The sequence below is a fragment of the Ceratotherium simum genome, chromosome 17, assembly GCF_057802395.1.
Source record: "Ceratotherium simum simum isolate JZ-2026a chromosome 17, ASM5780239v1, whole genome shotgun sequence".
Classification (NCBI taxonomy): domain Eukaryota; kingdom Metazoa; phylum Chordata; class Mammalia; order Perissodactyla; family Rhinocerotidae; genus Ceratotherium; species Ceratotherium simum.
This window is the reverse complement of record NC_141916.1, coordinates 8,369,474-8,441,562: the sequence shown is the minus strand read 5'-3', so window position 1 is coordinate 8,441,562 and position 72,089 is coordinate 8,369,474. Positions and strand designations below refer to the sequence as shown.

Genomic DNA, 72,089 nt, shown 5'->3' with positions numbered 1-72,089 from the left:
AAGCAAAGAATCACGTGGCACTGACACTAAAGGGAATAAAGACCCTTGTCCCCCATATGGCCACATTAAGAACATATAGTGGGCTTGATATCAATTTTAGAAGAAAAATTATCTGATTGGAGTAAATTCAGGCTAAGGTACACATGATCGATATTATCTCAGCCTATAAGATTTATTTGCATTCTTACAGGAAGATTTCTTTTAACATAAAATGTTATTAATTAATTGGATTTTCCCCAAATAATTACATGACGATATTTAATTTTTAAGGTAATTTGAGAGAAAAATGTATTTGGGGGTTATGAGTTGGAAAGTATGCTTCTTCCTAGGAGTAGATTGTTGAGGTCAACTGTCCCTGGCTCTTCCAAATTTTCATGTTTCCCCTTTCCCTGCTAGTGACCACACATAGAGTATCTTAAGACCACTGAGCTTGTTCTGTAGTTCTCAGCACAGAAGTAACTCTCATCTTGGCATTGGTGAGATAAGGTAGAAAGATATTTCTAAGTGTAATTGCTTGTAAGTTACTCAGCTTGGATGCTAGGTCTAGGTCTTAGCCAAACAACCAGTTGTTACACAACATTCAAAGATTCACGCAAGTCCATTGAACAGGAATTTCTACTTCTGTTAATGAAGAAAATACGACTAATCTATTTTACAGGAATGGGTCATATTAAATATGTTTATCATTTTTTTCTTGAAATGTGTGCAGAATTCATATAAACAGCCTTTTTACAATATAGAGAAAATTTATTTCTGGGATAACTGAATGATTTGGAATGTTAACTACAAAACAAAGCAAGAAGCATGACTTTTCTGATAAATGCCTTCAGAAAGCTCACTGGTTCACAGCTTAATTAGCTTTATTTGGTTTAGAAGAGGTCAGAGTTCTCAAAATTTCATGTAAGCATTTCCATAAGAGTCTGTTAGGAAAATTATGTGAAACTTTGAAGGACTCTTTAATTTTGTAGAATTATTTTGGCCAAAATATTACTTTTTTTATGAAATAAATATTTCCAATATATAAAAACCACTGCTTCTCTAAACTAAATGCCTCTACACCCTGCAACATTTCCTACTTATTTATTTATTTGGATTTAGATTTTTTTGTGTAGTATCATATTAAATTAATATGCAATTATTTAACCCAGAAAAATTCTCACTGGTATGTGCAATTGTTTTACAGCAGTAAAATTAGGTGACATTCAGATACAATAACAAGAGTTGTATTAGTTACCTGATGCCACAGTGATAATAAGGTATTTAAAAATAACTTATATCTTTTAAGTGATTCCAATGAAGATAAACCATTATGATTGAAGTTTCATCTCTTCTTAATTGCCATGAACTAAAGCCAATAACTGTTGGCTATAAGGTATTGTCAATGTAGACAATCAACCAATTGATGTTTTAAATAATCAATTGTTCTATAAAAATGAAAATTAACTTATAGATTCTTTTTGAAGATTAAACAACTACTCTATTGACTTGTTTCCTCTTTTCCTTTTGTAGTTTTTGCTTGTGATCAGATGATATGTGAGGGCAGGCTCCTGGCACACGTATTAAAAGAAGCAAACCCATATGCCATTTAAATCTAAATTATAGAAAATATTTTTAAAATTAAGCAAATCTTTCATTCTTTATGAATTTTCATTAACAGGCTTCTCAAATTTCTAAATATCTAGTATCATTTTTGAGTAGGAAGGCAGTCACAATCACTAATACTATTATTCTTACACTATATGTGTATATATGTGTGTATTTCTTAGTGACTCTGGCATGATAAGCAAAAAGTGTCTACATTTAGGAAAATGTTAAATTTTGTCTAATAACTTTGTAGCAGTATAAGTGGTAAGACTTGTACTGGTGAAACTAATACATATTAACCATGTTATATCAACTATTAGTAGCATATGTAATAATATTAAAGCCATTCTAAGATTGTAAGCAGGTACTATTGGATATTTTCCAATACCAAAACCGTTTGATAAGATGTTTACTCCCTCCAAATCACACCTGAACAAAAACAAGCTCGTCAAATGAATATATCAATCTTATGCTTATGAAGTCAAAGCAAAACAAAAAATTCTGGGTATATTGTGCCAGTGACTAAAAATTCTTTGAGGAAATCCCTGATCCACAGCATCAACAACAACAAGAATTTTTTGGAACTTAAATGTGTGAATTATCTAATCAAAATACAAAGACCAGTTGAGCTGGGGGAGAAAAAAAGACATCAAATTTATTGCTTGTCAGGCAAGGCAGTGCCACATCACCTAAAAGAAAGTTAAGTGAGGTTCTCAGAATTACAAGTGGAAGGGCTTAACATAGCTTTAAAAAGAGGAAGTTTAGGGGAAGGATTGTAAATTTGTCTTTGGGACTGGACATTGTACTGCTTTATGTCACAAAAGTGCATAAGTCTCACCAAGTCTGGAGTGGGTTGCTTAGAGCTCAAGTTCACACAGCAGGCACATTCTTACTTGCATACGTGAAGACAGAAGACATTTTGTTTTGTGATTTTTTTTTTTTTTTTTTTTTTTTGTAGCACATGTAAAGAAAAGTGCACAAAGCATGAGTCTACACTGCTTGGGAAATTTTCACAAAGTGGGTAGCTCCATGTAACATCCTCCAGATCAAGCAATAGAACATTACCAACACCTCAAAATCCACCCTCATGTCCCCCCAAGTCTCTAGTATCTTAAGATAACTACTATTCTGATTTCTATCATCATAGATAAGTTTTGCCTATTCTCAAACTTCATATAAATGGAATTATAAAATATATACATTTTGTATCTGGCTTCTCTTTTTGCTCAATAATATGTCTTTAAGACTTATCCACGTTGTTGCAAATAGCAGAAGTTCATTCTTTTACTTGCTGTTAAATATCTCTTTGTATAAACACACCACAATCGCTTTATCCATCTTTGCCTATCCACAAGAACATAAAAATATCTTCTAGATTTTCTTCTAAAAGATAAATTGTTTTATATTTTATAATCCATGTGGAATTGATATTTTTATGTATTGGAGGACCAACAGTCACTTGCAAAAGCAAAATTCCACAGTGGTGTCTTTATAAAATTCTTACAAAGTCAAGGAGACAAATAATTTCACAGCCTATAGCATATCAAATGTCCAATTACTTCTGCAATTTTGTTGTTTGATAACTTGTCGTAACTTTTATTAATATAACTTCATCAGAGGACAGAATAGGCAACATGGGGAAGCTTTGTGTTCTCTGGTCCTTCTACCTTGAGTGGTCAGACAGAAAACATACACTGCCGAAAGTACTGGTACATAATGGTACCAATCAGGTAGGAAAAACTCAACACAGCAAAACTCAAAGCAAGGAGCCATATACTTGAGGATTGGGAATCCTGACAAGGGAGAAGTAATGGCCTAAAAAAGGAATTAAAAAGTTATTGAGATGCCAGTAGGCATGCTGGGTACAAAAATGAAGTTAACACAAGCAGAAGTGCTGAAGCTGTATATTAGAATAGCATCATATGGTTTCCGTGGCAAATTTATGGAGGTAATTTTTTCTTTTCCTTATCCTTAGTAGATAAGAGGTAAAGGACATTCCAAAAAAACTAATTTTGAAAGAACACAGAAGTGCAAAAGGAAAAATTTTTTGACTAACTGGAAACATTAATAGGGATATACCTTTGATGACAGACAAATAAATTATATCTCCTGAAATGTTATAAAGTGAAATAATTTGACAGGGGTCTCTTTGAGATTTAACAATCTGCAAATGAATTTGTTATTCCATGACTAAGAGAAGATAATATCCTCAACAGCTACAAAAGAATAGTCCAAACAAAACTATGTAGAAATTTGTATGTGTGTGTATATACATATGTATGTATAAATTCATTTTTTTGTTTGTATTTGTATAGTATTTGCTACACATTTTGTAAATCAAAACATGAATTGTAATTTGAGCAACTATCATTTTTTATCTTTCCAAGTGTAAGCAGATTTCATGCTAAGATATTTTAATTCTGAGTGACCTTGTTGCATAAGATGAAGAGTATTTAGTACCCCTAGAAATATACCCAGAACTATGTTAGGTAGTTCTCAGACAATGGTAGAAAAAAATAAATATATTTCTGACCTCATATAGAGTACTTCCTGCTTATGGTGACTGTAAGCCTAAGAAAAACCTCTCAAGATTGAGAAAAGTGGGTCTATTTCAACTCTAACATTGCTGACGTACAAAATTTTAAGTGTTTACTGATTTAAATAAACTGCATACACCAATTTGGATACGTTATTTTTCTTTTTTAGAAAACTAAACTCTGTTGGAAATCATGGTGATAAATGATATGGGCTGATAGGCTGTGAAAAATCATCAATAAAATAATGCTGCCAAAAACTAAGAAAACTCAAATGTTCATACAGACACCCATCAACTCCACACCTGGAGGATGACAGGTAGAGGTTGTACACATGTTGGTGATTTCAAGTCTCATGGAGTTACTACATCCTCCTCCTTTTTCCTAAGGAAGTTTTAGTTCCTCCAGCACTGTCTCATCAAGTAATGATGTCAGTGTTTCTGTGCTTCAGAGAATTTGAGCCCCTGGGAACTTGAACATAAAAATAACCCTGAAGTGAGTCCTACTGAAACATTTTATTCCAGAGGGCCAATACGATATTCTTTCTCTCATCATCATCAGAAAATAATTCATACCTCTAAAAAACACTCTACTATCTGGCTGGAATGCCATCCATGCCCTGATTTCATTGACATCAAAAGGGGCTCTTTTTTGGCCCACCCAAACATTGTGTTATTTCTATGAATTCTATTATAGCATTCACCGCATTGTACCAAAATAGCAACAGCTTGAGTCCATCTCCCTACTATACATTCAGGAAAACAAGGATCAGCTTTTTTTTTTTTTTTTTTTTTTGCTGTAGTCTCAATGCTGTCCAATTTTTGGAAAATACATTTTTGGCTCAATAAATTTTGAATTAATGAATAAATGGAAAATTTTCTAGAATACTTAAATGCACTGGTTACTTAATATCAAAGAGATATGATCCTTGTTCAGGAAATTAAAATTTTAAAGAAGCAAGGGAGAGAGTGTTGTGAGTCTCAAATGAGCTCTTACATATCAATAAAAAGACATAATCGAATAGAAAAAAATGAGCAAAGAACATAATTATGCAATTCCCTTTAAACATGTTTAATAATGGCAAATATTTATATGTTTATTATGTCTTAAAAACTATTATAAATGATTTGCATATGTTAACCAATTTAATCCTCACAACAGCAAGAGGTAGATAATATCACTATCATTCCATTTTACACAGGAGAAAATTGAGGCACAGGGAAGTTACCAGGATATGGTCACACTGCTATTTTATGGTGCAGTTGAGATATACACAGTCTAGCTCCAAGGCCTGAACATTTAAGCATTATTCTCATTGTACTAAGAACAATAAATACAAGAAACGTGGTCCACTTTATTTATAATGAAAAATGCAACTTAAACAAAAATGGGTACCACATTTCAACTCAAACTAACAGAGTTGTAAAGGTTGATAAGTAGGTAGTCCATACACTGTGACTGGGAGTGTAAATTGAAGAGTAATTTGGCATTTGAACTATCCAATGCACTCTCATGTGTGTGCACACATATACACAAGGAGGTTAAAGACACAACTATTTTAAAAGGAAAACACTGGAAATTACCTAAATCCCAAAGGAAAGAGTTCTGGTTATATACGTGCTAGTGTATCCAAGCAATGGAATAATGTGCCGCTGTTAGAAAATACCAAATTAGGTGTGTCCATACTGACATGGAAAGTTGTCCTCGATATAATTTCAACTGGAAAAAAAAGGCAGCAAATTGCTGAAAAGAATATATTTTTAAAGTCTATGTTAATGGCAAATATTAATATATTAAATATGCTTAGAAAATCTTAGGAAGGATATGTTTTAAAATATTAACAGTGGTTAGGTCTATACAATTGGTTGTCATGCTGAGGGGAGACGGATTTGGGGCAATTTCTCTTTTTAAAATGTTCTTTTCTATTCTGAATTTATTTTAAATGAGTGTGTATCACTTTAATATTAAAATAACTAGATAATGATATAATATAAACCTCCTACCTTCTTCTATAAATACTAAAGTAACACATACAACGATCAGCACACACAGCCCGAAATAAACACCACGACATGCCCGCGTACAGATGAGATCCAGGGCCAAGCCGCCCGGCCCCAGCAGAGAGCTTCTTTTCCGAAAATGGACTCCGGCATCCGGTGTCTATTTTGGCCCCCTTTAGATTTGTAACAGAATCTCTCCTGGCACACAAACTCTGATGTTATCAGTCTTACAAACAGCTCCTCAGGGCTTTTCTTCTGTTACTTGGTGACAATTTCACAAAACCACAGCCCAGTATACATTTCTGAAATTGCTGTTAGCTTCCAGAGGGTGGGAGCTCAGGCGGCATTTTCTTTCCTTGTCTCCTGGTTCTGTGCATTTATGCAGTATCCGGCTTCCCTGGAGACCTACAATCTTTGTCTTAGGAACTTCAATCCATTGACCACGCATCATCAGACTCTCAACCCGTAGCCTGCTTCGCCATTAGTATGAATAGAATTTAGTGTCCTCAAGGAGGACACCAATGATCAAGTGTTTACTATCCCAGCAAAATGGTCCTCCCCACCACCACCTTTTTACCAAAGCCAAACCTCGTGATTTCTACACTAAAGGAAGCAGTTTCCTCCAACAAAAGAAAGTCAGAAGGCTACTACATGGACCACATAAAAAGAAAGGCTTTCACATGTAAGTAAGCAAAGGAATGTTTTGTTTTTCTTTGCTTTTATTCTCTAGAAGATTTACATTCATAAGATGGTTAGTTAGCAATGTACACAGCAAATATGAAAAGGATGACAATGCAACACAATTTGTAGACACAGCAAGAGACAAAGAGGGGGCACTGAAAATATAGAAGTTCATGGCTTCAAAATGTGCGCTCTCACGTGTGTATTATAGAGCTTCAAGTTGAATCCATCACTTGATGGTCAAAAAATAGTGTGACTACATATATAATTTATCTTCCAAAACAGAAAATATAAGAATAAAAGAGACTCCTATTAGTAAGTATTACAGGACGACAGGCATAAACTGAAATTTTCCCAGGCATAACAGAACATAAAGTCCCCCTGTCGAATGGACAGTGTAGCCTGGTAGACTGATCTTGGCATTAGTGTTAAGTAGACCTGTGTTTGAATTCCAATTCTCTAGTTTCAGGGGAAAACATTTACATGAGCCTCCAAGTCCTCTTTTATCAAATTGACTTAATACAGATACCTTGGAAGTATGGAAATATAATATTAAGATATCATACATTAAGCACATAGTTCACTGCAGGTATTTAAAATTGTAGGTCCTGTCCCTAGGTTAATAGCCCTGTACAAAGAAGGAAGCTCTTGCTGTTTGCCGATCTCTCTGCTTTTAAAGTCCTTAACTTCAGTGAGTTAGATCATCATCAGACTTGTCAATCGCGGTGCCTTTGCCGGAAGAAAATAGAGTGAGATATTCAAAATACTCAAAGCAGTTAAATGTGAATAAAGAATTTTGTATGCAGGGAAACTGATTTTCCAGGATAAAAGGTATAGATAAACTGTGATCAACACGTAAGAACTCAGAGAATATTGTTCTCACGAGAACTTCCTGAGGAATCTACTGGAGAGCAAGCTTTAGGAAGCCAGATAACTAGACAGACATTGGCACAAAGACTTGTGATGAGCATTAAACATATAGTTACTCATAGAACTACAATTAAAAGAGATTAAAAAAGAGAAAATATGCATAGTGCGTAGTGGCTAATATGCACACAGAATGAATTATGCTAGTGGTGCTACTATTAATACTGCTATTCTGAGACTTTTGTGATGACAGGGTAGGATCAAGTAAATAAGCAGTCATTCTAAATTTACACCTCCTATGCCCTTGAGAATAATGACTCTCAATTTGGAAGAAAGAAGATACGTATATAATATAAAAGCAGTTAAGTAAAAAATGACCTACTACGGAATTTGAATTGGAAGAACCAGCAAGAAGTAATGAAGCATTTTATCATGTATTATATATATATATGGTATATCTATGTCTATATCTTCCAGCTTTGTCCACCAAAGAGGCCTAGAAGTAATGACCAGCCAGGTAGCATTGAGCACCCTTAGTGCACAGACTGTAGTCTTAAAATAGTATTACACAGCAAACAAAACAAGGCTTCTTGGAAAAATATCTCCGTCTAGGTCTAGATCAGGAAATGTACAAAGTGAACTCGGAACATCTTATTTGCGAAATGTGAAACAAAATGGGGTAATTTACATTTAAGGGCTTTAAAATGGAGCCAGGAAGCCATTAAGGAAAGGGGTCATATGCACGTGTTCATCCTCCTCAGGCAGAAGATGAACTTTTGAACTGAGTAACTGCAAGAAACTGCCACGGGGACAGACTTTTGCCTCCCTCTAGCTAGCCTTAGCAATCAATTATGCTTAGCCAAGATTAGTTTTCTGCCTCAACCCTAATTAACATGCTTTGTAATGCAAACCTCCCTCGTTTGCCTTTAGAAGCCCCTGTTTCTGGGACACTATTTGGGTTTCTACCCAAATCCTAGTACCCAAATTTGCAATTCTTTGATCCCAAAATAAATGCCTCTCTGCCTCTCATTTGGGCTCTTTATTGTTAGGTTAACAATATCAAATTGCAGCAAAGTTATCAAAGCTCAGATCAGGTCGAAAGGGCTAGAGTCAATCTGAAGAAGCTCCACCTTCCCAAAGATGGAAAATTTGAACTTCCTTCTTATAGAAAATGCAATTGATTTAAACTCACCAAATGTGCTTGAATCTATGAGTACATAAAATTAATTTAAGGAGGAGAGTAGGGAAATAATTCATTATCTTGAAAACTGGTAAATGAAGGGAAAGAATCAAGCATTTATTTTACCTTTCCTATATGAACTTTATTACTAGATAACCAAGTAATGGATAAAGAGAAATGATTGAGTTAAAATATCTCCATTTCTCACTGTCTAGTAGCTCAGGTTCTTTAAAGATAGATTGCAAAGGAAAGAAAGGACGAAGGCATAAAAGAAATAACAATGCTTTTAAAATGAGCAAGACTAAACTATGGTGTCCAGAATGCAATCTTGGGTGATAAAACTATAAAGAAATGCAAAGAAATGATTTGTCCGCATGTCAGACAGTGGCTGCTTTGGCGGGATAAAAAGGATTGTGATCAGGATTCCGCAAATGGAAGAGTTTCTGAGATGAGACTAAGTTCTATTTTCTGGCCTGGGTTGTGGTTATAAAAGAGTATAATAATCTATATAATGACTTACACATTTTGGGTGAGGTTTAGTTTGTAATACAAAGGAGGAACATACCCACGCCTTGGTCCCACTTACAGGGATTCTGATGTCACTGATGGGGCAGAGGTGGAGTACCGGACGTTTTGTTGAATCTCCACAGACGATTTTAACGTGTAAATACAATTTTTTTCTCTGCTTCTACAAAACGTTGAAAAACATAATGAGATATTTGAACTTGTGAAACTTACAGGGTAGACCAAATCAATTAGTCTTTTATGCCTTATTTAGTCATTGAGGCACATATTAAAGATGTCTTAAGGAAGAGACTTATCTAATCATATTTGTTTTCAAGAACAACCATTCTGGTGTCACTGTTTCTTTTGAATCAACAATTTAACCTAGAATTTCCTCAAAGTCATCTCCAGTATCTACAGTCCCATGAAGCTAAAGCCAAGTCCATTTTTTCCTTTTTTTTCTATTTTCCAATCTTCTTATTTAAAATGTCCAAATCTGCATTTTATATATAATATACTATTTATAATATTAAATTTATACTATATGTACTAGAATATAAAATATAAATTGTCATCTATAATTTTATATTCTCTGCTATAAACCTTTGCTTAAATAAACCCTCCCACAATGACCTCCTCATATTTTTTCAATGTTTTCTAGACATTCTTCATTGTAAATGTTTTGCTCTTAACTAAAAAGTTTTTTCTCTGTTACCCTGCTTGACACATAAAATCTTCAATACTCTATTACTAGGGTTTGCCAGGTCATATATTTTGTAAATGATCTAGGCCACTTGATTCTCTGTTTTCTCACTGTTCTTGTTCTTATTTATTGGCTTTTCCTTTGTTTATTTCAAATTTCATCCAAAGGAGGGTTTAGGAAAGGGAAATTAGTTGGCATCCGAATCAAACTAGTCCATGCTCATTACAATTTTTATTAAAAAGGTGGGAAGAACACAGAATAGATCAAAATTTCTGCACTTCTGGCTATAAATAACCAAGCCCTCCTTGTTTAAACTGATGATAATATTCCACTATTGGAGAAGACTTGATTTTTAGTTTTCTTAATGGATGGTACTAACAGTGGTAGCTGTTAAATACGCCATAAAACCAAGGCCCTTGATTTGGTGCCCTGGTCTAACTAAGCTGTTCCCTGTCATCACACACAATTGAGGATCAACAATGATAAAACAACAATTCTGTGCCTTAAAAGTAAATGTTTTTAATTATATATTTATTATCCTTTTATTTCAATTACAATACAACTATGATCCAAAACAGTCTACTCTAGCATTAGATGACTTGTTTCATTTTGCCGTTTTTCTAAAACTATCAACAATAACAAAAACAAGAACTCTTCTACATGCGATTTATTTTAGGGGGGTACAAACCAGAGCTGAAAGTAACCCTCATGTGTCCTAACTGCACCCCTGCTGATACTGCAGCGGAAGCCAAGCACATAAGTGAAAGGCTATTTTAACTCTATTTTCATTCTTAAATTACACTGAATTGCTACTATCTGAATGGAGATGAAAAACAGAAGAAAAAGAAACTGCTGTAAATTTCTTTTTTTTTTAATTAATTAATTTATTTATTTATTTTTGTGAGGAAGATCAGACCTGAGCTAACATCCACGCCAATCCTCCTCTTTTTGCTGAGGAAGACTGGCCCTAAGCTAACATCTATTGCCAATCCTCCTTGTTTTTTTCCCTTTTTCTCCCCAAAGCCCCAGTAGATAGTTGTATGTCATAGTTGCACATCCTTCTAGTTGCTGTACATGCTGCCTCAGCATGGCCAGACAAGCAGTGCGTCGGTGAGTGTCTGGGATACGAACTCTGGCTGCCAGCAGCGGAGTGCATGCACCTAACCGCTAAGCCACGGGGCCAACCCCGTTGTAAATTTCTTGATATTTAATGATATGCCTCTGTAAAGTTTGAATTTTAGTCTTGAATCTTGTTTTCTTTTTCTAAAATCTGATATTTAAAGCTAGAGTGGTTTGGCCAGGGACATGTTTTCTAAAAAACCTACCGAATGTGTTAACTGAAATAGACTTTTTATTCTTGACAACCAGTGAGTGCATCATGGCTAAATCAACAGCCAGGAAGTACTAAATAGACGATTACATTTCAATCCCAACAGTATTTTTGATGTATCAATAGGTCCATCTTTGATTGGCTGAAGGGCCTTATTAAATGATATGCCTTGTATTGCATGAGTTCTGTAGTTCACATCAGAACGCACAGAAGAATCTGATCAAAACATCAACTTTGTCTGGCATGACCAAATGCATTGTTTTGGAGGAGAGAGTTTTCCAGCTGCTGAAGGTTCTCTTTTCCAAAATTTCGTTTTCACATTGTCTGATAAAAATCTTAGATATAGTGCAGAATTCTTCTTTAGTAAATAGAATATATCAAGTATAATTTTTTTTTTGAGGAAGATTGGCCCCGAGCTAACATCTGTCACCAGTCTTCCTCGTTTTTTCCTTTTTTCTCCCCAAAGCCCCAGTAGATAGCTGTATGTCATAGTTGTACATCCTTCTAGTTGCTTTATGTGGGACACTGCCTCAGCATGGCTTGATGAGTGGTGCGTACGTCCGTGCCCAGGATCCGAACCTGCGAACCCTGGGCCTCGGAAGCAGAGTGTGTGAACCTAACCTCTACGCCACTGGGCCAGCCCCTCTCAAGTATAATTGAACTTTTACTGATGACTCATAATGAATTTAAATAGCAGCTATTGCACTCTGCTCTAGGTATGCGATTACTTTTGAAGATATGGAAGGTTTATGACAATTCTTAAAAAGTGTTGTCTGCTTTGAGTAGATTTGTTCATTTAGAATCAGAACTTTTGGACACAAATAGGAATGTATTTTAATTACTTCTCAAATATATCTCATTACAATTTTGTGCTATTCAACCAATGTAAATTCATAATAAACCAATATTTGAAAATGGCAATTTTTACAATACTATTATAAATTTCTACCCTTGAAGCAAGAAGCAAAATCATATGAATGCTATATAGTAAAAAGTGGATTGATGGCAAGGAATGACCCCTGTGACTGAACAAGAAAAGGCATTCCTGGTGGCCCTTAGGAGAAGCCAAGAGAACCTCAACCAGAGAAAAGAGAAGATCCAGGGTTAAGAGACATAGGACCAAAAATACTGACTGCTCTTTGAGAGGAAAAATGGGAGGTCCGAGTAAGAAAGGATTACCTTCATAAAGCAGTGTTGTTAATAGAGAAAAGATTAACAAATATGCGAAATGTCTTCATAGAACTTAACTACTGGAATTTCACACATTATTTTTGTTTAAATAATAATTGGAAATGTTTTTAGTAACTCCCAAATATATATCAGCATCATCATAATTTTGGTTCTGTCCAACCAAAGTAAATTCAAAGTGAAATTATAATACCTTTTTAGACATGTCATTTAGTGGTTACATGATTTCATTCTCATTATCACAGTGATCTTTATTAATAACATCAGATACACTATCATCCAAATTACATCCCCTACACATAACTCCATATATTAAAAGTCTGATTTCACAAAACCCATTAGTTCTATTTCAGCACATGATGTGAAACTAGGATCCACTATCATCAGTTTTAATCATGTGTACAGTGACATGTCTTTTTTATTTCTATCGCAGACACGTTTCTCTAGTTACTATGAACTTTCCCTGCCTGTGGGCAGGGAAAATAAGACAAAAATGAAAAAATGTTATTAGTCAATTTAGCTAATTAATAACTAGTAGGAGTCAAAAGTTGAAACTTCTGGATAAAATTAGATTGTGGCTTACTTATTTTTTATTTGTCCATATAAAACTAATTGTCAGGAGAAATACGTGTGTGTTTTAGAAACTTCTCAAAACATAAACAAGAATTCCTTTATCTTTTATTAATTGAAAATGAATAGCCATCCACCAAAAAGTCTCTTCATAATTAATGGACTAGAGGAGGCCTACGCAATATCTGACTCTCGGTTGTAGTGAGTGACATACAAAACAAAACAATGAACTTTATTTATTCATTTCTTTAATTTGCAAAAACATATTTCATATCATCTTCCACCCTACACTTATCCACTACTATCAAAATAATTTCAAAAATACCTAAGGAAAACATCTGAGTCCCAACATTTCTATAGAATGTTTAAAAATAAAAGGAAATTGTATCATTTTTACATAAATAAATTTGTCTTATGTGCCTGAAGATGCTGCAACATATCAAAATATTTACTTATTAATTATATTTCACAAATTCTACTAATATTCTTAATGACAGTATTTACTATAATAGGGCTATTTATGGTTAAAATGTACTATATAAAAATCAAAATTCAGGGGCCAGCCTCGTGGCCAAGTGGTTAAATTTCTGCCCGCTCCACTTCCGTGGTCCAGGTTTGTGGGTGTGGATCCCAGGCGCAGACGTACTCCACTCATTCAGCCATGCTGTGGAGGCATCCCACACACAAAGTAGAGGAAGATTGGCACAGATGTTAGCTCAGGGCTAATCTTCCTCAAGCAAGAAAAGAGGAAGGTTGGCAACAAACGTTAGTGCAGGGCAAATCTTCCTCACCAATAAAAAAAAAAATCAAAATTCATACAATTACATTAAGACATTTCCAAAAATTCAAGGCACAGATCTTCAAAAGGATAATTAGAAGCCTTACAAAAAAAAAGAAGGGGCTGGGCCCTTGGCGTGGTGGTTAAGTGCATGCACTCCACTGCTGGCAGATGGGGTTTGGATCCTTGGCGCACACCGATGCACCGCTTGGCAGGCCATGCTGTGGCAGCATCCCATATAAAGTAGACGAAGATGGGCATGGATGTTAGCCCAGGGCTTCCTCAGCAAAAAAAGAGGAGTATTGGCGTGGATGTTAGCTCAGGGCTGATCTTCTTCACAAAAAAAAAAAAAAAAATAGAAGAAGAAAGAAAAAATCTGATAATATCTGAAGAAAAAAATTCATCTTCATTGCAGCATATTAATGTTCTTAAACCTGACTTTAAGGACGTTCTGTAGTCATATGGGTCCCATTAAATCCACAGCAGGTGTTCAGAGATTTGACTGTTTAAGACATAAAGTGCAAGAATTACCTGAGCCAAAGAAGCCGTGGGACTCGACTCTCTCCCCGACCATATGAAAGTTTCCCCATGGCCAAATTTGCCTTCTGGAGCAAGATTCACCCTGAACTGAACCTTTTCGACTGCACAAGCTTTGGATAAAACCTTTTCCTAAATTAAGAGTCCTAAACAGATTGAGCTGCTGTTCTTTAAACACTCCTGAAAACCTACTGATGAGAAGTCATGCCAAACTTCTGATGATTAAGACAGTTATCAGGCTGCCTCTTATTATAAGATGACCAGCTAATTCCTTTCCCTTTATGCTTATTAAAGCTATGTTCCCAGCAATTCCATACTGTCTTCCCTATGCCAAGATTTAATATGGATCCAGCCCACTCTCATGCAACACAGCACTGACAACACAAAATGCTTCTACTCTCTTTCTTCCCTAGGTTACATCTTTCTTGCTTCCTACTGTTCCTTGATCATATCTCCCAGGGACCAAACAGACACATGCTTATATGGCCACTTTGGATGTAGTAATCACCCTCAGTGGCCCTGGCATCAGACTGTCTATCTTTGGCTATTTCACTAATTAATATATACATCCCTCTAGTTCATCCAAATACATCTTCAGGTAAGCAGTTCTCTTTCTGCCTACCCTTGCTCCACTGGTTTCCAAACTATAGAGGGTAGTTAGATAACTATATCTCTATTATTAGCATGGATTTAAATGAAATCTGGTATGAATTTTATAATTAAGACATTTATTCTATCAAAAAATAACAGTGATTGAAAATTAGTTTCCTTTAAGTGTGTTAAGTAAAGCAAATAAAGAATTCAAAATATTATATACTGTAAATAGATGTTGGAATTTGTTTTTCCCAAATTGGCAACTATACCATGAATTCTAGTAACTGCACTACCCTGAGTAAGTACTAAGGTTCTCAAAGGCTCAGGGTTTTTTTTTTTGTTTTGTTTGTTTGTTTGTTTGTTTGTTTGTTTTGGTGAGGAAGATTAGCCTTGAACTAACATGTGTTGCCAGTTCTCCTCTCTTCGCTGAGGAAGATTGGCCCTGGGCTAACATTCGTGCCCATCTTCCTCTACTTTGTGTGTGCGACGCCTGCCACAGCATAGCTTGATAAGCGGTGCATAGGTCTGCGCCCAGGATCTGAACCTGTGAACCTCGGGCCATAGAATCAGAGTGCACGAATTTAATAATCACTATGCCACTGGGCTGGCCCCTCAAATGCTCAGTATTATGATAAGATTATTATAACACTTCCTGCCTCCTAGGTGTTTTAAGGATTAATTAAATTAATCCACATAAAACATTTATTATTTGGCAGAAAGTATCAGTCAATAAGTGGTAATTATTATTAATTTTATCTCTCCACATCAGTACAAATAAATCTATATATACTAGACTAAACTCATAGCAATTTCCCTTTCTGAGAATTTCCTGAGTGGCTTTATCTATCCTACAAAACTCTATGCTACTGCCTTCCTGCTCGTTGCTAATTAACCTGGAGTTGCACTGTTCATTACAATAGCCACTAGTCGCATGTGGCTATGTAAATTTAAATTAATAAAGTTACATAAAATTTAAAATTCTGCTCCTCAGTTATGCTTGCCACATTATGGGCTCAGTAGTCACATGTGGCTAGTAATTACCATAGTAGGTCATCACCACAAGTTCTCACTGGCAGCCCAGATAGAGGGAGACAGGACTTTAAGTTGAACCAATCACAATGGGAGCCAAGGGAGTCTGAAATTTGAATGGAGACACCTGGAGCCCTGGAGCAATTAGGAACAAGTTCCATTGTCGTCAAACCTTGGAAAGAATGCCACAAACACCTGATGTTGTGTGTGAGGAGGGGTCCTGGTTAACTGGCCTTTCCAAAGCATGGGTGTTGGGCAATTGCCTAGACTCTTCAATGTACCCTCACAAGTAATAAAGCAAAGGAGCTCTACTTAAGTTGCAAAGGTCTTCTCCCAACGAGTGGCTTTACTTTTAACTTTGCTTATATGTTTTTCAACTGAAAAAAATCTAATTTTTTTATTAAGTCGAATCTGCTTATTATTTTATCACTTCTGAGATTAACAGCATACTTAGGAAGTCCTATCCATTTCTACAGCTACAAAATTTCTTCTAGTACATGTATAGGTTCATGTTATTTATGTTTGCCTTATTTCTATAGGATTAATTCCCTCAAAGCGGCATTGCTGAGAGTGTGTGTTTATTTTATTGTTTTAACAATACAAATAATGGTAAATAATTTAAACCATGCGAAAAGCTATAAAGTGACAATTGAATTCCCTGACACCCTGACCCACAGCCCTGTAGTTCCCTTTCCTAGAGGAAAACACATTTATCAGTTCTGCGTGGTGTACTACCAGAGACAATTTTCTCCTTTTATGGTATTAAGTTTAGATTTCTAATCAACTTGTAATTTATTCTGTTTGGTTTAAGGCAGAATTGCATTTTTTTTCAAATAGATAGCCAATTATCCCAACACCATTTATCTATAGAATAGCCCATTATTTCCCTAAGGATCCTTAAATGCTGACATTCTCATACTCCGAATCCCCATTTATACCTAAGTCATTCTTGACTCTCTCTTCCATACCACTGACCTACTTCATTTTTCTATTCTTACACCACTTGTCAAGTATTTCTAAAGTTAAGTGTGGAAAAACAGAGTAAGATAGAATTAAGGAGAGATTTAACAGAGAAACTAACTTTAAACACAGCTGGTTTTGTGCCAGGGCAAAGCTCTTCTCACTGTTTATCCTTTACAACATCCTTGTGTCTAGAGGAACTTTTGAATGAAATTTGTAAGATCCATTTAATATCCATTGGAAATTAGTATAAGATTGGTTTGAATTTACAAAATTATTAGGGAAAATGTATTTTATAATGATTCTTACTATTTTCTCCCAAGCACAATTGTCAACTCGCTAATGCAAACAGTCCTCATCCTTCATGTTGCCTAAATGCCTTTTTAATTCATACTTCATTCCATCTTGTCCCCTCCAAACTAGCTATATTCCTACAGCTAGATTTTCTTTTTTCAATATGAAAATCTAATCATGTCACCTTCCCATCCCCACTTAACGATGTCATTGGCACTTTATTGCTCTTAACGTAAAGAGGTAAATTTACAACATGCTCGGAACAACGTAGCTGAAGTTTATCTCTCATTCTTCATAGCAGTCCATGATCCCCCTAATTCTCTGAGCTCCAATTACCACTGATTCTTTGTATGTGCTTTTCTTTCTGCTTATAACTTTGTCTGCTCCTCTTTCCCCATTGCAAACTTAACTCAAAGAAAATATCACTTCTTCACAGAAGCTTTGATTACACACATGCTCCATCCCTCACTAGGTCCAGTCCATCTGATATGTATCTCATTATTCCATGTGCCTCTCCTTTACAGAAATTTCAAACTCAGTTTTATATCTATTTTTGTGATTGTTTTATTGAGGTGTCCGTCTCATAAATGTAGATGCCATAAGGGAAGAAACCATGTCTATTTTGCTCATCATCACATCCCCAGCATTTAGCTCAGTTCCTGAAAAATCAACTGCTATTCAATAAATAATTATTTAATGAATAACTAAATAATTGTGTCCCTAATATGTATCATCCACGCTATTAGCTCTATGAAGGTTACAAAGAAAAATAACATAGTTCTTTCCTTCAAGGTTTTTTTAATCTAACACACTCATAGTCCAATCATCTCCCATAATCAATTTAAAACAGCAACCACCCCACCACACCCACACTCCTAATCCTCCTTATCCTGCTTTATTTTTCCTTAGCACCTCTCACCTAATATACTGTGAGATTTACTTAATCATTATGTCTATTGAGAAAAGGAATTTTTTCCTCTTTTGTTAATTGATGAATCCTAATCACTTAAAACAGCTCCTAGCACATAGTAGGTATTCAACAAATATTTGCTGGACGAAAGAATGAATGAATATTTCCAAAAGTAATTATGAAATTCCTGATTCATAAGTGTTGTCTCCCACAATGCTGACTTCCACCTTAGTGAACTATGTTATACACCTACAGCCATATTCTCAACAGAGGTTATTTTCCCCCCAGGGAACATTTGGCAATGTCTGGAGATATTTATGGTTGTCACAATTTGGGGTGGGGAATGATATTGCTATCTGGTCGGTAGAGGACAGGAATGTTGCTAAACACCCTCAGTGTACAGGCAGGTCCCCACAACTAAGAACTATGGGGCCCAAAGTGTCAATTGTGCAGAGGATGAGACATTCCGAACCACAGTCTACTGCTCTGTGTCCCTGCATTTCTTTCCATCAACTTGCATCACTTCCTTCTCTCTCCCATGTCAAGGCTTTCCTTCAGCTGGGCCCCTTCTTCTCTCACTTGTTTGTATCTCAGGCTTGCCAGCATGCCCAGGAGCTTTGATTACCACTACTTAGGGCTTTTTGAAAAACTTGCTGAATTTCAATTAACCAATGAGATGCCTTATTTAATTTTCTCTCTTCTATAGAGCCCAGAATATGGAGATATCCCAGCTCTATCTCTGACCAGGTTTTTTGAAATCAGCTTGGTTACCTTACCTCCCTTAGATTCAATTTGTCAATTTAAAATCAAATGTTATTTAGTGATATTTCAATAGCTTTTATTTTTTTAGGGACCACACCAGAGACTGGTCCAAAAGATATATGCCCTCCAAGTTTGATCCCTGATGTAACCACTCAGAGCACTGAATCTGAGGCCCCATCTGATTTCAAACAGCATAAGTTTCCCTTTCAAATGGCTTACCAGGGATAATGTATAGTCACTCAATGGAATTTAGGCACAGTTCCTCAAGGCCTCCTATTAACTCACATTCTAAGCAGAAAAAAATATTATTTGGGAATTATTCATACTCTGTGAAATAAAATATATTTGAGTATTAAATAATTCATAGGGAGTCAAGATGGCGGCATAGGCAGACTCTGAACTCACCTCCTCCCGTGGACACAGCCAACTGACAACTACTCATGGAAAAATTACCCCTGAGACAGAACTGAAAACTGGATGAGAGGAACTCCTGCAACAACGGACAATCCTAACTGAGGTGGAAGAGGCAGAGACTGCCTTCCGGAGAGGAAAAACGCCGCCTTCACAAGCCACCAGCTTCACGGCCGCGGGGAGCAGCTCACAGGCACGCAGCCTCCCTGGAGGCGCGGGGCCCTGAGCAGGAGAGCGCCCCCGCTGTGGGCGTTTTGTGGACCCAGCACAATCGACACCAGCGGCATAATATCTGACTTTGCCTGCTACTAAAGCATTGGGGAGCACCCCCAGAAAACCAGGTTCACAAAGAAACTAAAACTGGCTCTTAAAGGGCCCGCGCACAAACTCACCCGTTCCAGAAAGCATCATAAAATCACCAGAAAGAAACCTAAAATCACCGGAAAGAAAGGTGCACAGTGCTGGGGTGACAAGAGACTCACCTAATAGGCCCTGAGTGCATCTCGGTGAGGGGTGAGACCTCTCCAGGGACTGGGACATTGGCGGCGGCCATTGTTGTGGCCTGGTGTGAGCGTGCTGACACAGACGCCATTGGAGTTCTCCCTGAGACCTGCTAGCCCAGGGTCTGCTCCACCCGCTAGAGCACCGATTTAATCCAGCTCAGCCAGGGCAGGCAGCCCACCCTAGAGACTGGCCCCACCCAACAACAAGCCCTCAGGCAACGTGTGGGCCTGCATAGATTGGTGACTGGATTCTCTGCAGCCTGGCAACTGAGCTGACTTGAGCAGGGCAGGGTGTGCACAAGGAGCAGGTGGAGAGTGTGGGGTGGTGGCGGAGTGTGTGGGGCTCCCGCCGTGGAGAGACTGGGTCCGCTTGGGGAGGTTGGGGTGCTCACACGGGGCAGGACTGTGTTGACTGTGTGTGTGGACCTGTGGGCAACAGGACTTGTCAGCTGCAGAAGACTTGTGCTTCTCAAAGACCCACATAGGAGGTTTACCCCACCTTCCAAAGCCTGAAGCAATTGGGTGCTCCTGTGCCTGAGGCCAGCCCCACCCAGCTGCAATCCTCAGAGAGCTGACAAGAGACCTAATAGGCTAGAGGTTTACAGCAATTGTAAGGCCCTGAGCCTAACAACCTGCCACACTGGGGCCTACTCACTTAAAAGAAATACTGCAACACAAATGTGGTATTAGAACTTACAGCCAACTGTGCTGGGGCTCCCCACACCTGATAAAGAGACTGAAGGGCCCACAACAACTACAAGCAGCTGAGCATTACAACAGCTGGCCGGGAGCATAACTCAGCCTCCCTGGGTGCCTATAGGGAGAGCTAACAGGCCACAATAGAAAGACACACGTAGCCCACATAGGGGCCACCCCTGGAACATTGAGAACTGAGGGAAGCACACTGGAAGCCTCCTAAGGCAGCACTTACATAACGTCACCTATCCAAGAGCAGGAGACGTAGCTGACCTACCTGATACATAGACACAAGCACAGGGAAAGAGGCAAAATGAGGAGGCAAAAGAATACATTCCAAGTAAGGGAACAGGACAAAACCCCAGAAAAGGAACTAAGTGAAACAGAAATGAGCAACCTACCTGACAGAGAGTTCAAACTAAGAGTGTTAAGGATGCTCACTGATCTGGAGAGAAGAATAGATGAACTCAGTGAGAATGTCAACAAAGAAATGGAAGATATAAAAAAGAACCAATCAGAAATGACGAATACAATACTGGAAATGAAAAATTCATTAGAGAGACTCAAAAGCAGAGTAGAGGATACAGAAGAACGGATCTGTGAGCTGGAAGAAAGACTGGAAGAAATTACCCAAGGTGAACAGGTAAAAGAGAAAAGAATTAAAAAGAGTGAGGACAGTCTAAGGGACCTCTGGGACAACATCAAGCGCACTAACATCCGTGTTATAGGTGTCCCAGAAGGAGAAGAGCGAGACAAGGGGGCAGAGAATCTATTTCAAGAAATAATAGATGAAAACTTCCCTAACCTAAGGAAGGAAACAGACATCCAGGTACAGGAGGCACAGAGAGCCCCAAACAAGATAAACCCAAAGAGGCCCACACCAAGAGACATCATAATCAAAATGTCCAGAATTAAAGATAAAGAGAGAATCCTAAAAGCCGCAAGAGAATGTCAAGTTACATACAAAGGAAACCTGATAAGGCTATCAGCTGACTTCTCAGCAGAAACCTTACAGGCTAGAAGAGAATGGCACGATATATTTAAAGTGCTAAAAGGAAAAAACTTACAGCCAAGAATACTCTACCCAGCAAGGTTATCGTTCAAAATGGAAGGAGAGATCAAAATTTTCCCAGATAAGCAAAAATTAAAGGAGTTTGTCACCAAGAAACCAGTGTTACAAGAAATGTTAAAGGGACTGATTTAAGGGGAAAAGAGAAGACCACAAATAGGAAAAATTATCTATTTCCACGATTAGAACGTAATGGACACAAATGTACAAAAAAGAGGTTAGATATGATATCAAAAACATAAAAGGAGGGAGGAGGGTAGTTAAAGAGTACAGCTTTCAGACAGAGGTCAAACTAAAGTGACCATCAATTCTGTATAGAAGAAGTAAGGAACAGAGAAGGACTACTAAAACACTGAGAAAAAAAAAAAAAGTTAAAAATGGCAGTAAGTACATACTTATCAATAGCTACTTTAAACGTCAATGGACTAAATGCTCCAATTAAAAGGCATAGGGTGGCTGACTGGATAAAAAAACAAGACCCATATATATGCTGCATACAAGAGACACACTTCAGACCTAAAGACACTCACAAACTGAAAGTGAAGGGATGGAAAAAGACACTCCACGCAAATGGCAATGAAAAGAAAGCTGGGGTAGCAGTACTCATATCAGACAAAATAGACTTTAAAACAAAAACTGTAAAAAGAGACAAAGAAGGGCATTACATAATGATCAAGGGAACAATCCAACAAGAGGATATAACACTTGTAAATATCTACGCACCCAATGTAGATGCACCTAAATATATAAAGCAATTATTAACAGACATAAAAACAGAAATAGACAGTAACACAATAATAGTAGGGGACTTTAACACTCCACTTACACCAACGGATAGATCATCCAAACAGAAGATCAATAAGGAAACATTGGCCTTAAACGACACACTAGAACAGATGGACCTAGTAGATATATACAGAGCATTCCATCCAAAAACCGAAGAATTCACGTTCTTTTCAAATGCACATGGAACATTCTCCAGGATTGATCACATATGAGGCCACAAAACAAGTCTCCATAAATTTAAGAAGATTGAAATAATACCAAACATCTTTTCTGACCACAACGGTATGAAACTAGAAATCAACTATAGGAAGAAAATCAGAAAAGCCACAAATACATGGAGATTAAACAAAATGCTACTGAACAACGACTGGGTTAACGAGGAAATCAAAGAAGAAATAAAAAAATACCTGGAGACAAATGAAAATGAAAATACGACATGCCAGAATTTATGGGATACAGCAAAAGCGGTTCTAAGAGGGAAGTTTATAGCGATACAGGGCTATCTCAACAAACAAGAAAAATTTCGAATAAACAATCTAACAATGCACCTAAAGGAACTGGAAAAAGAAGAACAAACAAAGCCCAAAATCAGTAGAAGAAGGGAAATAATAAAAATCAGAGCAGAAACAAATGACATAGAGACCAAAAAAACATTAGAAAAAATTAATAAAACCAAGAGCTGGTTCTTTGAAAAGATAAACAAAATAGACAAACCTTTAGCTAGACTCACCAAGAAAAAAAGAGAGAAGGCACAAATAAGTAAAATCAGAAATGAAAGAGGAGAGGTTACAACAGACACCTCAGAAATACAAAAGATTATAAGAGAATACTATGAAAAACTATATGCCAACCAATTCGACAATCTGGAAGAAATGGATAAATTCTTAGAATCATACAACCTTCCAAAACTGGATCAAGAAGAAGCAGAGAATTTGAATAGACCAATCACCAGTAAGGAGATCGAAACAGTAATCAAAAACCTCCCCAAAAACAAAAGTCCAGGACCAGACGGCTTCCCTGTTGAATTCTACCAAACATTCAAAGAAGACTTAATACCTATCCTTCTCAAACTCTTCCAAAAAATTGAGGAGGGGGGGAAGCTCCCTAACTCATTCTATGAAGCTGACATTACCCTGATACCAAAAACAGACAAGGACAACACAAAAAAAGAAAATTACAGGCCAATATCACTGATGAACATCAATGCCAAAATCCTCAACAAAATACTAGCAAATCGCATACAACAATACTTTAAAAAGATTATACACTATGATCAAGTGGGATTTATTCCAGGTATGCAGGGATGGTTTAACATTCGCAAATCAATCAACGTAATACACCACATTAATAAAATGAAGAAGAAAAATCACATGATCATCTCAATAGATGCAGAGAAAGCATTTGACAAGATCCAGCATCCATTTATGATAAAAACTCTGAATAAAATGGGTATAGAAGGAAAGTACCTCAACATAATAAAGACCATATATGAGAAACCCACAGCTAATATCATCCTCAATGGTGAAAAACTGAAAGCTATCCCTCTAAGAACAGGAACCAGACAAGGATGCCCACTGTCACCACTCCTATTTAACATAGTACTGGAAGTCCTAGCCAGAGCAATCAGGCAAGAGAAAGAAATAAAAGGGATCCAAATTGGAAAGGAAGAAGTGAAACTGTCACTATTTGCAGATGACATGATTTTATATATAGAAAACCCTAAAGAATCCACCAGAAAACTTTTAGAAGTAATAAACGAATATGGTAAAGTTGCAGGATACAAAATCAACATACAAAAATCAGTTGCATTTCTGTACACTAACAACGAAGTAGCAGAAAGAGAAATTAAGAATACCATCCCATTTACAATTGCAACAAAAAGAATAAAATACCTAGGAATAAACTTAACCAAAGAGGTGAAAGATCTGTACACCGAAAACTATAAAACATTTCTGAAAGAAATTGAAGAAGACACAAAGAAATGGAAAGATATTCCGTGCTCCTGGATTGGAAGAATTAACGTAGTTAAGATGTCCATACTTCCTAAAGCCATCTATAGATTCAATGCAATCCCTATCAAAGTTCCAACAACATTTTTCACAGAAATAGAACAAAGAATCCTAAAATTCATATGGAACAACAAAAGACCCCGAATAGCTAAAGGAATCCTGAGAAAAAAGAACAAAGCTGGAGGTATCACACTCCCTGATTTCAAAATATACTACAAAGCTATAATAACCAAAACAGCATGGTACTGGCACAAAAACAGACACACAGATCAATGGAATAGAATCGAAAGCCCAGAAATAAACCCACACATCTATGGACAGCTAATCTTTGACAAAGGAGCCAAGAACATACAATGGGGAAAAGAAAGTCTCTTCAACAAATGGTGTTGGGAAAACTGGATAGCCATATGCAAAAATGTGAAAGTAGATCCTTACCTTACACCATACACAAAAATTAACTCCAAATGGATTAAAGACTTGAATGTAAGACCTGAAACTGTGAAACTTCTAGAAGAAAACATAGGCAGTACGCTCTTCGACATCGGTCTTAGCAATATCTTTTCAAACACCACATCTGACCGAGCAAGAGAAACAATAGAAAAAATAAACAAATGGGACTACATCAAACTAAAAAGCTTCTGCACAGCAAAGGAAACCATCAATAAAACGAAAAGACAACCTAATAATTGGGAGAAGATATTTGCAAACCATACATCTGATAAGGGCTTAATCTCCAAAATATATAAAGAACTCATGCATCTCAACAACAAAAAAACTACCAACCCAATTAAAAAATGGGCAAAAGACCTGAACAGACATTTCTCCAAAGAAGATATACAGATGGCCAACAGACACATGAAAAGATGTTCAAAATCACTAACTATCAGGGAAATGCAAATCAAAACTACAATGAGATATCACCTCACGCCTGTCAGAATGGCTATAATTAACAAGACAGGAAACAACATGTGTTGGAGAGGATGTGGAGAGAAGGGAACTCTCATACACTGCTGGTGGGAGTGCAAACTGGTGCAGCCACTATGGAAAACAGTATGGAGATTCCTCAAAAAATCAAGGCTAGAACTACCATATGATCCAGCTATTCCACTGTTGGGTATTTATCCAAAGATCTTGAAAACACCAATTTGCAGAGGTACATGCACCCCTGTGTTCATTGCAGCGTTATTCACAATAGCCAAGACTTGGAAGCAACCTAAGTGCCCATCAAGGGACGAATGGATAAAGAAGCTGTGGTATATATACACAATGGAATACTACTCAGCCATAAGAAATGACGAAATCCAGCCATTTGTGACAACATGGATGGTCATTGAGGGTATAATGCAAAGTGAAATAAGTCAGAGGGAGAAGGTCAAATACCGTATGATATCCTTCATTAAGTAGTAGATAATAACAACAATAAACAAACACATAGGGACAGAGATTGGATTGGTGGTTACCAGAGGGGAAGGGGGGAGGGAGGAGGCTGAAAGGGATATTTCAGTACATGTGTGTGGTGATGGGTTGTAATTAGTATTTTGGTGGTGAACATGATGTAGTCCATGCAGAAGTGGAGGTACAATGATGTACACCTGAAATTTTTACAATGCTATAAACCAATCTTACTGCAATAAACAAAAAATTAAAAAAAATAAATAAATAAAAATAAAACTTCAGGACAGTATATCACACCTTTAAAAATAAATAAATAAATAAATAATTCATATATGGGCCAAATAAAATAGCATGCATCCCCCAGGACAGAAATGTTCAGGATATTATTTATCACAGTACTCTCAGTGCCCAGATGTCATTATCACATACTAAGTACTAGGTGTTCAATAAATGTTTGGGGAGGAGGTAAACACAGACATAGCATTCATGACTACTCTTTTTTTTACTAGTATATGTATGAAATCTTTAATATGATATAAATTTTACTGCTTCTTTTCTAATAAATTAGCAGAAGATAATTGGACTGATATGTTGAGAAAGATTTGAGTCTGTATCGCGGCTTACTGGGGAAAAAATGGCGGCGTAATTACCAGTGTCTGGCATGAGTATAAGAATCCCAAGTGGCAGCATAAGTGGCATGCGTTTTGCGCCCCCGACTACCCCGTTCAGGATAACCAGGGATCCCTCTCTCCTGATTTTAAACAGGGTCCTCATTGCTGTATTGGATCTGTGACAACCACTGTATTCAGCCTGGTTAACACCAGTGCACATAAGACTTGTCACTACTTGTACTGAAGCAGTCTCAGTTTCCGTTTCTATGTGTGCAAAGTGAGCCAGGTTGAGCCCACCTTGGGATTGTGTGCGTGTGTGTGCATGTAGGGGTTGGGGTGAGATGTATATGGGGGAAGGGGAGGTTGTTGGGGTCCCTTGACCCAAATTGGACTACTTAATAATGGTTGCTGAGCATTAATGTTTTAATTTGGGCTAAAAAAGAGAGAACATATTTTTTGTGAAGGTCCCTGAAAAGGAGTCTTCAGAGAATTGGGAAATTGAGAAGAAGGCTTGGCCACTATGGTTTTCAAGTGCTATGAATGAAGAGGGTTATATTTGTTTTCTATTGCTGCATAACAGATTACCACAAATTTAGAAAATTAAACAACATCCATTAATTATCTCACAGTTTCTGTAGGTCAGAAGTCCAAGCACAGCTTAAATGAGTTACCTGCTCAGGGTCCCACAAGGTTGAGATCAACATGTTAACCAGGTCTGGGGTCTCGTGTGAGGTCTTCTAAGATCACATTATTGTTGCCAAAATTCAGTTCCTTGTAGGCTTGGAACTCATGGAAGTTTGTACTCCAGTGGGAGAATCTCTGGCTTCTAGAAACTCTCCTAAATGGCTTATCTGATTAAGTCAGGCTGAAGGAAGTAAATTATATTAAAAATTTAAAAGTTAATACCTTAGAGACAGGCACCTCCACACCCTAAGGATTCCTGGTATAAGGGGGAACGTTTATCGATCCTGACTGACTCTATTCATAGAAGACTCGCCCTAAACTGTTCGGGGAAAATTGAGAACAAGAGAGTGCTCCAGAGGGATAAGTTTGGGAGGGTCGGGGTGGAGGGGGTCCAGATGGGGACGCGTGTGTGTAACCTGATAATTGCTTCACGCCATAGCAATTTGCGCCATAAAATGTAACTGTTTAAATGTTTTAAATTAGCCAATCATGTAAGACCGCGCCAACCTTTTCCCGCTTTATGCTTCCGAATCCTATAAAAGAGCTTGCCCCTTAAGGTTCGGGGTCGACCCCTCTGTCTCCTGCGAGAGATACGTGTCGACCCGGAGCTCCGCTTAATAAACCTCGTGCGTTTGCATCAAGCTCGGTCTCCTGTGTCTGTGGGTCCGCGCCTTCCCGAGACTGGAGTTGGATTTCCTTTTTGGGATCCTACATTTGGGGGCTCGTCCGGGATCTGCGCGGTCACCCCAGACTCCGAAGACCCCTTGGATGTAAGCCTGAGTGACTGGGTGTGTGAGTGTGTGCGGCGCCGCGAAGCATTGTTTTGGTCTTGGTATCTGGGCAGCCGCCGCTTCGGGCCGTGAGGGCCGAGCAGCTGCAGTGGCAGACGTGCTGGGAACTGCAGGCTGCAACCCTGGGGGACGCCCCAAGGGACAAGGGGAGTCAGGAAAGCCTGACCACCCCCTTTCAGGTGGAAAAAGTAACGGCACTCTTTTTCCCAGGGAGGACACGAAAACCCCTCCCGTCTGAAACCGCCTTCGGTTGGCTTGTAGAGACACCAACCGGGCAAAGTTGTTTATGTCTTGCTGTGTTTTTGGTGTTCATTGTTCTGTTTTTGTTCGTTACGTGGACCTCATTTGACGGGATGGGACAGACTATGACGACCCCCCTCTCTTTGACCTTAGACCACTGGACTGAAGTGAGAGCGAGAGCGCACGATTTGTCGGTAGAAATAAAAAAAGGGCGTTGGCAGACTTTTTGCACCTCTGAGTGGCCCTCCCTCAATGTGGGTTGGCCCCCTGAGGGGACGTTTAATCTAACTGTTATTCTCGGTGAGGGCTATTGTTTTCCAGGAGAGACCGGGGTCCCATCCTGACCAACGACCATATATTACAGTGTGGCAGGATCTAGTGCAGAACCCACTCCCGTGGGTTAAGCCATGGGTAAAAGCGGAAAAACTAGGCCCCCGAGTCCTGGCGCTACAAGATGCGGAGACACGAAAGAAATCGAAATCAACTCGAACAGCGGAGTCGGAGACCCTTCGGCCCCCGGGTCTACCCTGAGATTGAGCCTCCTCCCGAATGGCCCCCTTTCGCCTCCCCTTACCCCTCCCCGCTCCAGGATCGCAATCAGGACGGAGGGTGACTGGCTCGGGTCCCTCCGCTGGAACCCGAAGCCGCTGGAGCCACTCCGGACGGGCCTGATACCACGGTGGCGCTCCTCTAAGAGAGTATGGAGCTCCTGCGGGACCCAACCAGCTGTCACCCCTCCAGTACTGGCCTTTCTCTTCCTCAGACCTGTATAACTGGAAAAATAACCATCCCCCTTTTCAGAAAACCCCGCCGGATTAACCGCCTGATAGAGTCCCTAATGTTTTCCCATCAGCCCACTTGGGATGACTGTCAACAGCTCTTACAGGCGCTCTTCACCACGGAGGAGAGAGAAAGAATCACACAGGAAGCAAGAAAGAACATCCGAGGCACCAACGGGCAGCCGGCAACGACAGCTGAGGCGGAAAAAGGGTTTCCGCACAACCGACCCAACTGGGACTATAACACGGCTGAAGGTAGGGGGTCGCTGTCCGCTTACCGCCGGGCTCTAGTGGCGGGTCTCCGGGGAGCCGCAAGGCGGCCCACCAATTTGGCTAAGGTAAGAGAGATTCAGCAAGGACCCACTGAACCCCCCTCCGTTTTTCTAGAACGATTGATGGAGGCTTACCGCAGGTACACGCCCTTTGATCCGTCCTCGGAAGGGCAGAAGGCCTCTGTCATTATGGCCTTTATTGGACAGTCAGCCCCAGATATAAAGAGGAGATTACAAAGGCTAGAGGGGCTGCAAGACTACGACCTGCGGGACGTAATAAAGGAGGCTGAAAAGGTGTATCATAAAAGGGAGAGTGAAGAGGAAAAGCGAGAAAGAGAGAGAAGGGAGGCTGAGGAGAGGGAAGACAGGAGAGACAGGAGACGAGAAAAAAAACTAACTAAAATACTGGCCGCAGTGATAAAAGCGACAGGGCCAGATCACAGACAGTCAGGGAACCTGGGCAACGCCCCACGACCAGGCTCACGCAGACGGCAACCCTTGGACAAGGACCAATGTGCCTATTGTAAGGAGAGAGGACACTGGGCAAGGGAATGCCCCAAGAAAAGGGCCACACCCAAGGTGTTGTCTTTAGGAGAGGACGAAGAATAGCGGGGACGGGGCTCGGGCCCCCTCCCCGAGCCTAGGGTAACCCTAACTGTTGAGGGGACCCCTATGAGTTTTCTGATTGATACTGGGGCTGAATATTCAGTACTGAAGCAACCTTTGGGGAAATTAAAAACTAAAAAGACTCTGGTTGTTGGAGCCACTGGGCAGAAACAATACTCATGGACTACTTCCCGGACAGTGGACTTGGGAAAAGGAAGGGTGTCCCATTCCTTCCTAGTGATTCCTGAATGCCCGACCCCGTTGCTAGGTCGAGACCTTTAACCAAACTAACACCTCAAATCGATTTTGCTCAACCTCGGCCTACAGTATCCTGGTCCGCACCTACCACCATGATATTGGCCCTGGAGCTAGAGGAAGAATATCGGCTCCATCAGCAGCCTAAGCCTAGAGCTCGGCTCAATACCGATAAGTGGCTGATCGAATTTCCAACGGCATGGGCTGAAACCGGGGGACTAGGGACGGCTACGAGAATTCCCCCAGTCGTGATAGATCTTAAGGCCGGAGCCCTCCCGATAAGGGTGCGTCAATACCCAATAAGCAAAGAGGCCAGAGAAGGAATCCGCCCCCATATCCGGAGGCTGCTCCAACAAGGAATCCTGGTTCCTTGCCAGTCTCCTTGGAACACCCCCCTCCTGCCTGTAAAAAAGCCTGGAACTAATGATTATAGGCCGGTCCAGGATTTGAGAGAGATAAATAAAAGAGTGCAGGATTTACACCCTACCGTGCCAAACCCATATAACCTACTCAGCTCCCTCCCCCCATCACGAAAATGGTACACTGTCTTGGACCTGAAAGATGCATTCTTCTGTCTACGGCTTCACCCAAAAAGCCAATTACTTTTTGCTTTCGAGTGGCGCGACCCTGATATGGGGATCGTTGGACAACTGACTTGGATGAGACTGCCTCAAGGGTTTAAAAACTCCCCTACCCTGTTTGATGAAGCCCTCCACAGGGACTTGACCGATTATAGGGTTAAAAACCCTCAAGTGACTCTTTTACAGTATGTAGATGATCTATTGTTGGCAGCGGAAACCCCGGGAGACTGTGAAGAAGGGACCAAGCGCCTCCTGGCCGAGTTGGGTGAGTTGGGATACCGGGCGTCGAAAAAAAAGGCACAGTTGTGCCAGGAAAAAGTAGTCTACTTAGGCTACACACTAAAGGACGGCCAAAGGTGGTTAACCGACGCACGGAAAAAGACTGTGACCCAGATTCCGGCCCCAACCTCCGCTCACCAGGTAAGGGAATTCCTGGGGACAGCCGGCTTCTGCCGATTGTGGATCCCTGGGTTTGCTACCCTGGCTGCTCCACTGTACCCATTGACTAAGGAAAGTGGGAACTTTGTCGGGACTCTAGAGCACCAGAAGGCTTTTGAGACTCTAAAACGGGCATTATTAGAGGCTCCCGCGTTGGCCCTACCAGATTTGACCAAGCCCTTCACCTTGTATGTAGATGAAAGAAAGGGAATCGCCCGGGGAGTCCTAACTCAAGCCCTTGGGCCCTGGAAGCGCCCAGTCGCATATCTATCAAAAAAACTGGATCCGGTAGCCAGTGGATGGCCCTCCTGCTTAAGGGCAATCGCCGCCACTGCCCAGCTGGTGAAAGATGCAGATAAGTTAACTCTGGGCCAACAGATAACCGTAGTAGCCCCCCATGCCTTAGAAAGCATTATCAGACAGCCTCCAGATCGATGGATGACTAACGCCCGGATGACTCACTACCAAAGTCTGCTCCTAACTGAGAGAATTACCTTTGCCCCACCGGCCATCTTAAACCCGGCCACACTACTGCCCGAAGCGGATGATGAAATACCTGTTCACCAATGTGGCGACATCTTGGCATCAGAAACGGGGACCCGACCCGATCTGCCGGATAAGCCATGGGCTGGGGCCCCTAATTGGTACACCGACGGCAGCAGCTTTATGGCAGAAGGTAAGAGGATGGCTGGGGCTGCTGTGGTAGACGGGAAAAAGACTCTGTGGGCAAGCAGCTTGCCGGAAGGGACTTCTGCACAAAAGGCTGAGCTTATCGCCCTGACACAGGCGTTAAGGTTAGCTGAGAATAAGACTGTGAATATATACACGGACAGCAGGTATGCCTTTGCTACTGCCCATGTTCATGGGGCTATTTATAAACAAAGAGGGCTGCTTACCTCGGCCGGAAAAGATATCAAAAATAAAAAAGAGATTCTGGGCCTCCTAGAGGCTATACATTTGCCTAAAAAGGTGGCAATCATCCATTGCCCAGGTCATCAGAAAGGCACCGACCCCATAGCTCAAGGGAACCGCTTAGCAGATTTGGAAGCCAAGCGGGCGGCACTAGGACCTATGGTCCTGACTCTCCAGGGAGCTAAGGTCAACAAAACTGTCTCCGGTGGGGAACTAACTAAAGAAGAGAAAGTCCTTTCCGTTGCAGAAGGGCGAGAATATCTATCACATCTACATCGGCTAACCCACTTGAGCCCTCAGAAACTAATTAAAATTATTGAGGCCTCCCCGTACCAGGTACCAGATTTGAGAAAGGCGGCTGAAGAAATTTATAAGGATTGTAGAGCTTGCGCTCTCACAAATGCTGCAGTTACCAAATACCGCACTGGACATAGACTCCGGGGAGATAGGCCCGGAACCTTTTGGGAGATAGACTTTACTGAAATCAAACCGGCCCGGTATGGAAATAAATATCTTCTAGTATTTGTAGATACCTTCTCGGGATGGGTAGAGGCTTTCCCCACCCGAAAAGAGACTGCCTCTGTAGTAGCCAAGAAGATATTGGAAGAAATCCTCCCGAGATTCGGGATCCCAAAGGTAATTGGATCTGACAATGGTCCTGCATTCGTTGCCCAGGTAAGTCAGGGACTGGCCAGTCAACTGGGGATCAATTGGAAATTACATTGTGCTTATAGACCCCAGAGCTCAGGCCAGGTAGAAAGGATGAATAGAACAATTAAAGAGACCCTAACTAAATTGTCCATAGAGACCGGCGATAGTGACTGGACAGCCCTCCTGCCCTTTGCCCTGTTCCGCGCCCGGAACACCCCACAAGGGCCCTTAAAACTTACACCCTTTGAAATCCTCTATGGAACCCCTCCCCCTTTGGCACAAATAGGGATACATGACCCTGACATTATACCTTCTATACCTTTGTCAGCCCGCTTGAAAGCACTCGAGGCCGTCAGGCGCGACATCTGGAACCAGCTAAAAGAGGCCTACCAGCCTGGTGATCTGCTCATCCCGCACCAATTCCAGGTTGGGGACTCTGTCCTTGTGAGACGACATCGGACGGGGTCATTAGAGTCACGTTGGAAGGGGCCCTACGTGGTGCTCCTCACTACGCCCACAGCAGTCAAGGCGGACGGTATAACCTCTTGGGTTCACGCCACACACGTAAAGAAGGCACCCCAGAATGCAGCAGATCTCTGGAAGGTGGAAAAGACTGATAACCCTCTTAAGCTGCGTTTGCGTCATGGGAACGGCGAGCAGGTCGTCCAATCCTAATCCCCACGCTCCTCAACTGCTCACATGGCAAGTCGTCTCCCAGGTAGGAGATATAACCTGGTCAATCCAAAAAACTGCTTCCCCTTGGACATGGTGGCCAGACTTACACCCTGACCTTTGTAAACTGGCTATAGGAACCCCCGACTGGGATTTCATGGGTCGACGAGGGGGGGCAAAACAAGCCGGAGGATGCCACTCCCCCCATCGCAAGGGTAAACTAAAGGCATACTCCTTTTACGTGTGCCCCGGTCACCACAGACCTCATTCAATTGACTCCTGGTGCGGGGGCAAGGAAGACTTCTACTGTAAAAACTGGGGATGTGAAACCAGTGGGACTACTTATTGGGAACCCTCCTCTTCTTGGGATTTAATCAGGGTTAGAGCAAATTATAGCCACCAGATAAGTCGGGGCTCAGAATGCAATACCTGGTGCCACCCCTTAACCATTCAGTTCACAGGGAAGGGAAAAACAATTAAAACCTGGATCGGGAATGGTCATTCATGGGGAATAAGATTGTACAAAGAACGGTACGATGATGGCCTGACCTTCTCTATTAGATTAAAAATAGAACCCCCCGCCAGCAGACCAATAGGGCCAAACGGGATCCTAGCCGATCAGAGGCCCCCTCTGTCCCAAAAATCCCCCGCCAGCAGACCGATAGGGTTAAATAGCCCCAAACCCCCCCAGGCAAAATCCATAACCCTAAATGGGACCGTAGATATGGTCACCAGATCTGCTCTGCGACCACCATCTACGCCACCTCCCGCAGTACCTACTGAGCAAAGATGGCACAGACTGTTTAACTTAGTATGGGGAGCTTACTACGCCTTGAATGATTCCAACCCTGAAATGACTGAATCATGCTGGCTATGCCTAGCGGTCAGCCCCCCTTATTATGAAGGAATTGCCACCATGGGGGTCTATAATAACACCTCAGACCACACGACTTGTCTTTGGGGCAAAGAAGGGCGGCTAACCCTAACGGATGTGTCGGGGACCGGTTCAGGACTATGCTTAGGAAAAATTCCCCCGGGCTACCAGGCTCTATGTAATAAGATTGAAGTCAGCCTTCCGACTACTCCTGGTCATTTTTTGGTACCAGGACCCAATAGGTGGTGGGCCTGCACCACGGGCCTAACCCCCTGCATCTCAACTAGCGTATTCAATTCGTCACAAGATTTTTGCGTGCTTGTGCAGTTGGTGCCTAGAATTTATTATCATACTGCCAATAGTTTCGAGGATGAATTTGACCAGAGATCCAGATTATGGAAAAGAGAACCAGTATCCCTCACCCTGGCTATACTCCTGGGACTGGGAGTTGCCGCGGGCATAAGGACTGACACTACGGCCTTAGTCACAGGAGAAAGGGGATTAACTGCCTTGAGCAATGCTATAGATGAAGACCTCAGGACTTTAGAACAGTCCATCTCTAAATTAGAGGAGTCCCTCACCTCCCTGTCTGAAGTAGTGCTCCAGAATAGAAGAGGATTAGATCTGCTGTTTTTAAGAGAGGGAGGACTTTGTGCGGCCCTTAAAGAAGACTGCTGTTTCTATGCAGATCACACAGGGGTAGTCCGAGATTCAATGCAAAAATTAAAGAAAAGATTAGACATGAGGCAGCAAAGCAGGGAGGCGCAACAGAGCTGGTTTGAATCCTGGTTCACTAAGTCCCCCTGGATGACGACCTTACTATCCTCCCTAGCAGGACCCTTGCTGATTCTTTGTCTACTTTTGGTCTTCGGACCATGTGTTTTCAATAGAATTACTGCTTTCATAAGAAAAAGGGTCAATGCAGTGCATGCTATGATGCTCCAACGCCATTACCAAGCTCTCCCACGCAATGAGCCACTGATAGTAGACACCGAAAACTAAGTTCTAAGATTAGAACTAGGGACAAAAGAAGAAGTGGGGAATGAAGGAAGTAAATTATATTAAAAATTTAAAAGTTAATACCTTAGAGACAGGCACCTCCACACCCTAAGGATTCCTGGTATAAGGGGAACGCGTTTATCGATCCTGACTGACTCTATTCATAGAAGACTCGCCTAAACTGTTCGAGGAAAATTGAGAACAAGAGAGTGCTCCAGAGGGATAAGTTTGGGAGGGTCGGGGTGGAGGGGGTCCAGATGGGGACGCGTGTGTGTAACCTGATAATTGCTTCGCGCCATAGCAATTCGCGCCATAAAATGTAACTGTTTAAATGTTTTAAATTAGCCAATCATGTAAGACCGCGCCAACCTTTTCCCGCTTTATGCTTCCGAATCCTATAAAAGAGCTTGCCCCTTAAGGTTCGGGGTCGACCCCTCTGTCTCCTGCGAGAGATACGTGTCGACCCGGAGCTCCGCTTAATAAACCTCGTGCGTTTGCATCAAGCTCGGTCTCCTGTGTCTATGGGTCCGCGCCTTCCCGAGACTGGAGTTGGGGTTCCCTTTTTGGGATCCTACAAGGCCTACTCAGGGTATTCACTCTTTTGATTAACTCAAAAGTAACTGATTTGGAACTTTAATTACCTCTGCAAAAATCCCCTCACCTTTGCCATATAATATAACCTAGTCATGGCAGTGACTATCTAGTCCTTGTCACAGGTCCCACTCACACTCAAAGGGAGAGGGTTACATAGGGTTGTTCACCAGCAGGCAGGAATGTTTGGAGTCATCTTAGAACTCTGCCAACCATAAGTCCAGTTAGAGAAGAAGCTAAGGGAGCTGATTTCACACCCAATATTACTTTGGGGTCTAAGAGACAAAGAGAAACACGCTGGGGAGAAACCATCTTCTATCAAATCTAACAGAGATCTCGGGGAAGCTGTGGCATCCTGAGGGCTCAGAGTTGCCACAGGAAGACGAATTCTCTGAGGCAGGGCCACGTCACTGGCATGGCACATGGCAGGACGGCAGTCCCTTTGTGGAAACCAGCCACAGTGCCATCAAGAGGTTCTCCAGGGATGGCCAGGCCTGAAGAACCCGACTAAACCTAATTTCAAATACTTGTGAAATATTGTATAGGGAATCTAACAATTTTCCAGAGACATTTTATTAGGGGTTAAGGAAGAAGTCATCTGAGTTTTGGAAGTTATAACTGTGGTTGTTGTAGCTATCAAAGTGTATTTATTAATATAGAATTGACTTCTGTTTTACATGTAAACTAGCTGCTTATAATGGCTCAATTTTTAGGCATTAAATTCTAGACTGCATTCATATGATTTCTATGGCTTTAGTGATATCTGCTCTGATTAGTCACCAAAACAAACAAACACACAAAAGCAAACAAACAACGCTGGGCAATAATGAAAGGCTGGAGGTTTGCTCTCCTCTGTGGTAGACATTCTCTGCTGAAGCCTACTTCTCTGAGATACTGCAGTTTGTGGAATTTTGTAAACTTCTCTGTGTTTTAAATAAACAAAAGTAACTTGAAGCCTGAGAACTACAAGAAAAGTGTTCCTCTATTACAAAGAAGCGTTGTCCTTTACGGTTTTTACTGTGTCCTACTGGTAAATGTCCACCCCTGGCAGCCACTTTGAGAAAAAGTAATATTTTCACCTTCAGCCTCACCAGGATTTGGTGTTAAACTGTCTCATGCCCTCTTGCATTTGGGATTAACTTCACTTCTGCATGGTTATGTAACAGAATGGAGATAATCACTACTTCCAACTGGCCTGTAAGGAGCAAGAGAAAGTATATCTCTGATCTACTCTTGTAAAACAAAACCGTTCTATTTCCTTTCAGCATTCTCCCCCCTTACAACTGGAATACTCCTTGGAAAACACATTCACTTAAAGTCTCTGAAGTGGGAGTTGCCTTGCTAGCAAAATCATGACATCAAACAATTTTAACAGAGCATTTTTAGAACGAGAATTAAACATCGAGGTTATCAACAAAAAGCGTACATGACTTCCGTTAATAAAAGAGCTGCAAACTATGGACACATCTGCTGACTGTCTGCTTTCTTGTGATGGGATTCTAAAGCCAAACAATCGCTGGATCATCTTTTCCCTCACACAGACCATCAGAACCACAGGGGATTCTGACAAGCTGGAATTGCTGTTTGAGGGGATGGGGGAAAAGAGGGTATACTTCGGAAGAAGACATTGGATTGTCTAAAATGTGTCAGAATCTTCTTTCTAATGCAAGGATTGCATTCCCCACAGTTGCCTTGCTTGGAAGAAGCACTAAAGCCCCAATTAATCCAGAAATGATCCTTTGCATTCATGTATGATTTTATGAGTTTCAAAGTCCTATAAACATGTTACTCAAGCCTCACTACAACTGTGTCCAGTCTAATAATAAAAGAGAATGAGAAAAAGAAAGTAGGGCTCCATTCTACATATAAGAAAGACAAAATCAAGAGAAAGAAAGTTGCTCTCACATTATACATAGTGTCAAAGTGACATTTAATCATATTTCCACATATGGCATAGCCTAATATTTATTTCCTATTACACAAAAGACACTTAATTAAAGGGAAACCAAGAGATATGTAAGACAATAGGAAGGACATACGCATTGATGTTTGGAAAACCTATACGTAATTCCTGGGTTTGTCACTTTGGAAAGGTCCTTGGATTTTGCTGCGCTAAAATGTACCTATTGTCCCTTGGGCTTCTCATAAGTCCAATTTTTTCAAACGGAAATACTTTTTGTGGGAAAGTAAGCAAAAAGAACCATCTGGCCTTTACTCATAAAATTAATTTTACAAGCATGAAAATAATTAAATCAAAGGTTTAGAGAGATCAAAAATTAATATTCTGTGACTAAAAATAAATGTGTGGCTAATCTTACTTATATAGTATTACATTTTGTTTTAATGTTTTAATATTTTCAAGACTCCACATATATAGTAACTAGGTATGGGAAATTGAAGAATAAACATTAAAAAACACACTATTATCCAAAATTACAATATATAGATTTCATTGATTTTTAAGCCATAACTAATTGTATCATTGTTGCTTTCACCTGTATCATGCATTTGACAGCTTCGATTTAGCAAATGTAACTATTTTTTATTGATTTAAGGGAATCATTTTAACATCATTCTTACCTACGTGTAAAGTAAACACTGTTTTTAGTTCAAAAAATTCATTGAACGTTTACTCTGTGCTAGGCACTGTTTACAGAAAAAGAACACCAACAAAAGTCCCTACCCTCACAGATCTTGTGTTTTATTGGAGGAGACAGAAGAAAACAAGACAAATAAAATATATAGCCTATTGGGGATAAGTGTCAAGGGAAAATAATTAAAGCTGAGAAGGTAAGTATGACTTACTGGGGTGAAGGGGAGGCAGGATACAATTTTAAATAGGGCGGTCACTTACTTGGAAAAAGTAACTTCAGACAGGAGCATGCCTGGGTGGTTTTTAAACCAGCAAGGTGACTAGTGTGTTCGCAGCAGACGAGGAAGAGAGAGAAGGAGATGAGTTCAAGGAAGTGATGAGGGACAAGATCATGCAGAGCCTTGTAGGTCAAAGCAAAGGGTTTTGGCTTCTATTCTTAAATGAATTTGAAATACACGGAGGATTTTGACCAAAGAAGATATATAATCAAACATATTTTAAAAGGTCACTCTGGTTGCTGGATTTGAGCATAGATCTGAGAAGGGCAAAGACACAAACAGGGAGCACGGTTGGGAGGTTATTGCCATAATCTAGGTAAAAGTGCTGGAAGCTTGATCAAGGGGTGCAGTAGTGGTTGGATTCTTGGATATATTTTTAAGTTAGAGCTGAGAGCATTACCTGACATATTAGAAATGGGGGTGAAATAAAGAGAGAACCCAATTTGTCTCAGGTTTTTGACCTGAACACCCAGAAGGACAGAGCTGCCAACTACTAAGATGGGGAAGATTGCAGCAGAAGCAGGTTTGGGGGGGACTATCAGAAACTAGTTCAGACTTATTTGGTTTGAGATGCCATTTGGACATCCCAGGAGAGATTTAATTAAATCACGTGTTTATAATCAATCTTTGCTCTGTCTTATTTATAATTTGCCCATTGATAAAACTTAGAAGAAAAGAGAAGTAATCCTAGAATCACAAATAGAAACCCCAGCAATATTATATAATCATTGTCCCTGTTAACGACACATCAGTGTGGGCTACTGTAGTGATGAGACAGGCTGCAGACTACACCAAATTTCTCGTGACCATTGCTGGCTTATTCCTTTCTTTCCCATGCAACAGAGGGTATTGATATGTAAATTTAGGTGAGTGTGAAAATAGTTTGAAATAGTTAAGACTTAAATCAGTACCAAACTTCAGTACTTTACCTATTATTAGAAAAATATTCTACGTGACACTTATGACAATTACAAGTTAAGAACAGAAAAGATAAAGTGAAATCCAATCAGTGGTACTTTAGAATTCCAAGGACTTTCACAAATTTTAGTGGGGAAAAAAAACAACACTCCAGTTTTAACGTCATAGACTCTTTTCTTCCTAAGACATATCTATGAACGCATGTAAGCCAGGATCAGAATCATAGCTGAACGGTAGAGATTTATTTGTTCTCAGATTCATTGTCCGTTAATGTTTTGTGAAAGAAGCTGTGCGACCTTCTCATTGCATAGGTTAAATTCTCTCCCAAGAGTCATCTGTGTCCCTCATATAAATGGACTTCTTTGCCATGACTTAATGCATCATTCCAAAACACGTTCAGCCATAGTACAGGTTCAGGCTGAGAGTATGAATTAATAACATGCAGACACAATGGGTATGTGTGTGTGTGTCTATCTCTCTCAGACACACACACAAATACACACACACACAGATGCCCTCACATAGGGTCATGGTTTAGAATAATGATAGTTTTAATATTTGATCCTGCTTCAAGCTGAACCTCAATTGACTAAAAGGAATAATGCAAAGGCATTCTAAGTGATGCCAACTATCTGTACTAATTTACGGAGGTTACTCATTGGTATTTTAGAAGACTTCAGCATCACAAATGTGACTATTAATTATAATGTCCTTCATTTATATTTATATAATTATAATGTCCCTTCATTTAAACAATTTTTATTTCACTTCCAGTAATTGTAATTGATTCTTCTTCATATTCTTTTCTTATTCTATTTCTGACCATTTTTGTTTCATTTCATAACGTTTTCTCTTGGAAGATTGTTGGCAGATTTATTTTTAAGTCACTTTCAGATTGCCCTATTTTCTTTTTCGTTTATCTGGAATAAATCCTTCTTCTGACTTCTGATGCTGGTGATTATTGTTCTTAGTGTTAATTTTCTTCATGGATATCAAAATAATGACTTTGTAGGTAGATTTGAGGTGGGGGTTTATTGGTTGGTTTTCCTCTCAATTGTTCATTATTTGTTGTCAAGCAATTTTAAAATTTTCTCTCCCTAACCCCTCCAGTCCTAGAGGCTTGGCCCAGCTCCTGACCACTAGGCTAGGTCTGCTTCCTCCCATCATAAGCTGTAGCCCCAGTGATAGTTACGAGGGTTTTTTCTTTATCATCTTTCACAGACAACGAAATCTCAATCTAGCTTTTGCTTGCTTTCCGTGAGACTTGCCCCATTTCCCTTACCCTATATGAACACCTCTACTGGGAACTTCCATCGGCAAGAGGAGCATTCCTTGGCTTTAGCCCTATTCGGCACATTGTGTTTCGGTCCCATAAGTGGGATAGAGATGCTTATCTTTAATTGACTAGTTTTCTGGGAGTTTCAGACTATTCTTCTGAGATGATAAGAAACAGTGTACCATTTCATAGAAAAAAAAGCAAGCAGAGGCTAATTTTGCTCTCTATTCTTATTCTCAACCATCTTATTATTAGGCGTTCCTTCATATCTTGGCAATATATTACCAAACTTAGTTTCCATTATGGTCTAGTAAAGTGAAAGTTTTTGACGTAAAAATAGTAAAGTGGTTAAAAACATTGGCTGTGACGTTAGAGACCTAAGGGTCAAATCATACCATTTAGTAAATCACTTATCCTTAAAGAACTTGGAGTCTATCATATAATATGAATATAATAGTATTACTACAAAATAGTGTAGTTGAGAAGAATAAATGAAAAGTGCTTAATCACAGTAAGTGCCCACTATATATTAATTATTTTCATTATTTATATATTTATAACCAGTTCTTTACCTTATAAAGCCTCTGCTACTGAGAATTATGAACATCAGCTGGAAAAGGATGAAAACGTCACCTTCAACTTTTTCAGTTTATACTCAGCCTTTTAAATTTACTGGAAATACATTCACATTTTCTTTGATTGTCAGTGTTCACCCATCATGTGGTAAAAGAATGTTAGGATTTGGAGGTTTTGATGTTCCCTGTGACATTTTCCACTACTTTTTGGATATGACCTCCTAGAAGAGGTCATTGTGAAGACTAAATGAGGTAATATATGTACATTGTTACTAAGGTGTCTGATCTGCTACTAATGTAAAATTTAGTTTACATCTTCTTTCTCCTTTCAACAGGTCTCTTTTCAAGTTCCAATGGGAAACCATCAGAACAGTTGGTTAACCTCAACAGCGTAATGTTTTTTAAAAAATTATTCATTATCATCTTCATTCTCCACCTTAAAGTATTTCAATTACGAAATTTGTAACAAACAGCTGATCCAAACTCCATTTCCAACTCTTGTGTCTGACTTTTTGTTAGAGGCTATAAGAACTAAAAATTAAATTTTCTAACTTCTCATGTGACTAGGAGTGGCCATGTGACACCCTCTGGCTAATAAAATACATGTTGAAGTCTGCCTATACTCTCTCCTCTACCTTTCTTCTTCCTGTCTGAAACATGGATGTGGTGCCTAGGGATAGAGGGCCATCTTTCAATCACTAGGCAACAAGCTAATATGCTTAAGAGGTTAGAAGGCAGAGAGAAAAAAAAGCTGAGTTCCCTAAGAGAATCACTGAGGTTGTGTACCATACCCGTATTACCTCCTCCCAGAATTCTTGTTATATTAGAAAAAATAAGTCACTATTCAATTTAAGACACTTGACTGGTTTTCTGGTGTTTGCTACTGAATGCATTACTGTCTAACTCATCATCCAAGTTTTGTACCTGAGCAAATGAGAAATTGGGGAAGCAATGTTGGAATAAGAAGTCTAAAAATCCACGGTCATTTGGAAAGTAGTTACAATCTTGAAAGCTTATATTTTCTTCATATAACCCTTCTTCTCTTACTTTTTTTCCTAATTCTCCCTCTTTCCATATTATTTAAAATAAATTTTAAACTAAAAAAATGTACATATTAGATAACAAATCAAATAGCATGGAAATACTTATAATGCAAAGATAGCAATTCTCTGACCAGCTACTCAGAGGAAATCCCTTTCTACTCTCTTTTGTTGATTTTCCTGGTACTTTCCTCTATATTTCTACCAAATATACTCATGATATTTATTGATTTATAAATTTTAGACATTATCTATAACTTTCCATTATTATAAAAGATTATTTGGCTCACATTCAACCCCACATCCTTCCCTATCTTCCAATATTATTGTATTTCATTTTATTGAAATTTTTAATCACCCTTGAAACTATCATGAACAAAATAATGACATTTGCTTGTACTTATTTTATACAGCTTTTCCTCCTAAAATTTTTATTTGCCTTGAAATTTTACAGGATGTGCTTAACGGTGAGGGAATTGCATTCATTTCACTGAGTTCTCAATAGGTCCATTCATTCAGATGACCAACATGCTGCAGTTCTAGGAAATTTTCTATCATATTTGCTAATTACCTTTGTTCCATTTTTTCTGTTATATCTGTCTGATACTGAATCTCAGAGAATTTCATCTTAGTTTTTTATCTTTTTTTCTCTCATAGTTGCTATCTTTCTATTTTATTTTCTAAGAGATTTCTTTGATTTTCATCTAATCTTTCTGTGGGATTTTTTTTTTCATTTCAGCAGTCAGTTTAAACTTCCAAGAGCTCTTTCTTATTATTTTAAATGATTGTATTATTTTCTATGTATGCAACTATTTCATATACCTTCAAGGGATATGAGAAATGAATTTTCTTAAATTTTTGTGGGGTAGAGAAGATAGAAGTTTTCTTTTGTTCTGTCAGATAACAACACTTCTTCCAGGCTCACATTTTTCTGTTTCTTCATTTTGTGATGTCCATTGTTCATGTTCAAAGATTTACTCAAATGCCTGGTAATCATTGGTTCATCCATTATATTTAATAATGACATAGTAAAAAAAATTAATCAGGAATTTGGGGGAAGGAAGGAAAGTCTATATCAAGTGTGTTTGGGAAAAGAGCTTGATGTTTCACTGGAAAACTTTTCAGATGTCAGTTTTTCCAGAAACTCTGGAAAGAGTTCATACCAGGCTGCTGGTGTCTTGCTTGAGGGTTGAGGGTATGGATCTTAGAAGTTAATTATTTGATATAGGGACTTTCACTTCATTCTCTATTTTCACCTTCATATGTCAAATTCTATCTTTAGTCTCTACTTGGCATCTCTGATTCGAGAGCCTCCTTCTTTATTTTTATCAGAGCATGGATGTAGACATTTGGGCCCTGTCACTCGGTGAGTAGGGCCAAGAGAGAGAAAACATTGATTCCTCCATATGTTGACTTCCAAGCAATCTTCCTGTTATTTAACTTGTCACTTCTCTCTGTTTTAAGCAGCATCTTTGAGATATGAAAATCTCTGCGAATCAATGAATCTTATCAACTTTCTTATTCGCATCAGTGTGAGAATATTCTACACATTCCTCCTCTCTCTAGCTGCATTTAGCTGTACAAAAGTTTACAAAGTGTCTTATCTACAGATTTCTCTCCTATTTTTATCTTTGTGGATTTTCATTTTTTCCACAGTTATGTTTTAGTAAGCATTGGGAAAACCAAATAAGAAACGTATGCAGTCAATCCACATAACCAGTAAACAATATATTTTAGATGATGTATGGTATATTTATACAGTATACAAAAACTAAGATTAGCCGAGGGCATATCAAAGATAGCAATTAGAATGGGTTCTGAAATGCTTGTCTTTCTATGAATATGGATTTGAGAGTGCTCTCTCAAAAGACCCAATCAATTGGTAAAAGAAGAACAGAATAACGAGTAACTATTTGGAAAATACTGCCAATTAGAAAGGCTTAAAGTAATTGGGTACATTTAGCCTAGAGGCGATAAGCTGGCAGTGAGGGATGACTTAGTGCTCAGATGTTGTGACCAGTTCTTCTCCTGTCTTCTATCTAAACAAACAGACAAGCAAGCAAAATGCAAAATGCTTGCCTCAAAAGAAATTGTAAAGAATCCTCCCAATACCAAAATACCTATTTAGTGAATGGTGGAATTTCTTTCAGATAGACTGAGATGCTTTAGACAAGTATTACAAATTCAATATTATACGAAGGAGTGTATGGACATAATATAGAGGTTCAGATTAAAAGAGCAAAAGACAAAATTACCTGATAATAAATATAGGCAGTCCTTGATTTGCACTGTACCTTTGCACTGACACTTGTTGCATTAGTTTCCTGTGGCTGCCATGAGAAATTTATTACAAACTTGGTGGCTAATAATAGAAATTTATTCTCTTATAGTTCTGGAGGCTAAACGTGCAAAATCAAGCTGTCAGCAGGGCCGCACTCTCTCTGGCTCTAGGGGAGAATCTGTTCTTTGCCCTCTTCCAGCTTCTGGTGGCTGTTTGCATTCCTTGACTTATAGGCACATCACCCCAATCTCTGCCTCCATGATCACATCGCCCACTCCTCTTCTCTGTGTCCTCTATTCTGCCTGTCTCAAATTTACCTCTGCCTTTCTCTTATAAGGACTTTTGTCATTGGATTTAGGGCCCACTTACATAATCCAGGGTGATCTCCTCATTTCAAGATCTTTAATTTACAACAGCAAAGCCCCTTTTTCCAAATAAGGTAACAATCACAGATTTCAGGGATTAGGACATAGACATACTTTTTGGGGGTCACCATTCAACCTACTAAGCTCATGTATGTAGGAACCATATCTTCACATTGATCTCAGTTATCATGTAACTGTGCAAAGTGAGACTAGCCTGTAATTTATACCAATTATCTGAGTTTTCAATGTGAAGAGTTAAAACCTGGAAACATTTCTCACATCATCTAGCTTAGCTCAGCATGACAAAAGAGAACATCACAGATATGAAGAACCAGTATTTTAAGTACCAGCACTCTATCACCAGAAATGTGAAGACAAGGCTATAAACCATGTACAACAGGGATTCTATGACTATTTACCAAAGTAGAGCCAAACGCCTCCCGATGATACTCAACTCCCACAAAAAATCATTGTATTTGGTCGTTAGTCCATCTTCATGAAGTCACATAGGATCTGAAATATGCGATATAACATTATTGTGGGTATGTATGTTCTTAAAGAGTTTAATTCACATAGTATATAGATTATTTACTTCTCCTTTTATATTTGAATATATTGTTGAAGTGAAATTTATGTCATTACTGGTTTTAAATCAATACTGATTTTATTGTCTTGTTAGTTTGCAAATGGGTCAAGGGAAAACAATATCAAACTAACAGAAAATAGGTAATCAACAACAGAAAACATAATAATCTAGTATGTTTTAAACACAAATATATGAAAGTATTTAAAGCAAACAAAATAAATGTTTGTAAATTAATCTTTATGTGAACAATCTAAATATCAACAGGAAAAGTGCACTTTATAGTGAAGACATTGAATGACCAATATCAAATCACCCAAATACGAGAACTGTGTTTGTTATATAACGGGTGCTCTTAAAACATGTGTTAATTCATGTAGCCTTAATTTTATGATTTAATTAAGCAAACAAGGATACAATTAAGAGAGGGTGTTACTCCACTGGAGGCCTTGACCCAAATGTTATGGTCAAATATTTTCAAGAATTAATCAATCTAATATCAATATTTCAACGGTAAGGAAATAGGTCTGTGGGTGGATCTATCTTACAAGTAAGAAATTTTATTTATTCTAAGTAAGTTAATAAGGAAAGAAGTCATATAGATTTAAGGTAAAGGCATTAATATTAAAATGGATTTGAAAACTGAATTCATTACTTATTAACTCCTGTGACATATATAAGTCCTTTAATGTCTCTGTACCTCAGATTCCTAATTTGTGACAGAGATAATAATGCTTCTTTCATTGGGTTATTGTTAAGATTAAATGAGTGAATATGTTTAAAGTGCTAAGAACAGTAAAGGCTTTAAAAACCACAGCTATAATAATTATTATCATTTTAAAAAGAATCTGCAGGTAGAATCCTCATCAAATCTTTTAGCAATATCTTCTTAGATATATACCAGCAAAAGGTATCAGTTCTAGTTCTCAGCTATCCAATTATAAGATGAGAGACTAGAAGTAAGCTAAAATACTGTGCCCAATGGCTTTAACTAACTAAATTCATTTTAAAAATACTTAATGCCTTCTTTGTGACAGTTATTGAGCTGGATAGTACTTGAAATACAAAGATGAGTAAATATTAGTTTCAGTGTTTAAAACTTTACAATTTAGTTAGGAAGATAGATAATTGCACAATAACTCAATACAGTATTACAGGTCTTGCTAAAAAGGGCCCAGAACAGTAAAGGGAAACGTTATTAATTTTTGCATGCAGATTATGTAGTTCTGTGATCAAATGGGTTTACTGACACTTCTTAAGATGGACTTTAAAGTCTGAGATTGATGAGGCTGGCATATGAGGCAGAGCGCATCCATAGACCTGGGAGTATTGTAATTGGAAGCAAAGGGCGTGCATAATGGGATGAGGGTAAATAAGGAAGGGTCATTTGCTTGAAGCTTTATATACCAGGATGAAGAGTCTATGTTTTCTTTAGTGACAAGGGGAAATTGTTAATGAATGTCTCTTTTCTTTTGAGCAGTAGAAATGGCATATTGAAGCTATATTTTAGAAAGATTGATTTGATTTGTGATCTTGGATGGATTAAAATAAGGAAAAAGCGAATGTAAGAAAATCAATTACAAAGCTACTTGTACACAAATAATCTGTCTACATGAGAGGTAATGAGAGCCAAAACAATGTGTATGGGACTGAGGGTACCATATATAAGTGACATTATGAAAGTCAGATTAGCAGGATGTACTGGTTGCCCATAAGGGAGAAAGAAGAAGTCAGAGATATCCCTAGGGAATGAGATCAATTAAGAGGAATGAAATCTTAAGGAGAAGAATGAAGGGTGACACTAAGTAAGTACAGAGTCACGGAAACAAAGGCAGATGTTTTTACAAAGAAGAAGTCGGCCATCACTATCAAATACCACTAAGAATTTCAGAAGAGTGAAGTCTCAGAAAAGGTTATAGCAACTGGGTGGTTACTGGGAACTTTCAAGAGCAATTTTAGTAGGATTTGGAGGTAAACGTTAGATAACATAGGCTTAGGAACTAAATGGGTGGTGAAGAAATAACAACATCAAATGTATATATACATATACATACATATATACACATACATATATACCTGTATACACACACACAGCACATATATACAATGTATAAATGATGGGAAACCATGAACAGTAAAGATGCATGAAAGACAAGGAAAGTACTTCAAGTGGAGAGGGATGAGCCTTGGAAAGTATGAACTCGTTTGCTCTCAAAAACAAAAGATTGAGAAGATAGAAAATTGGAGATATTTTAGGAAAACAAGGGTAAAAGTAAGATTAATTTAATCTCTGTTTCTGGGGTAGGAGAATAGTTGAATGAGAGGTGAGCCTACTTCCTAAAATAAGAGCTTGAGATTGGAGTAAATGTGAGCTTGAGTAATACAGACTAAGGTTAGAAGAGCTGTTGCAGGGAATACAATTAATTCCTTATGTTGGTCATAAGCAACACAAGATAAATAAGATGATTATTCAAATATTAGTGAGGACATAATACGATAAACATAATTGACATGATTTTATGACTTCTAGCTATATTTATCTCCCAAGAAGATGAGAGGGATAGAGAAGGCAACAACAGGAGTACCATGGCTGGTCTTCACAAAGCAGAAATGGTGGATATTCTGTCATAAAGTGACTTAAAGATTTATAAGAAATTCATCACAAAAGTGCCTGACCAGGGCTAGGTATAGAAACAAAAGGAGGTGGACAAAGTGATAGACTGAAAGGCAGAAGAGTACAGGGACAACAAAATCAGGCAGAAAACTGATTTGGCCTTGGTAAACAAATGGGAGAAGGCAAAGGAAAAATCAGAGTGGGTCCTTAGAGGTAAGTTAGATGAGGCTGAGCAATTTAAGCCAGAGGCCTTTCTGTTGAGGGTATTAAGTAACAGAATGTTAAAACATGTTTTCTTCCTGTTCATTAATAGAAACAGGACATCAGATCTGATTATGTAGATCAGAAGCAAACAAATAATGTGAAGGGGAAATTCAAATCAATTCTTTCTAAAGAATGCATTAAAGGTAATTCTTAAAATATGTCATAATTACATGATTTACTTCTTTTAAATAAACATCTGGATAACCCTGTGCCTTTGCATGGTTTTGATTTCCACTATTGCCAATTAAGATGGTTCCATCATTCATTCATTCATTCATTCATGAATTCACCCACTCAACAAATTGAGTATATACCACGTTCAAAGTATTATACCAGAAAACATGTCTAAAATAGGATACGGATGCTATTGTCATAGAGTTAATTGTATGGTTACAAACATAAGCAGAGATACACAACACAGAGCTGGGTATGTGAAGTTTCCATGAGAGCTTAAAACCAAAGAAGTTGACCTGGTAAAGGAAAACATTTTTTAGGAAATAGCAGGTAACTTGGGAACTGCAGATGAGAGAGCAATAAATGCCTTTTGCATGTGTTTGTTGCAAGGTGGGAGGGTGAAGATGGTTGTAAGCAGTTATGTGTTCTAAAGAGAGAAGTCACTGTACGCAAACGTGGGTGAATGTAAGAGATAAAGGCATATTTCAAGTACTCAATTCAAGGAACTGAAAGAGTCTGGTATGAATATGGTGCAGGAATACCTAGGCGGGGAGATAACAGCAGGTTTCTGTATGCCATATTAAAGATTTTAGTCTTCTAAAACCTAAATTCTAAAAGCAATTGGATACCAAGCAACCCAATTAAGCAAGAACTGTCATAACTAGATTGCATTTTGAGATCACTGTGGCTGCAGGGTGGAGAAGAGGTTATACAGAAGCCAGTGCAAATAAAGAAAGATCACTTAGTAAGGTATTGCAATAGACCAGAAGATAGGAAGCTGATTTAATCAAGGGTTGGAAGGGAGAGAAGTTGATGAATTTACAGGATATTTAGGAGGTTCAGTTGACTGACAGGACTTAGTGATGGATGGCATGGGAGTGAAGGTGAGGAAGTTGTCAAGGATATCTTTTTTTGGCACAGCTAGAAAAATGTTGGTATCATTTATTGAGATAGGGAACTCAGAAGAACATCATGTTTTGGAGCAAGTGAACTGAAGTGCTTTGTCTTTGAAATATCACATTTGGTATTCATTTGAGATTTCTTGGTGGAAATGTCAGGTTAGCAAATGAACATGCTGGTCTAGAGCCCATTGGAGGGGGCTGGGTCCAAGATGAGGATTCTAATAACTGCACGGGGAAGAATAAAACTGCAAAGTTGTGGTCAGGACAGTAGCAGGAAATCCAGGACACTGGGTGTCATGAAAACAAAGCAAAGGAGGCTTGGTTTTGTTCAATTTTATTCTTCTTTTTGTTTATTTTCAAGGAGGGAGATGGTAATCAAAAATGCCTAATCCTGCTGGGAGGCCAGATAAATTGAGAAGCGAAAAAATGCCAAGTGGCTTTGGGGATACACAAGTCATTGAATAATCTTAGACAAAATCATTCAGCAGAGTGATAAAAGTGGAAAACAGATCAAAGAGGGTTGAGGTGAGAATGAAAAGTGAGGAAATAAACACTGAAAAAATTAAACCTGGTCAAGAAGTTTATCATAAGAAGAAGGTGGGAGGAGGGACTTTTTCCAGCTACCGCGAAGTAACTGGAACTGAATTTACCCTCCTGACATAAACAACTAGAACCCTGGACAAAGCATATGAAACAAGTATTTTCAGATATTGTTCAGTAGGCAAGGCATCATTGTGACCCAGGAGAGAATGAGGTGTGCCCTACGTTTGCCCTGATTTCCTGCCTAGAGTTTCCTTGGCAAGAAGGGATTCCTAAGACATTCATGGAATTCTGGCAGAAATGAGGAGCTATAGATGAGCCTTCAGCAAGGGATGGCCGTGAAATTTGCAGGACAAATTAACAGAAAGAAGGAAACTACATGAGGAAATAGCTCAAGAAATCTGCATAAGGTCTTCCTTGAATCTGCGGCTGAATATTAAGACACAGACACACAGGTGGGAACTCCACAAGGTTAACTGAAAAAGAATTTTCAGGGAACTTTGAGAAAAGCTATTTCCAGAGCTGGTACAGTTCCGGAAGACAGTAAAGTTCTGGTCGATAAAGGGAGAGAACTCTTAATACTCAGAGGATTTAGCAGAAACACTAGAAGGGTCATACTTTACTAGTAGAACTAACAAACACTAAACAGTGGTTCTCACTTAGGGATGATTTCACTTCCCCAGAAGACCTCTGGTAATGTCTAGAGACATTTTTGGTTGTCACATTTGGGGAGGGATGAGTACTACCGGCATCTACTGGGTAGAGGCCAGGGATGCTGATAAATATCCTACAATGCGTGGGACAGTTCCCCATGGCAAAGAATTATCCAGCTACAAAGTCAGCAGTGCTAAGGTTAGAAACTCTACCGGAGTAAAAGTACTGTCCTTAGATATGGGTAGGGGCCCTGCTCCTGGCCTCATGCCTCAGGGGGTCCCCATGCTTTGCTTTTTCAAGGAAGTCCCCTTCCATTGCCTGGGAACAGCTGAGGCTAGTAGTGACGTATGAGTGGGGCGCCCCTTAGCCCTGACCAGAATTTGTGTGGGCCCCAGTCCCCATCTCTCCCTTCAGGGCTCTCAGAACTTCCCATGCATAGGATCCGCTAAATGCCCCTAAGGAGTTCTGGCACTCATGTTTATGGAATTGTCCAACGGCTGCATGATTCTGTGAAGGAGGTCTGGCAAGCTTGTTGCTCCTGATGACTGGCACAGTATTTCTTTCACAAGATTGTGTGAGACTGGGCACCAAAAATGGTATGTACAGATTGATTTGTCATGACTCTCACTCATGTTGGACAAAGGGTGAGTTCAGTAGTCTCCAGGCTGATGAAATTCCACCACCAACCCCTGGGCTGAGAACTTGTGTGGGCTAGTGGATCAGCTCTTCCAACCATGTGCCACCACCTCTGGCCTTCAGCACTGAGGGTAGTGAGGTGGAAGCAGGGATCCCTTACTCTATCCATTCTACCATCACCTCTGGCGGCCACTCCACCACATCCACAGGATCAAGGGGCAGGCAGTCCTCTAGCGGTGGCCCGGCCCCTATCCTCCAAGACTTTCCAGACCATTGCTCTGCAATATCAATGGGCTCTTCTGATTATGCCCTCTCTTGACTCTATACGGTGATGTGCTTTTTCTGGGTTGGCTTCATGCTGTTACAGATGAAGAACAGTTATTCTTTGAGCAAATAGCACAGCTGTTAACACTGCACCCACAGACCCTTCACCCATCCTCCCCGTGTATGGAAGTCAATGTATGGAATGGTGTGCAAAGGCAATGTATGGAAGTCAAGAGTGCTCTCAATCTTGAAAAAGATTACATATTAGAAATGCAGTCATTGCAGCCTAAAGAGTTCAAGAGAAGAAATAGCTAGAAGATGTGCTGTTCTACATTGATGCTATAAAATTCTGAATGGTAAATTTAACATAACTGAAAAATAGATTTTTATTTGCATTTTCCTGCATAGTCCAATAAGACTTAGATTTGTACTCATCATCAATAAAAAGCATCCTTACAATTATTATTGTTACACATCCCAGTAACAATTCACAAACGGGCACTGTATGTAAATACATTTTAGAAATATATAATAAAAAAAGCACCATACAAATTCACAGTGGAACCTGGTGGGTGTTCATAAATACATTGTAATCCCACCATGAAGGAGATCTCTGAATGCAGATCCACTTACCGTTAGTCTATCTTGCATAGGTGCCTCCCACAAAAAATGCTTTGAGTGGCATTTACTTAAATTCACCTACATTAAAAGATTGTCCTATTACGTTTATTGCTTAATGTACTATTAGTTTAATTTGTAGTAGATTTACAATATTGTGTATTGAATTTTAACTAAAAACTCAATTTTGAGATAATTTGGCATTTCTTCCATTTAGTTTTAAGGTATATTAAAAGAAAACTGATGAATCTTAATACTATGAAAATAAATGACAAAAGTATCTAGAAAAATTAGGAAAATGTTAGTAAACATGTATTCTGAATTAAAGAATATAAAGTTATCTCCTTTAATTTAAAATTGTTTTACATAAAGAAATCTAGGCTTGGGCCGGCCCCATGGCTTGGCGGTTAAGTGTGTGTGCTCTGCTGCTGGTGGCCCGGGTTCGGATCCTGGGCGCGCACTGATGCACCGCTTCTCCTGCCATGCTGAGGCCGTGTCCCACATGCAGCAACTAGAAGGATGTGCAGCTATGCCATACAACTATCTACTGGGGCTTTGGGGGAAAAAATAAATTAAAAAAATTAAATATCAGTATCTCAATCTTGTTTTAAAAAAAAAAGAAATCTAGGCTTCAGGGTAAAATGAAAGAGAAAAATAGTGACTTTTAGGAGAAGCTTTACCTTCTTGGATCTTTTCTATCTTCTCCATTAAGAGGCTTAAAACAGGGAGCATTAACTTACCTGGGAACTGCCTGGGGCTGCTGGAGCTCTGGGGCAGGGGAGCCTGAGGCAGCCTGGTGGGGAAGCCACCTGGGGCCCCGAGAGACGCATGGGGCTGCTGGAGCCCTCAGCCGTGAGGGGAAGTGGACAGGTTGGCGGGAGACCACCGGGGACTTGGTGCCAGGGAGCCACCTAGGGTGGCTGGAGCTGGCAGGCTCTGGATGAGCCCAGGCCTGGATTCTCCGGGGCCCGCTGACAGCTTGTGCCAGGGATGCCCCCTGGGGCCGCTGGAGTGGCAGGTACGGGGAGGGGTGGAGAGAGGGGTGTGCTGAGGGCCTGGAGTAGGGAGACGCTGGGGTGAGCCAGTTTCTTGATTCATGAGAACCCCTGGGGGCCTGGTGTCATGAGAGCCTCTAGGGCCGCTGGAAACAGCAGGTGCCAGGGTGAGAAGTGGGCCTGCTTTTCCAGGAGCCTGCGAGAGCCCTGCCATGCAAGCTGCCTGGGACCCTGCGAGCTGCCCCAGTCACTGCAGCCTCAGGTGCCGGGGTGGGGAGGGCTGGGTTCCTGGAGCCCGCAGGAGCCATCTGGGACTGTGGGATCCGGCCTGGCGCTGGGGTCTCTTACTCTCACGGTACTCTCTTCCAATGGGGAAGGTGTCTGTCTCTAAGCTGGGCTGCCTGGACCTGGGGGAGGGGCACTGGGGTTAGGTGAATCCGTCCTTCCTACCCTCCTCAGTGTGTCCTTTCTTATTTCTGTGTTTCACTCAGGTTAAGTAATCCCTCACCTGGAATCCTTGGCTCATGTGAAAGTATTTTCATGAGCAGATAGTTGTCCCTGGGGGATTGGGGGAGGGAGTGGTAGAAATTCCTATGCCATTTTGCTGATGTCCAAAGAAGAAACAAGAAATAATTTTTAAAAATCAACTAAATGAAACTTTTACAGATGAGAAATTTCATATCTGAAATGAACATTTCACTGCAAGGTATTACCAGCCAACTAGACACTGCAGAAGAAAATGTTCAGTGAATTTGAAGATATGACAACAGAAACTATCCAAAATGAGGCACCGAGAGGAAAAAGACCTAAAAAATTAAGAATCTTCAGTGACCTAAGTGACAATAACCAGTATTCTAACTCATGTAGTCCCATATTTAGGAGACAGCAAGGGAGTAAAAAAATATATGTATCGAGAAATGGCTGAAAACTTTCCTAATTTAATAAAAAGTATAATCGCATAGATCCAAAAAACACAAACGATCCTACTAAAGCATATCATAATCAAATTGCTAAAAAAAATTTTTAGTTAGAAGCCAGAGAAAAAGTCTCATTGTGTACAGTGGAGCAAAGATGGTGATGATCACAAACTTCTCATGAGAAGCTAGAAAGCCAAACAACATTGGATTAATATTGTTAATGTGCTAAAAGAAAGAAAACTGCAAACCTAAAGTTTTTATCCAGTAAAAATATTCTTCACAAATTAAGGCAAAATAATGACTTTGTTTTCAGAAAAACTAAAGCTGAGTGAATATGTCACCAGCAAAACTGAACTACTAAAAAAATTTTCTTAAGTTTTAGTTAGAAAGAAATGGATACACACACACACACACTAACGGTTTGGTTGTTATATTTTATTTCTTCTGCTTATTTTGAGTAGGTGGAGTTTTGACATGACATGACTGCCTTTGTAAGTATGACGACCAATGCTTTTTATCGAATCTTCCGAAATGGATTTCCACATGTGCCTCTCGGCTAATGGGCAGGTCTCAGCTTAGTAACCACAGTACACACACAGCCTCGGCCAGAGGCTGTGGTTAAAAATGAGTTAATATTCCTCAAATTTTGCAAATTAATTTCTGTTTCAGACTGACAAAAATTATATTACGAAGAATTTGACTTTGAAATGGAGTCCAATTTCAGTCTTCCATGCATTATTTTATTTATTTGGAAGAGTTTTACTATATTCTGCCCATATTTTTTTCACATTTGATGTCTTTAATTAAGTTTAGTGAAACTGGAATTAAACCAGTTGTTTGGTGGAATAAACTTATGTGTGATTTATACTAATTTTAATTTCACTTGAAAAATATCTTCAGAATTATCTATTGCACCTTACTCGACCCACAAGAAAGTTAATTAAAACTTTGTAGATTAATTGAGCAAATTTCAAGTATTTTTAAATGTAATTTATCCTTCATTAATTTTAACTTTTGCTATAATGTGTAAGCCAATTTATTGAATATGCTAAAATATTTATTCCTTCTTTCAACCAGCATTTATTCTAAATGAAATGTTTTTCACCTAATAATAAATATGTATGGGAAAATTATATCTGCCACAGAGCTACACAGCCCATTCTAAGAAGGAAAGTGTCCTGTGTTTCATTAGAAAATCAGATTGCATAGAAATCTACTTCCTATATTTTCATTCACCGAATTCAAGAACATTTTTAAACTAAAGTATGTTGTGTCATGTGCACATCACTTAAATATGAAGAGCCAAAAAAGAGCTCATTTCATTGATTCAGACAGTTCTCACAGGAAGAGTTTACTGTCAGCCCAAACGGAAATAGGTTAATGTGATAAATGTTTCTTAGAATTGAGTCTGTCCACCAATGGTAAATTTATAAATTCATGACATCCCACACATATATTCTCAGATTGCTGCAAGATTTTGACAATATCAAGTGTTGCTTTAAACAAAGATTTCCTCCAATTCAGAAAATTTTTTTATGAACATGACTTTATTAAAAAAAAAGACTTGAAGGCGTTTTATTATTTTGTTTCTTAGTTAAGTATTCAGGTAAGCATATTATAATCGTGGTACTATATGACACGTAGGTGTTATAGATGGTCTTTTCCAACATGTAGCACATGAATGAACTAATAATCTATCTTCTGTTGCTAATAATATACTTTGCATATATCTGACTGAAGGCTATTTGGTCACCTGAATGGAAACCAAAAATTGCAAGCAATGACTCCAATCAGAACAGGAAAAGAATACACATGCATGCACATATAGGTATCACAGACATGTGCATAAACACACACATTCACGTGTACACACACTCACACACCACCTGTAATACAATCTGAAACAATATGGCATGGCAAATAGAAAAAGAGCAGATAAATCACGTCACATTCCATTTCCAAATAATACTCACACAGGGAACAAGGCATAACCCTGTAATTGATGATCAAAAGCACTGATGAACAATGAGAGAAGACTGCAAAATATTGATATCAATCTTTACAGACATTCTCTCTCACACTGATAAAAACATATCCAGCATTGCCATAGACATTTCCGTTGATATATTGTTAGCAGCATCCATCACTCTGCAAGCTGCATTGAGATATCAGTGAAATTTGACAGTCTTCTGATTGCACTTTCTAAGGCCTGAATCTTTCTGCTTTTGCTCCTTCCCACTTCAATTGCCAGCCAATTTTATCTCAACATCTTGCTCCATTGCATTTTGTAACTACGTGATATATCTTTATGTTTCCTGTTATTTATAAGTTAATGTTTCATGTTTTAAGTCTCATAATGGAGAAAATATAAAAAATCCAGGAATATAAAGCTTCCACTAAAGGTTACTGTTTTTCTCTTTTATTATACCCCAAAGGTTAGGTTAAAACAATATTTAAAATAAAGGAGATAACTCCTTTATATTCTTTAATTCAGAATATGTGTTCACTAACATTTTTCTAGGCTTTCTAGATACTTTTGTCATTTATTTTCATAAGATCCATCAATTTTCTTTTAATATGCCTTAAAACTAAATGGAAGAAATGCCAAATTATCTTGAAAATGAGTTTTTAATTAAAAACTCAGTACACAATATTGTGAATCTACTACAAGTTAAGCTGATACCACATTAAGTGATAAACATAATAGGACAATCTTTTAATGTAAGTAAATTTAAATAAATGCCACTCAAAGGATTTTTTGTGGGAGACACCTATGCAAGATAGACTAACAATAAGTGGATCTACATTCAAGGATCTCCTTCACAGTGGGATTGCAATGTATTTATGAACACCTGCCAGGTTCAAAAGTGAATTTGCATGGTGCTTTTTTTAATTATATATTTCTAAAATATATTTACGTACGTTGCCCATTTGTGAATTGTTACTGGGATGTGTAACAATAATAGTGCTAAGGATGGTAACAGGTAATATTTACTGAAAACTAACTATGGGCCTGGCCTATACAAGGAAATTTATACAAAGTTTTTTTCATCTAACCCTCACAAAAGCCTTATAAAGTAAGTAATATTATTACAATTATTTTACAGAAAAGGAAACTAAAGTTCAGAAAAGTTAAGAAAGTTATCCCATTATGTGAAGAATATGTGAGAACTATTCAGGGGATGATGAACAGACTGACTCATCTGAAATAAGTTAATATAGGACAATAACCAGTGGAAAATAGGGGTGGATAAATAGTTTGATCAAAATACAGTTTTTGAGAGCCAGTATAAGGTGTCTGGAGATAATGTGAAGAATGCTTAACAATTTCATTTTGGAATCAGAGCAGGATGCCCATCTTATCGATTACTAGTTAAATGACCTTGTGAAAATTTCCCTGGCTGTAAAATAAGGATATTACTAATACCTCATAGGATTGTTGTGAAGATTAAATGAGATAAATGAGACACTGGATGGCAGGAGCAATTAGTACATGCCCAATATCTTTCAGTCATCAACCGTGATCCTATATAGGTAAAGGATAGTCACTGAAGGTTTTTGAGCAGAGGGTAATATTGTAGAATAAGTCTTCAAGACGTCTCTCTGTTGTAAGTAACAAATCAGAAAAGACACAAACTGGATGCAGAAATGGCTTTTAAGTTAAACTGCATTGATTGCTGGAATTCTTTCCTTTAGGACTTGGTAATGGCAGTGAAATGGAATACAGTGGAAAGCAAGGGGAAAAAAATAAAGTAAGATAGAGGAGGGGAGAGGATAGATGAGAGAGAAGAGAGGAGAGGGGAGGGGAGGGACATTAGTGAAACATCTGCAAATCTTTGACAAGGTCTGAATAAAGAGTCCAGGGTTCCAAATTTCAATAATCACAGGTTTTCATAGATGGACTTTCATCTAGACTCACCAAATGTTTTAATTTCATCTGTAACATTCCTGCCAAGTAGTTATAGAGCATATATTGAACAAACTGCTGACAGGAATAAGCTCTTAAAATAGATCATTACTTCAGGCAACTTTAACTGTATAAAAGCAAAATTCTTATCATAGTGACCTGAAATATCTCATCTCTATCTAGCGTCCCTAATACTAGTGTCTGAATCTATGGTGTTCAGTGTCCCATTTCTACAGACAGAGTCCTTCAGATAACCTAGCACCCCCTAAATTTTCTACAAAGTTCCATCAGCCCTTTCAATTGTTCGTAAACTGAGTCTTAATCTTCTTACTATCCTTGCTCTTCTTCCTTAGTGAACTCTGGTCTGCCATATCCCCTTTTAAAGAGTGGAGCTCATATGGCCTCTCTACTTGAAGAGTGTTCCCAATCTAGTGTGGTGTAGGGAAGCGGAACACCTAGGGACGTGCAGCGCTGGAACCGAGGTGTGCTCAACATGCCAGAGATAAATAATCGACTCACTCTGCCTACAGGAGAGTGACTTCTGTGAAGACAGAAGTCTTCACAATGGGGTAAGATTTGAACTAGGATGATTAGGAATTTCTAAGTTAGAAGAGAATGACATTGATCCAAATCTTTCAATGTACGGAGTTTGAAGAAAAAGTACAGCCTGCTAAAGAAAAAATGTGAATCCACGTGGGATGAATGCACTTTAGAGTTCATGAAGATTAATATTGGAAAACAAAGTTGGAAAAGAAGATGAGAACAGACTGTGAATTACCCTGTGTAGTATACTAATACTGTGGCAAAATAACATCCATTACATGAAATGGCTTATTATCATTGCTCTTAAGATCACTAAAATTACTAATTTATTTTGTCCATATTTGGTTCTGCTATCAAGTTGTGTTTTACCCAACCTGAATTTAAGCACTTAATTCATTGGATTCAACACATAAGCCATCAGTCAAACATAAGACAATTTTTTCTATCAGGATTCTGTCCTATATTTTTCTTACCTTCCCATTTCCCCATACTCCCCAAATTTCTTCATCATATTATGACATAAAGTATAATGGCTAGAACATAGTATTAGGAATTATGGCTATTATGTCACACATCACATACAAAAATTAAATCAAAACCGACCATAGACCTAAATATAAAATTTAAAACTATAAACTCCTAAAAGAAAATATGGGAGAAAATCTTTGGGACCTTGGATTAGGCAACAGTTTCTCATATACAACGCCAAAAACAAAAATGATGAGTTGAACTTAATCAAAATTAAGATATTTTGATTTTCAAAAAGCATGCATACAAGCCACAGATTGGGAGAAAATAATTACAAATTACATATTTAATAAAAGACTTGTATCCGCAATATGTAAAGAACATAAAAAAAAGGCAAAAGGTTTTAAAAGACACGTCATCTTTTAAAAGACGCATAGCCAATAATCACCCGAAAATCACTTGGAAAGATGCTCAACATCATTACTCAGTAGGGAAATGCAAATTAAAAGTGCAAGAGATACTACTACATACCTATTAGAATAGCTAAAATAGAAAGACTGACCATGTCATGTTGAGGACGTGGAGCAGCTGGAACACTCATGCACTACTGGTCGAAATGCAAAATGGTACAACCACTTGGGGAAATGGTTTGGCATCATCTTGCAAAATTAAACATATATCTACCAGAGGACCTATGTATTGCTCTCCTTCCTAGGTATTTATCCAAAAGAAATAAAAGCATGTGTCCACACAAAGGTATTTACGTGAATATTTATAGCAGCTTCATTTATAATCACCAAAAATTGGAAACAGCCCCAATGGATAAACAAATTGTGGTATATCCACACAATGGAATATCATTAATTAAAATAAATGAGCTATTGATACATGCAAATACACAAGGAATCTCAAAATAATCATGCTGAGTGAAAAGCCAGGCAAAAAGAGTACATACTATTAATTCCACTATATAATAGTCTGGAAAATGCAAATTAATGCATAGGTGACAGACAGTGGATCAGTGATTGCCTGAGGATGAGAAAGGGACAGAGAGGGACAGGTGGAAGGGATCACAAAGGGGCAGAAAGAAACTTAAAGAATGCTGAAAATGTTCATTATCATGATGGTAGAAAGGGTTTCACAGATATATACATATTTCAAAATTATCAAATTGCGTGCTTTAAATATGTGGAGTTTATTGTAACTGTAAATTACTGTAAAGTAAATTATACTTCAATAAAGATGCTTTAAAAAATATAGCAAGTGATTCTTTCAGTTTGAACATAGCCTCCAACAGTTTGCTGGTTGATGGGGGTCCTGCATCCCTAGACCTTGTCTCTGTGCGAGTCATTGTAGTCACTAATAACAAAACAAAATTGACATTACTCAGCCATTACTTAAGAACCTAGAAGAGAAGGATCATGGCTTAGGAGGGAAAGCATCACTTGAAGCCTGGGAATAAGGATTTTGATAGGAGGCCTGACTAATCAGAAAGAGGGAAACACTCAAATAGTGCTGGGAAATCTGTTATTGTAAATGGTGCAGTAACCCTGTGGATACCTCAATTAAAGTACTTCTCATATGTTTTCTGAAAGTTTATTTTGCTTATCTGCTTCCCCACTTAGACCTGGATCTCTTTTAAGAAAAGAATTTGAGTCTTTTTCATCCATTGCCTAACATAGTTCCTGTCACATACCTGTACACAGTAAATGTTGATTGAATGAATAAATGAATGAAAAATGGATGACATCTTGTATGCTATAGAATGAAAACTCATAACAGGAGGAATACTAAAAATTATTCACTAAAAATAAATTGAGAAGATGGATGGAAATAATACCAGTGACCTCAGAATGTCACAGCTACTCTTATTTGAATACTTTTTGCACTCAGGCCACTTTACATAAATTACCTCTAAACCTTAAAATGAACTTATAGGATAGGCATTATTATCCTCATTACAGAAGTAAAGAAACCTTATTTTGACATAATTAAATGACTTGTCTGAAGTAATTCTGCAAGTAAGTGGTGGATCTAGGATTTCTGGTGGAGTTAGGATTTGAAGACAGATCTGCTGAGTACCCAACCACACTTTTTCCACTATGTCTTGATGGTGCCTCGCAGGTACATAGAAATTCACAGAAAATTAATTATCATGATTTGAATTTGAAGTCACAATAAAATATGATGAATATTCTTCCTTTGCCACCATTGATCTTGAAGGGATGGAACAGGAATATGTCTTGAGAAGAATATTCTCTATTAAAAAGTCTAGTTTCATGAGAAAATACTGTGTATATTTCTACCTAAATGGAAAAACAAACCCCCAGAACAGTGCAGTCTGGTTCTGAGGCATTATATAGGAGGGAGGGAGGACTTTAATTCTTCAGATAATTATCAGAAGTTTTATTCAGCTAAAAACATTATCTGGTAAGTTCTTGACCTTCCTTACTGAAAATGTCATCTAGAAGATATAAGAAGTGATGGTTGAAACCACAAGTAACATGTGGGTTCAGATAAAAGGAGAGAGAAATAGAAGTGATGTCATTGGTGAAGTGTATTACCAACTCCTTGGTCAAATGAAGAGAATGGATATGTTCCTCACACAGATCAATATCTAAGTGGGGCATCTCTTAGAGCTTCCATTGTTCATTGCACTCCAGATTGATTATATTGAGCTGACTGCAGTACACCTTCTCTCCCATTATCACCATCTTGATCCACAGAACACCTCAATACTGTTATCAACAGTAATTAGGAAATTAAAAAGGGAGTGAAGATTGGTAGATACAATATTGACTTTGGTTCTTGACATTTGAAATTGAGGAGATGAACAGGTTTATAATAAGAATGTCTACTAGGTAAATACAGCTGTGTGTTTGGAGTACTGAAGAAAGTTGATGTTGATGAGGATTTTGGAGCCATAGGGATAGATGTGAGATCAAAGAGGGATCTAAGAGAAGGAGTATACACAAAGAACACAGCAGCAAGCCAATGATTAAAGCTATTACCCAAGGAGGTGCAGGAATATAAACACATTTAAGAGAAGTCAAGGTGTTTGCTGAAATGAGAGTTATCAGGTTTGTATCAATTAGTGCCCATTTTCTAGAGTAAGAATTCAAGTGTCCTATAAGGCAATGGTTCTTTTTCAATGAAATCTCTTCTGGTTTTTTTTTTTCTTTTTTTCTTTTTTTTTTTTTTTGTGAGGAGATCAGCCCTGTGCTAACATCCGCCAATCCTCCTCTTCTTTTGCTGAGGAAGACAGCCCTGGGCTAACATCTGTGCCCATCTTCCTCCACTTTATACGGGACGCCGCCACAGCATGGCTTGCCAAGCAGTGCGTCGGTGCGCGCCCGGGATCCGAACCAGCGAATCCCGGGCCGCTGCAGCGGAGCGCGCACACTTAACCGCTTGCGCCACCGGGCCGGCCCCGAAATCTCTTCTGGTTTTATTTTAAATCTTAAGAAATGTCCTCAGAAGCATAGAAACATTACGATAGGCAAGAATGGTAAAAAGCAAATATACATATATCCAGCTAAAATCATGTTTCTGTGGCCACTAATACCGTCTTGGTTGACTATCTTATCTATACTACTCAAAGGAGCTTTGTGGTCCTTTAGAGAAACTCATTTTCTGGCAGTAGTTTGAAAGCATTTCTGGTATTAGAAAAATCAATGAGGAAAATATCAAGAAGGATGAGTGGTAAACTCTCATTTAAAAACCTGTATGCACCACCAAATGCCTCTTTGCAACCTTTCAATGAGACAGGACTCCTTTGATTTGAACTGGAACGGCCTATGTTCTATATTTCCTAGCGTGGCTGACATAGAGGTCAGAGATTTACTGTGGGACAAGTTAGAATTGCTTACATCTTATCCTAAATTTAGATTTAGCCTAGATTTTTTTTGCTGAAATGATGAGAGACATGGCAATAAAAGGAAACTTTGCTGCTTTTATCATTTTCTACTCCAACGTTAAAAAAAAATCAAAAAAAAAATTGTACTTAAGGAAACTCATCAAGTTCTGTCTCTTTAAAATGATTGTCGTTTTATCCCCCAACCAGCCCTGAATTGTTTTCTAAATGACATTGTAGCACTTCCTGAACAGCCTTTCTTAGCAGGCACATACAAATATATACAAATGTGAGAATAAAATTATGTGAAATGTAATAGTATTCAGTTTGAATCTTTGACATCTTTTTTAGATGCTAACCCCATCTACTCCCTAAGTGTGAACTCTAGTCACTATTGTGAGTATTTATTGATCAGTATAAGGTGAGATGTACTCTGGTGCTGGAGGTGTGCCTACCTTCAAAAAAATTACAATTGAAGAGGCAAGATATAATTCCATAAAAGTTTAATAACAGTTAAATACTAAAATAACTCAGCCAACATAGATTATTTAGAAGAGAAAGAGATCACTCTAAGCTGGAATGACTGATTAATTGATAATGCCTTTAAGAAATTATATAACAATGCAGATCTGGCCCGTTAAAAGCTACTGAAGGTTAAGAGTTGATACTTCTCAGGATTGCCCTAGTAACTCTTGCCTCTGTTCCTATTTCAGAGACCTCATTTGCTTCTGTCTAACTACCAGATGCACACCTTTCACAGACAGGCATCTCCACAACTGCTTCGTAATATATCCCAGTAAACATCCCATAATCAACTCCAGCTAACCCTCCCCAACCCTACATCTTAGATCAACCAATAAATCCAATGAGTAGTACATACCACTAGATTCAAGCCTAGTCATGCAGATGCAACAAGAATGGCTAGAAAAGGCACCACAGAGTAAGTATATCAGTATCTGTCAGCATTTAGCCCTGACCAGGCATCTGGTGAATAGACTACCCAGCATCAATGTGCTGACCATGCAGTGAGAGATTAGTGAACATTAGGACTAGGAGAAGGGAGTTAGCCAGAAGCCAGGAAGAACACAAGTATGTGGGGCAGAGCTACTATGCTCTCCCTGACCTATCATTAGCAGTTAAAGATCATTTGTGAAAAAGAATCCGACGTACAGAGTTAAGTTCCAGGCTTGGTTCTGGGGTCCAAAGAGAGAGGTGATCAAGGAAAGTAGGAGAAGAACAGGGTTTAGACGTACACAGAACATACAGGAAGGATGTCGGTCAGAGCCCAGAGTACCCTAGGAAGTCCACCTAGATGAAGGAAAGGACTGTTAGAGAAAAGTCTAGATCTGACTAGAATATGATGGTATGTGGGAGGTGGCAATTTTAAATAACATGGTAGGGAAAGAATCACTGGAAGGTGCCATTGTAGCAAAGAATTGAAGGGATTGAGATTATCTTCTTCCCCTCCTCCTCCAGTGTTCTGAGGAGGAGGAGGAAAACTCATTGCATGATAATTATTATCCTACTTATATTACTTCCTCCAGTCTACTCTAATCTTGAATTCAGGATTTGATTTGTACTTCAGATCTTCAGAAAGAATAATGACAGATAAAGTCTGCTCTCTTCAAGGAGGAAAGAAATTGTTGCTGGCAAATGGTATCATGGACATAATTACAGAGGAGAGAAAAGTTTATCAAATTACACTGCTGATTTAGAATGAGAGGGAAACGCATTCATTTATTCATTCATTCACATGTTTACTAAACTCGATCACATTCTAGACATTGGGAGATTCTGGGGACACAAGAGAAATATGGCCCCTGTCTTCATAGAGCTTACAGTCCATAAGGGTCAATCTACACACTATGATGGAGACATAGGTGCAATAATCCAGGTCCACATAAGAAGTCAGCAGAGTCTTGAAATAACAAAACTGAGATTTAGAGAATAAATAAGAGTTAAAAAATAAGGGGAGACTAGGGAAAGGGGGTGATTTCATGCTAAAGCAGGTTGGTCTAATTCAGGAAAGATCTTGGAATGTTTGACAAACAAGAGAAGACCAGGGGCCAGCCCCGTGGCTTAGCGGTTAAGTGTGCGCGCTCCGATGCTGGCGGCCCGGGTTCGGATCCGGGGCGCTCACCGACGCACGGCTTCTCTGGCCATGCTGAGGCCATGTCCCACATACAGCAACTAGAAGGATGTGCAGCTATGACATACAACTATCTACTGGGGCTTTGTGGGGAAAAATAAATAAATAAATAAAATCTTTGAAAAAAAAAAAAAATAACAAGAGAAGACCAAATAGTAGCTGCATGAGGAACAAGAAGAGAAGAGTGGTCGGCTATGAGGCCTCAGAGCTAGGGGAGCAGGCAGACGCAAGACCACAAAGGGCCCTGTGGATGACTTAAAAACGTTGGCCTTTGTATTGAGAGAAATGGGAAAGGTTTTAAGCTGGAGAATGAAATGCATTTTAGAAAACTCTCTGATTTATATTTTGAAGTTTCACTTTGGCAGCTGAGTTTAAGACGTATTAGAGTGAGGCAAGAGTGGATGTTGGAACATAAGATGAGGCTAGTTGAGACCAGTTGGTAACAGTGGAAATGAACAGAAGAGATAAGACTTCGTGGCTGATTGGATGTGGGCAATGAGAGGGATAAGTCAGTAATGGATTTTAGGTTGGTGTTATCAACAACTGAGGAGATTGAGAAGGCCATGTAGTGACATAGGATTCACCAGAAGTGAAGTAGGTTTGGAGGACTTGAAGAGAGGGGCAGAGAAACTTAAAGATGTTATGAGCTGAATGGGGACCAAATGGGCATGATCTGGGCTTAACAGAGTCTAGTTTATAAACACAAATTCTGCTATTGCTAGATCTAATCCCTGGTTTATTTTACACACAGCTGACAGAATGATCCTCTTGAAATATAAGCAGAACATGAGATGAGATTAGTTTACACTAACACATTAGTTTCTGCCGGCTAATATCCCTCCAGTGAATTCCCATTTTCCTACCAGGCCTCACATGACCTGCATCCTCCGCCCTCATTCCCAGCCTCTGCAATCAGTGCTCCAGTTCTCTCTCACTCCCCACCTTGTCACTTCCCTCTGCCCCAGTGGTCTCCTTACTTGTCCATCGTTATGCCAAGTAATTCCTATCTCTCCCTGGAAAGATTATCCTCTAGATAGCCTCGTAGATTACTGTAGTACCTTATTAATGTCTCTATTCAAATCTCACCTTATCAGAGAGGCCTTCATTTACAAACATCTAAAATAATACTCATTTTCTCTGTCCCTACTCTGGTTTATTTTTCTTCTCGGCCTTCATCACAACTTGATTAATTATATAGTTATTTGTTTATTAAGAATATAAACTCCTTGAGGATAGGGACTTTGTTTATTTCGTTCCCTGATGTAACTCCAAGGCATAGAACATAGTATGCACTTAATTCATACTTGTCAATTGACTATAGATTTTGTTCAACACTTCTGCTCACGAATTTCCTCTTCTCTTACACCTCTGCCCTTTTAAAATACTAATGGAAATTCTTTTAATAAATCTCTACTAATTCAACTTTACAGCAGTGCCATTTCTTCCCTCTATAAAGTCTGAAGTCCAGAGAATACTGAAATCTCACAGCTGTTAGATGACTTGCCAACGTTCTTATTTACTTCTTCTACCAGTAAATCACTGCATTGGTTCCCAATCTGTTTCTACCAGTTGGACTTGTCAGTGTCATTACATAAAGTAATTTATTATTATGTAAATCAATATGATATGAGTGTGAAAGGGAAAAATTGTTGTTTCTGTGAAAACTAATTTGAATAATATAGAAAGACTTGATAAATGGGATTTATATTTAAAAACATTGCTATTTGCCGTCAACTTTAAAAGACTGAGGGAAAAAATGTCATAAATATTCAGACATTCACTCAGTATGATGTGTGTGTGTGTATATATATATATATATATATATACACACACACATATATTCTTATTCTATTTTAAACATGTTCGAACTAGAAATCTTAGATGTTGCCTTATGGGTGTGATTTATGCCAAAATTGAAATTTTGAAATCAATCAGTGAAAAAGAAAAGTCTTGGCTAGGCTTCAAAAAATTGGTAATGTACTTTATATGTTTCAGGCTAAAATAAAATATTCAGGGCATTTATGCACATTTTTAATTCTCCAATTTAACTGGTTTTTTTCCCCATTAATTAATTCTGCTAGAATTTATTAGGTAAATTGGTTTCTCTTTAACCTAATCCTATAGATCCTCCATATTCCTCGCTTCCCTTTTCATCTCAGCACAGATGAAAATGAAGTTTCATCTCATGTATAAACTGGGATCTATTGGCTCTGGTTGATCTTACTTCCATGTTGAAAAGAATTATAAAGCTTCCAATGGACTAAGAGGGAAAAATATGATTAGTTACCTGCTGTGGACATGGAAGAGAGAAATGTAATTCCAGTGCTACACTTCTGCTGTTCTTGACCTGAATGCTTCATATTTCCCCTGGAAGCCTGGTGTCAAGTCCCCTGTTCCCCACTCTGTTCTGAAACATCTCGTATCCCTCCTTATTCTGCCCCAATTTTATTTCATTCATGCCTAGCTTTCATTTATGTTTCCAAATCTGACCTCATCTTTGGGGGTAGACTTAAGAGTGGTTTTTAAGGACACGTAAAAGTCATCAAGGTAAAATGAACATGAAGTTAGAGAGAAAGAAGAAAGGAAAAAAATGGCAAGGACATTAAGAGTCAAGAAATACAAAAATGTATGCCATAAAGGCCAAAAACACGTTACAGGTGGACCACAAATTTGGCTCTAATAGAGTAAAAATGGAAAAAAGTCTCGAAAGTAAAATCAAGTTAACTTCTCAGAAGAAGCAAAATTATTCCTCACTATAAAAAAGCCATTGCCCATATCATCCTGTCTCCCTAGCTTGGGTTCTCTGGAGGTGAAGTAACTTCCATGTATGCTTTCCTTCCTCTGAAATCCTATAGCGCCTCCTCTGTGCCACTCTATTAAGCAATTTATCCATGTTATCTAGTTCTTCAATTAATTATATTTTTTTATGTCCTTAAAGGAGATGAATACTTCTTTATAATGCATCCCCCACCTGTATTAGTTTGCTAGGGTTGCCATAACCAAATACAGCAAACTTGATGGCTTAGAACAGCAGAAACTTATTGTCTCATAATTCTGGAGGCCAGAAGTCTGAAGTGACGGTGTCAGCAGGATCATGCTCCCTCTGAAGGTGCTGGGGAAGGATGTGTTCCAGGCCTCTCTCTTGGCTTCTGGTAGTTCCTTGGCTTGTGGCAGCATAACTCCAATCTTTGTAGGGCATTCTCCCTGTATACATGTCCGTGTCCAATTTTCCCCCATTTTATAAAGACATCAAGTCATATTGGATTAGGGGCGCACTCTACTCCAGGGGGACCTCATCTTAATTTAACTGATTATATCTGCAATGACCCTGTTTCCAAATATGGTCACGTTCTGAGTTACTGGGGGTTAAGACTTCAACATATGAATTTGAGGAGAAACACAATTCAACCTACAACACTACCTAACACAGAACTTTGAATACAATCGAAAGTTAGAAAATTCATGAGAGAGATATTAGGGAGTGGATGAGGAAATAGGTGAGTAAGTGAATGAAAGTGTGAATGCCACTGGTTCTCCCTTTCCTCCTTCCTTTCTCCATTTTTTGCCAATCCTGTGGCTTCTCTTCTGAAAGTCAGATTCACTTTGCAGCACTAATGAATCCTAGAAGCCAACTCTGCAGATACATACACAGACAGATACAAGTATTTAAGAAGCTTACAAAGCTGTTGTTTATTTCTGAAATTCACCTACATCTTTCAGTGGAATAAATGCCCATCATTTTTTGTGCCAAATACAAACTTCACTCTGCACAGGAGTCTAGTTCTCACCTAAATATTAAAAGGATTATAATTTTGGTTCAAGATTATACAAAAATAAAGACAATATGTTTGAAGAATCCTTCTTCTCAAAGTTGAAAAGTACATTATCAAATCACTCTTAAACCAGTATTTCCATAAATACTGGTTAAGAAAACAGGTATATCTGTGTGAAAATGACAACCTGAATAACATGCTGAAATGCTGGAGTGCTCAGGCAGATATAACCAAATTAAAGTGAAAGTCTGAGCAATTATTCATTGAACATAGAGCTCATCACATAGCCAATTTAAATATATTAAGTGAATTAAAACATCCAGTTATACAGGCGTTTAGTAATCTGCTGGTAATCAGAAAACTCTGCTTTGCTTTATAAGTCGTAATGACTAGGTCAGCTTCCTACGGCTTCAGGTTTCTGTTCTATTTTTTTTTGTACTTCTAAAGGCACTTCCTTTTTTAATAGCAAAACAGTGCTTACATTCAAGTGTGCATTAGCAATGCTTACATCTTCTCTTTGAAATAATGGGTGATTCATCATCAGGACAGTTTTGTTACAAATGACTCATTTATCTCAGCATGCAGTCTTAATCATAAAAAAAAATTCAAAGACTTAATATCAGTGATGTTCACACACACACACACACACACACAACTTATATATGCTTTCTTGCCAAATTTTAAAATGTTAAAGTAAAAGATGATTTTTTCCTTTGTCTTCTACAAAGGAAGCAATTAGTCTTAAGAATATAAGTTGTAGCAAATAATTTTATCCTTACTGGACTGGATTTTGGGAACCTTATTGACTCATAAAGAAGAGACAGCAGTAAAATATGACTTTTTTAAATTGATGTGGCCACTGCTGCCTTTCTATTGATAATCTAGTTTTCCGTCTATTTTGCTTTTTAAATCTTACCTGCCCTTCACAGAAACAATCTCATCATATTACTCTCTGTTTCTCTTTATTTCTATTAACAGCATCACAATTCTCTTAATCAACCAGTACTAAATCTTGAACTTCATTTATCCATTCAACAAACAAACACCCAATGATTGCCAACTGAATCTTGGTGCAACTCTTCTAGGATCTGGGGATATAAAGACAAGAAGAGACCACCTGCAAACAAAAACCATAATAAGATAATATTTTACACTCACAAAATGGAAAAAATTGAAAAGTATAAAAATACCAACTTTTGTGGTGTATGTAGATCAACAGGAATTGCTACACACCATTGGAGGAGTATAACTTAATACAAAAACTTTGGAAAACATTTTGGCATTGTCTAGTAGAGTCGAAGATGTGCATACCATATGCCAAGCAATTCCACTTTGGGGCACTCGTGCATGTGCACACTGGGACATATAGAAGCATGTACACAGCCATAGTGGCAATAATCCATAAGCCCCATAAATGTCTTGGCCTTCCAAAAGTGAAGGGTATCCAGCAGAATGATAATGAAAGGTATTTAGGTGTTTTCACTGCTGTTTTTGTCATTGTTGTTATTATTTCTTACATATATTATAATTATTCTTTTGTAGGAATTTAATTTTAAAAACTAAAAGGGATCAAGAAGCACTGATAATCATAAAAATATGATACTCATAAAAATAAACAGAATCAGAAAAATATAAACTAATAGCAAATAGAAATGATAAAGAATCTAAAAATCAAAGAAATAAAAATAAAGCTATTGATGTAAAAAGTAATTAGGAAAACTATGTACTTACACAATCAAGAGAATTAGTGAATGGAAACATGGTAATGAAGAATTCACCCAGAACACGGTTCAGAAAGCTGCTACGTATTGGTAAAACCCACGTCAAGCCCACAATTCCATCCTGCACTGAGTTTATATATTGCCCAGTAGCTTTGGAATTTAAGTGAAGCTTCCAGAACTCCAATTCTGTTTTAAGACTAACTCTTACCCGATTGATTCTGCCTTCGGCAGGATGTAGGGCTACAGACCTCTGCCACCAACTGTGTGTGTTCTGACACTGGCTCAGGCATTTAGTTGCTCTGTGAATTTATACCACAAATTAATTTCTCTCTGCAGTGTGTTCATGTGTAAAATGATGATAATAATAATGCCTTCCTAGTATTTTTTTAAGATTATACTAGGTAATGTATGTAAAATGCTTAAAATAGTGTTTGGAACATAAAATTTCCCTCTTTTTTTAAATTTCAATTTCATTTAGGATAGTTTCTCTTGCTAAGTGTCCAAAAGCACCCATCTTTTCTTCTGTAGTGTCTAATCTGCCACTAATCTCTTCCAGTATATTTTTCATTTCAGACATTGTAGTTTTCATCTCTAGAAGTTCAGTATTGATTTTTTTAAATATCTTTCATGTTTCTACTTAATACAATTAATCTTTCCTCCACCTTTTTGAACATATGGAACATATAAAAGTATGTCAATGCCCATGTCTATTGATGATATAATCTGTGTCATTTTTGGGTCTGTTTCCATTGATCTATTTTTCTCCTGATTATGGATTGTATTTTCCTGCTTCTTTTCATGCCTAGTAATATGGATTGAATTTTAACTTATTGGGTAAATTTTTTATTTGTATAAATATTCTCAAGCTGTTTTTTTAGGATATGGTTACATTACATAAAACAGTTTCATCTTTTCTAGGCTTGCTTTAAGTTTTGTTAGGCAGAACTACAGTCTTTTTTTGTTATTGAAATATAATTGATATTCACTATCCTATTAGTTTCAGGTGTACATCATAGTGATTTGATATTTATATATGTTAGGAAATATCACCACAATAAGTCTAGTTACCATCTGTCACCATACAAAGTTATTACAATATTATTGACTATATTCTCTATGCTGTACATTACATCCCCATGACTTATTAATTTTATAACTGGAAGTTTGTATCTCTTAATCCCATTTACCTATTTCGCCCATCCCCCAACCTCTCCCCTCTCTGGTAACCACCAGTTTCTTTCCGGTATCTATGAGTCTGTTTCTATTTTTGTTTTGTTTGTGTGTTTCGTTTTTTAGATTCTACATATAAGTGAAATCATATGGTATTTGTCTTTCTCTGACTTATTCACTTAGCATAA

General features: G+C 38.6%; 1 pseudogene across 1 annotated transcript; it reads left to right on the top strand.

The window, feature by feature from the left end:
• The first annotated feature begins 28,062 nt into the window (after window positions 1-28,062).
• LOC147914684 (uncharacterized) lies at window positions 28,063-33,410 on the top strand (annotated as a pseudogene). The gene is made up of 2 exons (XR_015554920.1): window positions 28,063-31,113; window positions 33,023-33,410. The product of XR_015554920.1 is annotated as an uncharacterized LOC147914684 (transcript).
• Window positions 33,411-72,089: the final 38,679 nt, after the last annotated feature.